The sequence below is a fragment of the Xenopus laevis genome, chromosome 7L (genome assembly GCF_017654675.1).
Source record: "Xenopus laevis strain J_2021 chromosome 7L, Xenopus_laevis_v10.1, whole genome shotgun sequence".
Classification (NCBI taxonomy): Eukaryota; Metazoa; Chordata; class Amphibia; order Anura; family Pipidae; genus Xenopus; species Xenopus laevis.
This window is the reverse complement of record NC_054383.1, coordinates 72,442,077-72,514,165: the sequence shown is the minus strand read 5'-3', so window position 1 is coordinate 72,514,165 and position 72,089 is coordinate 72,442,077. Positions and strand designations below refer to the sequence as shown.

At 39.6% G+C, this 72,089-nt stretch overlaps 1 protein-coding gene across 2 annotated transcripts; it reads right to left on the bottom strand.

Annotated features, from left to right (window-relative positions):
* Positions 1 to 30,521: 30,521 nt before the first annotated feature.
* On the bottom strand, positions 30,522 to 66,657 carry adamts8.L (ADAM metallopeptidase with thrombospondin type 1 motif 8 L homeolog). Of its 2 annotated transcripts, XM_018225690.2 has the most exons (10): positions 66,562 to 66,657; positions 63,548 to 64,215; positions 55,275 to 55,514; positions 52,134 to 52,266; positions 42,847 to 43,011; positions 41,663 to 41,961; positions 40,398 to 40,581; positions 37,301 to 37,473; positions 34,182 to 34,357; positions 30,522 to 31,874 (listed from the first exon to the last, which is right to left on the bottom strand). In XM_018225690.2, the coding sequence occupies exons 2-10, from the start codon at positions 64,166 to 64,168 to the stop codon at positions 31,145 to 31,147; spliced, it is 2,721 nt and encodes a 906-aa protein (XP_018081179.1). In that variant the 5' UTR covers positions 64,169 to 64,215; positions 66,562 to 66,657; the 3' UTR covers positions 30,522 to 31,144. The 2 variants fall into 2 exon arrangements, with proteins under 2 accessions (XP_018081179.1, XP_018081178.1); XM_018225689.2 differs by lacking the exon at positions 66,562 to 66,657 and having other exon boundaries at positions 63,548 to 65,225.
* Between the last annotated feature and the right edge of the window lie 5,432 nt (positions 66,658 to 72,089).

The following is a 72,089-nucleotide window of genomic DNA, read 5'->3' as shown; positions in this document are numbered from 1 at the left end:
GCATCCCCAGTGTTTTTGAACCAATGTGGGTGTGGTTGGGCAGCATGCCGCCCCCCTAAAATCATGCCGTCCTAGCCCCTGGCCTAGGTGGCTTTTCCACAAATCCGGGCCTGTTTGTACATATATTGCAATGTATTTAAGCTGACCAAATATATGACTTTGCTGTTGGCTTTTTAAATGTCCAGGGAAGGTCCTTCTGATGGGAGCAGGGGGAGGGGCTACCCTGGTAAATACTGACATAGTTTGTCAAGGAAAGGAAGATCACGGTAAGTATGATACAATCTTCCCTTTTAGCTTGGTTTCCTTTATATTTCTTTTAACATGGGGGCCCCAAAAGCACGTGTCTAGGGCCCCATTTAGTCTGAATCTAGTTTTGCTTTGAGCTCATGCCTGCTATTTATAAGGTATTGCTATGGCTAACACAACTTGTCTGTAGTGGATAGGTCAATGTAGGATGAGTATATTTACAGTTACAAGCTATACACATGGCTTTTTTATTATTCTATTACCTTTTCTATCCACTGGCTCAAATTTCTAAATATGAATCATCCCCTCCTTTGGCATGAGCTTATTCAGTTGGAATAAGTAAAAAAAAAGGAGCATAAACACAATCTGAACTTCCGAAATAAATACTGTATTGAATGGTTTTTTTTAACAGACATACCTGACTCCATGATAATGTGCCTGTTCCGGAGGGACCATTTCCTAACCCTTCCTAGGCTAAAAGAGCGATCCACCCACTTCTTAATCTTGTTCCACTGTGAAGATTCTGGAGCTTGCAGTATCTCTCATTTTCAGTAAAGCTATGCACCACCCATTAATGAAATTAGATGGACTTCACGAAATAAACGTATTTGCTTTGCTGTGTATGTGCTGCTGTCCTTTAAATGTATGTGATTATATTTTGTTTTATGTGTATGCTTTTTATTTGTATATGTTAATTTATAGTGTTATGTGTATATTACCAGTAATGTAATGTGTCAGTAATGCAGCTATTAGTTTTTGCTCTTCCCAGTGCAAACATTTTTACATAAATACATGTAATCCGTTTATTTATTGCTTGTAGATAAGTTATTGCTTAGAAAAGCTATATATAAAAGAGTATGAAAGATGTATACGTTACAATAAGTGGTGAACACATGAATAAAATATTTAGCTAACATAAGGATAGAACTGCTTAAAAGAAGGGCTAAAACTCAACAAACAAATTAGGCTAGACATGGTACATCTTGGGGCTTCTGTGGCAACTCAAGCTTAGGGATTGACTTACAATATACAGTATTTAGCTTTAGCTCATTAGGTGGGTCAAGCCTAAAAAACCACCACTGCCACCTCCCATACTCTTGAATGGGGAACCATCAAAGCACTGCAATGTGCATATACAGTATACAGGCTCCCATTTAAGTGAATGGTGGTTTTGAGAGAGTCTCACTGCAATAGAAAATTAAAAAATAAGACATTACATTTCTGGCTAACAGTGTTTGGTTACTATCACCCTGTTTAATAGGTTATTGAATTATTACACTGATTTTATTAAAATGCAAAAGAACTATTGCAAAATAACCCAAAAAACTGACTATTGTGACACCTTTATTGGAGTCTTTTCACTGCTGCAAAAATCTATGGCATGTGAGTATTTGTCATAAAATATTCTTTACTGCTGATATTTTGCCACAGCTGCACATGCCTTCCTAGAAGCATTTTTTCTGACTTTACGCACATCTGTAAGTTTTCTTCATATTCAGCCAAGTATGAAAAGCTGGATGTGAATCTTTTCTATGCAACATCCAGTTGTTAGGTCTGTTTTTCATTGTCAGGATAAAACAACTGCAGAAAACATATTTCTGTAATTTAGGCAATGAATTTTAATTTTAGAACACACTAATAGTCTTTATACATCTATAAGATAACATGCAAGGTCCATTGTATCAAGGGTTCCAAACAGTTAGGCAGGACACAGAATTCAGTGCTCAGAATCATGCCTTTTAATTCCAGATGTGATACATCTTTGCAAAAACAAATTAATAAACATACATACCACAAATATGACAAAATATATAGATTGCTAGAAGAAAAATCAGACTCAAGTGATGTGTGAGAAACCCCATTGTTTACCATGACCATGTAAAATCTTGTTCCAAAAGGGGCCCAGGAACATTGCAAAAGTTTTGACAAATTGTCTCAAATCACGTTAAAACTAACACAATTTACGTAAATTCCGCAAAAGCTGCTGTGACTTGCTTAGAAAGTTGCGTATCAAGAGCAATTGCGAATGCATAGAAGCCTCACCGGGGCAAACTTCACTGCCTACCAATGAATTGAAAAACTTAAAGTGGCTGTTCACCTTTAAATTAATTTTAGTATGATGTATTGAGTGATATTCTGAGACAAATTGCAATTTTAATTTTTTATTATTTGTGGTTTTTGAGTTCTTTAGCTTTTTATTCGGCAACTCTCCAGTTTGCAGTTTCAGCAATCTGGTTGCTAGGGTCCAAATTACCTTAGCAACCATGCATTGATTACAATAAGAGACTGGAATATGATTAGGAGAGGACCTGAATAGAAAGATGAGTAATAAAAAGTAACAACAACAATACATTTGTAGCCATACAGAGCATTTGTTTTTTTAGATGTCAGTGACCCCTATTTCAAAATTGAAAAGAGTCAGAAGAAGGAAGCAAATACTTCATAAACCACTAAAAAAATGAGGACAGATTAAAAAGTTGCTTAGAATTAACCATTCTATAACATACTAAAAGTTAACTGAAAGGTGAACCACCGGTAAACCCCACTGACCCCTCAATAAACTGTCTGAATTAGAACATCATTTAACCTTTTTAATTATTTATATGAACTATGTATTACAAAATAACATCAGCTCTTTATATTGTGATTTATTCACTGAATTATACAAGCTATCACCTACATGAACTTTTCAGAAGTGGAATTACTAGTTATTGGTCCCCACAGCAATATCGTTGGGCCCCTAAACTCTGGGAACAAGACATTTTTCATGAACATGTACTGCAGCTGCTTATCATTCCCATGGGGCACCCTATAGTAGTTGCTGAGCCCCCAGCAGTTGCAGAGTCTTTTTTCTCCATAGTAACACTTCTGTTTTTCCGTAAAATGATTGATGAGCTGTACCATAGTAGCTGTGGTTGAAGAAAATGCATCCAACAAGTTCCACGTTTTGTCCTAGCAAACCTAGCTCACACAAGGGGCTTGGCCAAAAATGTTGTTACTATGCACTTGTGTTGATGAGGAGCCCTTTTATAAAACTTATAACCCAGAGTTTCTGATGGTGGCCCTGCTGGTCCTATGTATAGCCACGTTTTCCCCAAATCGTTCTTTATTGATTTTAGTAAAAAAAAGGGGGGGTATACAGAAGAAAAAGGAGGAGGGTAGGATGAGTTTAATACATATCAAATACTGAGTATTATTTAGTCAGGTGAACAATGATGTATAGCCATTTTTGAAGAAAACTGAAAAGGTCAGTTCAGGACAGGTTAGATCAAGCATAGTCCACAAAAAAAAGACAAGTTAAGTTGGCTATAGATGTTGCGATTTTTAAAAGATCCGATCCTCATCGTGAGACCACGATTTTCTCAGAACGATCATACTAAAAAAAAAAATTTGCCAAGAAAACAAAGGGGAGCTGCCTGCTTGGCCCTGCAAACATAGATAGATTGCACTGGGACCGACAAAGATTTTTTAACCTGGCCGATCAATTTCCTGACAGATGTCAGCCGAAATATCGTAAGATGGTCGATCGTTGGAATCCCACTAATGAATTTCGAAGGATTGGTCGGACTTCGCTAAAATCGGACGTTCGGCAAGAAGAATCGTCTCGTCTATGAGGAGCTTTATGCCAGGCTGGGTCAGGTAATTCAAAAGACTTTTATTTTTTGCATCCTTTAATAACAGTACTGTTACAGAAAAGGAAAATTAATTACAATCAACAAGTATTATAGAAAGGCACACAGTGATGCATTTAATTATCCACAGTAGCTAGCAAATCAATCCAGGTAACCTATATTTTATCAAACTTGTCAGGGAACCCCCCCTTGTGAGGTATGTTAGTTTGCCAGATCTCTAGTTGTTTGTTCACTAGGACTTTCCATCTTGATAGAGCTGGAAGTGTAGGGCCCATCCATGTCATAGCCACCATTTATTTTGCATAGAACACAAGAAAGAACAATAAGGCACGCAAGTGCGTATTAGGTAGTAGATCATGAATCACATGTAGAATGCAAACCTTTGCACATAGATTATTAAGCAACTAGACATTAAGCCCGTTAAATTAACGGGCACTAGAACATATGTAGTCAAACATTTATAAAAACAGAATTGTTCTAAAGTCTAAAAAAAATTCGCCAGAGACGGTCCGTGGGGCACATGCGCAGTAGCGCAATCCCACGGACACAGGGACTGGACACAGAGACACCAACTTTATTATATAGGAAATTCGCCAGAGACGGCCCGTGGGGCACATGCGCAGTAGCGCAATCCCACGGACACAGGGACTGGACGCAAAGACACTTCAACTTTATTATATAGGATTATATAGGATATAGGGGGTACAGGAGAGAATATTAACAGTTTCCATGAGAACGGGCTGCTGTATCCAGGGAAGTGACGCCAGAGCCAAAGCAGGAAATGAGTGACAGCTGCGGAGCTTCCGGGAAAGTCCAAACAGTCAGAGGGAGAGCCGGGCGGCACCATGGCTGTCTCAGAAGCTCAACTCAAGAAAATGCTCGGAAAGATAAATTCTAATTTCTTCTGTTACCGACTGCGCCTCTAAAATACATTCAGTAGCCTGTCCTTTGCCCACTTATACCCCCTACTCCCCTCACTAACCCCTGGACCCCGTTACTACGTTACTACAGCGGCTCTCCCCAAACACCTTCTCCTTATCCCACTGGTGTATTAGTCTTTCCCCTGCGCCTCTATCAGCTGCCCCGCCCCCTCCTCAACCTGCTGTTTCCTTCAAATCCCCCTGTGTCTCCCCAAAACTCCTTAAACCTGCACCCCCTCTTGTACTGTGTTCTCTTCTTCTGACCCCTGTTACACCCCAGTTCTCTTCACCCGTTACTGTGTCCCCTAATCCCCCGGTCCGTGGGGCACATGCGCAGTAGCGCAATCCCACGGACAAAGGGACTGGACGCAGAGACACTTCAACTTTATTATATTATATAGATGCTAGTTCTTCCGCAAGGTAGTGCAGGACTTTTGCCAATATCTACAGACTGGGGGGCACTTCCAGATAATGTATGAATGTACCAATAGCAGCTCCGCAATGTAACCATTACAGAGAGGGCCTTCTCCCCATCCGGAATAATTTCTGGGGAGTGAGATAGACCTGATGCTGCCCTTTATTACTTTATTGACACATCAGTTATAAGGAAAAAAAATACTTAAATAAATCTTAAAAAATACTGCTGAGCCTTTATTTAACTAATGTTTTGTAAGCTGGCATTTCTACCACGTATTAAAGGAAAGTCACTATTTGCATGATCTAATGTAGTGGAATCACCTTGCTGAGATTGGAATCTTGGAAGCAATTGCAATTAACCTATACATGTTTTTTTTTTACAATGTGCTGTGTTTCTTTGGTTAAAGGACAAGTTCAGCTTTTTAATTTGCACAAAAGCTGTTTATTGTCATCGTTAGTGTTACAATATTTTTTGTTGTTGTTATGTTCCCTTTAGCCTGTGGTGCTGATCAGTTGATTATATGCAGCACTATGAGTTTATTGTCGCCTTTATTTACATTTCTCCACATCACTACATACAGGTTAGGATATTTTTCCACAGAAAACATGTTAACAGCCATTATACAGTTCCTGTATTTAGATTTTTTTGTATACAACATAGATAGTTTTATGGATGTAATTGTACAGAGCTATAGTCTATTGAGACCATAGAAAGACAAAAGAAGTGGGATTTATGTGTCCATTTATTACATCATGGAACCGTTTGTAAACTATGTGCCAGTTACTGAGGTATCCCAGATGAACGTAAGAATTGTAATCACATTTCATCAGGAGTAACTACAAATTCCTGTACCTGCTACATGTTTCTGTGTTAGAACTGGAATGACACTTGGTTAACTATTTGAAGGCACACATACTGTATGTAATCTATAGTGAAAGTTACAAAATGAACATTATATTGGAGACTAATTCTAATAATAACAGCGTTCCAAATTTACATGAATTACGTAGTTGCCTACATTTTAAAATAATGTGCAGAGGCACTTTGCCACTGGACTATTTCACTGTTTACATGCCATGATAAGCATTTTCCAATGAAGATTAATTAAAAAAAAGGTAATAATTTCATATAGTTGTATTCCATGTAATAGTTACAGTAAATATATATATTAGTTACAGTAAATATATTTCTAAATCTTGCATCCCCAGAATCTGTTGGTCTGTAACTCCCAGCATGATTTTACCCTTGATTATACTGTATGTTAACACATTTATAAAGAGCCAATTTATTTCACAGTGCTTTAAAATTAGTATACATCAAAATACAAATTACATAAAATACAATTGACCAATACAGGAGGTAGAGTTGTTATCTTTAAATTAACTTGTAGGATGACGTAGACACTGATATTTTGAAACAGTTTGCAGTTTTAATTTTTGTGTTTTGTTTAGTTATTCAGTTATTCTGCAGCCCAGTTTGGAATTCCAGCAGCTTTCTGGTTGCTAGTCTCACATTTACCTTAGAAACCAGGCAGTGGTTTGAATGAGAGACTGAAGTATGAATAGGAAAGGGACTGAATAGAATGATAAGGAATAACATGTGAAAATAATAAAAACATTGTAAGCTCACAGAGCAATATTGTTTTGGCAGTTAGGGTTAGTGACCCCCATTTGAAACATGTAGAATAAAAAGGCAAATAATTCAAACTATATAAAAAATGAAGACCAGTTGCAAAGTTGCTAGGAAAAGTACATTCTGTAACATACTGAAAGCTAAATTATAGATAAACTACCCCTTAAATAGAGCTTTCAATCTAAATATATTTTAAGGCATACTGGAAGTTGTAGCCCAGCAACATTAAGCAAAATGAAGACATGCCTTTTTAAAGGAAACAGATAAGTGAAAGCAACTCCTTAAGGGTCTTTTTTGTTTACCACATAGCAGAGAAAGAAACAGCCAGGTTGCCAGGAAAAACATGATGATAGATAATTATATTTTGTATGAATTATTAAAAATGATTGGACTTTTACCTAACATAAAGATTATAATTATATTTATTCAAATACATCAGCACTACTCATGGGTCGAAAACGTATTTAAAATTTTTTTTCAAAAAATTTAATTTCATTTTGAAATCTGACATGGTGTTAGACTTTTTTTATTTTCCCAGGTGCCCCCAGTCATGTGACTTGTAGTCTGATGAACTTCAGTCACTCTTCACTGCGTCGCTGCAAGTTGGAGTGATATCACCCTCCCACATTCTCCCCAGCAGACTATCAGCAGAAAAGTAGGAGTAACAGCTTCCTGACACTTGCATTGCTAAAAATGCTCCCATGATCCACCTAGTGGTAGATATGAAAATGGCACTCAATAGTATAAATCCAAGTCTGGATGAACCACGTTGTGACTCTTTCAGTTACATCAAGTAGGAGAAACAATAGCTTATCTAAAAGTAGTTCCATTGGGAAGTGCTGGCTCTTTCTGAAAGCACAGGATCAGGCACAATGACCTGAGATGACTACCTACACACCAATATTACAATTACAAAAATAATTTTTTTGGTGGAAAAATAAACATTTTAAATGAATTACTTGCAATGTACACAGTGTACTTTAGCAATACAAACTATACCATAAATATAGGGAATCCCTTTATGTAAAGTGAATGAAATTGATCAGATTATTCTTGTTCTTTTTTATGTTCCTGACAAAACTATATTTTATTAAATGTATAATTCTGCATATAATATATTAAACATAATATTCTTGTTCTTTTTATTTTCTTGACAAAGCTATATTTTATTAAATGTTGTACAATTCTGCATATAACATTTTAAACATAATATTCTGTATAATAATAAAACTACTACCTAATGTATTTTTTTACTAAATGTTCCTGTCTTCAAATGTATTGTGTGTCTCTACGAAAAAATTTGTTGTACAAGTAAATATCATGTTTTGCAATTCAAAAGTAATCATAAGCTGTAGCTGATGCTAATTTACTGCATGTCTATAGAAGGAAATGGGTTAACTTTTTTGGCTGATAGTGCAAGGCTCAAATGAAGTCATCCTCTTAACATTTGCATGGGTGCCAAGATGCACTGGGTCATTTGCGAGAAGCAAGCTGCTGGTATTTAACAGGCAGTCACTTTAGGACAGAGTGATTTGATCATATAATCCATCCTGTTTTAGCCAATTGTCATGCCTGCCACTCCCCATGCATTTAGGGCAGAGAACTGGCTTTATATGCAGATTGTATCTACAATATCTCAATATTTTAATTGTGCTATGAGTTGGCAAAATGTTGCTTCTTTGTTAAATCTGAATCTTGTTGTTTATGATTTCATCCCTTGTTCTCGGCCCCTCGCCATGTAATAATTTGCAAGATTTAGTTGAAGTGCAGATCTAGTTTTTCTACTGGTGCAATATATAGTGAATAATGCACCCCCTGTTGAAAAATATAAGGGTATTCTTAGTTAACAAGGAGTTGCATGACTATATAAAGGAATTGCAAGGTGACTAATATGCTCATATATTTACAACAGGGGGTACATTATTTATTATAGTATAATTATAATACATTATTTTAAAGTCATGTGACAGAAATTACATTAAGCAGGGTATCATTTACAGAATATGAATGTCTCTTGTGTGTGTATATAAATTTTAGACATGTACAGTAACTTATATGTCATAGTCCATAATTTGCACCTTTGTTGCATAACGGATTTAAGCCTGCCAAACAAGGACTTCAAAGGCATTCTTGGATAAAAACATGTATCCAATTATTTCATGCAAGGGAGCCTATGAACAAGAGGTATGCCAGATAAATCTACTTTGTAAAAAGCTGAGAGCCATGATCCCTTCACTTTGCTATTTGCTTTTTCTATTTGCTATTCTCTTGTACAGTAGTTTTCTAATTACAATTTCAATATAAACTGTAGTACATTTTCTTTTGCATAGTTATGGTGTTATCTTACTAATACAATTGTGTTCTTGCTGGTTGCAGAGCTCAGTAATTATAGCACTTATTTTAGTATGTCATGCAACTACCTTATATGTGTACGATTACAACCCATAATTCTACTGTGATTGGTTCACCTTTCAGTTAACTTTTAGTATGTTATAGAATTGCCAATTCAAAGCAAATTTTCAATTGGCCATCTGAAAAACAAATGCTTTCTAAGGCTACAAATCCTTTGTTATTGCTTTTTATTACTCGCCTTTCTGTTCAGGCACTCTCGTATTCATTTTCCTGCCTCTTATTGAAACCAATGCATGGGTACAAGGGTAATTTGGACCATAGCAATGAGATTGCTTAAATTGCAAACTGGAGAGCTGCTGAAAAAAGCAACTCAAAAACCACAACGAATAAAGAATGAATATCACTCTCTACATCATAATAAATGATTTTAGGGACATCAGGTAACTGGACATTCCCTCTTTCATCAGGAATGCAAGGGGCATGGTGTAGCAGGACATAGATTTTTTTAAGACCTTCTGTAAGGAGGAACTGGACCAAGAATATAATAACTGTAACTCCTTACCTGTACATGAGAAATGATATAATATGCAGTGGTCATATTTCTTCCTACTGGGTCCATAGATACCAAATATCAATACTGTGTGACCTGCTCCTGCCCAGATATTCCCATCTGATAAACTAAGTCATGTTTGGACTCTTTTCTCCACATCACCTATGAGGGGTCTTTCTGTGATCTAAAAGTTCCCCCTCCATGGGCTTCCAACTCCTTCATATGGAATGGCTTTTACCAGTCAGGGCTTAGAACCGGGCACCACAGTGATGGGTGAATCTGACCCGTTTCACTTTCTCCAAAATACATTGAAGTCTATGGGCGACAATTTTTTTTTACCCACTGGAGTTTATGAATGCCATTTTCATGGCAAAACTCAGCAAAGATTTTGCTCATCACTAGTTGTGATCCCTTTCCACATGGCTGATTCCAGACCTTAATGAGCAGAGGCCTGTAATTATTTCTTTGCTAGCATAATCAATTCTAATTATTTCTTTGTCCTTTGTTGAGTCTGCCAGGATGATGTTGGAACTACCCTGAAAGTTGGAAAACAGATGTATACTGCACATTACAGAGCTTGGATACATGAACTACTTTCTAGGGTTCACTAAGGAATGCAAGGGTAAGGCCAAAAATTGAATACATCTGAAGCACAATAGAATTCAAAAAACTAATGCAGATTAAAGTATTGTCCAGTATGTGTAGGTATCAAGAATGCTTGAGACCTGGCGGTTTGTTTAAGATCCCATCTGCAATCTAGTGCATGCCAGTCCAGCCATTATAATTACAGCATGGAGGAAGGGATATAATTCTGCCCAGAGTAACGCAGTTTTAAACAATATTAAAACATACACTGGAAGTTCTTCGTGAAAGCCATTTATTCTACTTGTGTGGTAACAGCCAGATATATCAGCATTACGCATTACTCCCACGTAACATCTGGGGAAACGCCATTTCATTTCCAGCTTTTTAAATTCATTTGCCTTGAAGAATAAACAATTCTATAGGGTGGAGACAGTTTTTTACAAAAAATGTGCCCTTTGTAATAATCAGTGCATTTTCTCCCCAAACTGAGTTGGAAGAAGCTTGTGCTATTCAGCTTCATCTGACTTGCACAGCACAGTGTTTTAGATTGTATCCTTCTGTTGAGTCTTAAAGGGAAAATATTCTAACCATTTTGAGCTCATTCAGTTGGGCTTATGTACAAAAGGTTCAAAACAAAAATAAATATACATTATTTTTTTTAGAGAGACATACCTAAATCCACAGATTGAAAACAAACTGTGATTGCCTTCTTTTCTTACTGGGGCCAGTTCCCCACCCCTTAGGTTCACAGTGCCATACAACCCTTTGACACCTTTTGATTGTGAAGTGATTTATCCTGGGACTTGAAGTATGTGTGTTTCTATAGTGGGCAGTAGAAATATTCCCTGGAATGCAGAGGGACTTCAAGTCCCAGAATCCATCACTTTACAATGGAAAAGTGTGAGTGAGGGGTTAGATCACTCTGTGAGCATAAGGGGATTGTGATACTGGGGTTTCAATCTGTGGAATTAAGTCTGTGGTTGTAAATAAAACATACAATCTGCATTAATATATTGTAAGACCTTTGGTACAGGGAGCTCATTCAAACTGTGTTTTGAAAACGTCTTTGTGTTTATACTTTATAAAGCACTGCATACTTTTGTTGTGCTATACTGTATTAATAAATGCATACAATACAGTGTTTGTTTTTGGAAGTTCAGATAGTGTTTATCAGTGGCATAACTGACGCCCCCGCAGACCCTGCAATGTGAGGGCCCCAGAGTCCTACACCTGTATTGCAGGGTCACCGGGTGCCTTTCAGATGAATGGTCACAGCCCACTCGTATCGTAACGCACAGACTCGCGGAAGCTGTAAAGTGTCGGACTGGAGGGCTTAAAGGAAAACTATATCCCCAAAATGAACACTTAAGCAACAGATAGTTCATATCATATTAAGTGGCATATTAAAGAATCTTACCAAACTGGAATATATATATAAGTAAATATTGCCCTTTTACATCTCTTGCCTTGAGCCACCATTTCGTGATGGTCTCTGTGCTGTCTCAGAGATCACCTGACCAGAAATACTTCAACTCTAACTGTAACAGGAAGAAGTGTGGAAGCAAAAGACACAACTCTGTCTGTTAATTGGCTCATGTGACCTAACGTATAGTTTGTTGGTATGTTTGTGAGTACATTGAATCCTACGATCCCAGGGGGCGGCCCTTATTTTTTAAAATGGCAATTTTCTATTTATGATTACCCATTGGCACATACTACTAGAAAAGTATATTATTATGAAAATGGTTTATTTACATGAAGCAGGATTTTACATATGAGCTATTTTATGCAATATCTTTTTATAGAGACCTACATTGTTTGGGGGGTATAGTTTTCCTTTAATGATTGTGATCCAGCATGATTATTAGTGCAATATTACCTTGTGTGTAACTTTGTTCTGTGGAGGAGGTACTAGCAGAGTCCGTGGAACTGCCCCTCCTTGCCCCTGGCTGTTCTGTTTTGTCCTGTGTCTATCCGGGAAGAGCATTGCCAGTATGCCCTGGCCTGAGGCGCACCATGCAGAAGAGTGTGCACTTGGGCCTGAACGAGGGACAAGCTCTGTACCTGTCTCTGCTGTCCTGCAAGGATGGCAACAAGAGGGGATCCGTCAGCAAGAAGGCCACGGAGACCAGCAGGTGGCACGAGAAGTGGTTTGCCCTGTAGCAGAATGTCCTCTTCTACTACTTTGACACGAAGCAGAGCGAGAGACCTTCGGGGGTTTATCTGCTGGAGGGCTGCAACTGTGAGAGGATCATAGCACCCATAGTGGCCAGCAGGGGCAAGACCCCATGGAGAAGCAGGTACATGCAGTGTCAACCAGGGCACTACTCCAGGGTTGTGTGTGTGTGTTTGTTAGTTTGTAGGTGTGGCTGTAGCCAGTGGCAGAAGTACAAGTTCCTGGGCCCCACAGCATAATCTTCTATAGCACCCCCAAACCTTAATGAAGGTGATCTGTTTCACAAAATTATAGTGGTAAAAATCCCCTTATGTTCTATATAGTTCTGCCCTCCACCAGCATCCACATGGACTGCTTTCCTGATAGTTATGGCTCCATCTGTTGCTTAGAGGTTTAGCTGAGCAGCAGCAGAGCTACAGGTGAGAGATCCCTCTCACCATGTGCAGTATGCTCATCTGAAAATATTAAATGTTCCCTCAAGTACATAATATTCTTGCTTTGCCTGACTTTAGCTTTTTTTATTCAGCATCTCTCCAGTTTGCAATTTCAGCAATCTGGTTGTTAGGGTTCACATCACCCTAGCAACCATGCATTGATTTGCATGATTGACTTTCCCTGAAAATAGGAAGGAAAAAAATAGGCTTCCAGATAACAGACAGAGCAACTTTTTTTTTTTTTTTTTTTTAATATTTAAATTTTTATTGAATGTTTTTCAATACAGTATAGAGTTCAAGAAGTGGTTCAACAGAGAAACATCTACTGTATACGAGTATCAACAATGAATGTAACTTTCCAGTAGAACATTAAACGTAGGTCTCGTGAACAAGCTTAGTCCGTGACAATTCCACAGCTACTGTATTATTAATTGACAAAAAGAGAAAGAGGGAAAAAGGAAAGAAAAGGAATGATAGAGAAGGAAGAGAAGAAAAAAGGGAAACAGAAAATAGCAAGAATGAGGTCAGCTACCGATGCACCCCATTTGGAAAGCATCGTTAGTCATATGTCTAAAGTAGTCTTTAGTTTTCGTGGGCCTGATCTTAGTATGATACCTTAAGTTGCAACAATGGTCCTCATCTGAAGCGTCGCCAGGTGTTGGACCGGAGGGATGCCACTCCAGCTCCTCCTCATAACCTCTATCCAAAAGTCTGGCTCTTATTGATTCCATTGCTCGAATCCAGTTTACTTTAGCAATAAGTGTTTGCACGCCTGGTATTTGTGTCTTTTTCCAATTTGCTGCCAATAGAGATCTTGCTGCAGTTAGAATGTGTGTGGCCAATTTGTGCGAGCTTCGGGATTGGATCGTTCGGATTCTCATGCCTAAAAGAAATGTATGTAGGGACGCGTGAATAGTGCAGCGGAGAACCTCGGAGAGCAGAGTTGCTACCTTCTTCCAGTAGTCCTGGGCTATATTGCATGTCCACCACGTATGTATAAAGGAGCCTGTCTCCCCACAACCTCTAAAACAGCAAGCATGGTCTGGGTTGCCACTAAGTCTACTGATGCGGGTGGGGGTGTAATACCAACGAAATATGATCTTATATGCCCTTTCGTTTGAGACTGCACAAAGTTTTTTTCGCCGTATCCCATATTAGTGACCAGGATTTGTCTGATATTGTGAGGCCTAGATCTTCCTCCCATTTCGTCATATAGGGTTGGTTCAAGCTCGTCGTGTCTGAAGCTAGGCTGCTATAGAGGCTGGAGATCAAATGTGTCGGGTATGTACGGTTATGACAAATGGTCTCAAAATATGTGAGCGAACTGTCCGTTTTAAGTTTAAGTGCAGCTTCCAAATAATGCCTGATTTGTAAATATCTGAAAAAGTGTGAGTGCGGTATACTAAATTTCTCTCTACATTGTTGAAAAGAAATAACAGTCTGGCCCGACAAAAAGGCATGAAGTGTGATCATATTCGCCGCTATCCAGGGGATGAAGTCTGATGGGGTACAGCCCGGTGTGAAATCTGTATTACAAAAAATGGTCCGAAATCTAGAGTTGAGGGTGCTTAATTTCATTTTTAGACAATTTGCATCCCACAAGTCTAACTCATGTTGTGATGTAGGTAGGATATCCAGAGGAGTAATTCTGGAAGCCTTCGGTATCCAGAATAAATGGGCTAGCTGTAGAGGGCGAATGAAATGATTCTCAATTTCCTTCCAAGGCTCACTAGTCAATGCATGTATGTGGATAATTGATTCTAGTCTGCTCGCCAAATAGTATCGATGTATGTTTGGGACTCCCAATCCCCCCATAGCTTTGGGTTTAGTCATGATCGCTGCCTTAATTCTAAGTTTTTTGCCTTCCCAAATAAAGTCTGATATAGCCCTTTGAAGGGCATGTGCCGTATTTTCCGGAAAGTGTATTGGTAAAGTCCTGAATAGATATAATAGTCTCGGTAGTAATGTCATTTTGATTGCCGCTATTCTACCGAACCAAGACAGGTGGTATTTGTGCCAGGTGAGCAAGTCTCTTTTAAGTTTGTCCAACAGTTTAGGATAATTGGCCTTGTATAAAGTATCGTAGGACGAAGTCAAGCGGATCCCCAAATACTCCAAAGAGTCTGTCTCCCATTTATAATCAAAATTGAGCTGCAATAATTTCAGTTCTGGCTTTGACATTTTCAGTGGGAGTACATGAGATTTCGTAGGGTTAATTTTGTAGCCAGAGATACGTTGGAACTGATCCAGCGTCTGTAACACATTTGGCAAAGAGGTCTGAGGGGATGTAAGTGTAAGAAGGATATCGTCCGCGAAAAGATTTATCTTGTGCATCGTTTCACCCACCTGAAAGCCTTTGATGTTAGGGTCATTTCTGATAGCGTGGGCTAGGGGTTCGAGGGATAAAGCGAACATTAAGGGAGACAACGGGCAACCCTGTCTCGTCCCTCCCTGGATCTCAATACGGTCAGACTGGAGGCCCATGTTCAACACTCGAGCCGAAGGAGCCACATACAATTGTTTAAACCCTGTGAGGAACGGTGTAGGGATTTGTAATTTCTCCAATACCGCAAACATGTAACCCCAATCCAATCTGTCAAACGCTTTTTGTGCATCCAAAGAGAGGAGAAGGGAGGAGGTTTGCATTCTTTGGGCTAGACTTATTAAATTAATTGCTTTACGTATGCTATCAGCTGCTTGTCGCCCTGGCACAAAGCCTACTTGGTCATGATGGATGAGTTGTGGGAGTATCATGGTGAGTCTGTTCGCCAATATTTTTGCAAACATCTTTATATCAGAGTTGATGAGGGAAATGGGTCGGTAGCTATCACAGTTTTGGGGGTCTTTCCCAGGCTTTAGTATCATGATAATGTTCGCAGATTGCATGTGTTGTGTTAAGGGTGACCCTTCCAGAAGCCCTTGAAATAGTTCTTGTAAGTGTGGAATCAGGTGTTCGGAGAATTTTTTATAGTATTTGGCAGTAAAGCCATCTGGGCCAGGGGCTTTGTTTGGTTTAGAGTCCTTAACTACCTGTGTAACTTCCTCTAAATCTATAGGTGCTGTCAACAAGTCCTGATCTACCTTTGACAAGGGAGCAGGGGCCCAGTTGGTCAAAAAATCTGAACGACTCGCCAACTTTGCATCAGGGGCTTTGTCCGCTGCGTATAATTTAGAATAAAAAGCATGAAATGTTTTGAGAATTTGTCGGGTATCTCTTGTTGTTGTCCCTTCTAAAGTGCGGATAGCATGGATAGTCTGCGAGGTCTGTACGGCCTTAAGTTTACGGGCCAACATTGTGTGTGGTTTGTTAGCATATTCATAATACAGATGCTTAGTTCTCTGCATCACATATGCAGCCTTGTCTGATAAAATTTGAAGTAATTGTGCTCTTATATCTTGTATATTCTAAAGACTATCTTCGGTCGGATGTTGTTTATGGGATACAGCTAGGTTATGTAATTTGAGTGAAAGCTGTTGAGTTTTCGCTTCTCTAATCTTATTCAATCTTGTGGCGTGTTTGATCAATACCCCCCTGATCACTGCTTTGTGTGCATCCCATCTATTTGCAAGGGAAGTCTCTGATGGGCTATTTATCCTGAAGTATTCTTTGATCGTGCTAACAAAGTCCGCGCATGCATCAACATCTAAAAGTATAGATTCATTTAGTCTCCAACTCCCTGCCCCCCTCAGCACATCCCAGTTGTCGAATATGATCTCCACCATACCATGATCGGACCAGGTGATATCGTGAATTTTAGCATAGTGGACATAATGTACATGTATTGCCTTAGTGAAGATAAAGTCAATGCGGGAGTAAGTGTTGTGGACGCTGGAATAGTATGAGTAGTCTCTATCTATTGGGTGTTTCTCCCTCCATACGTCTACTAACGTCTCTGCTGTCAGATGCTTAGCTAAGGTTTTGGAGTCTCTATCACAGGGATTGGGAATATGAGGCGCCAGGATCATCCGTGATCTGTCTAAGTTATTATTGAGAGTGGCATTAAAGTCTCCCCCCACTATGACTCTGCCCTCCGAGATCTCTGCAAGTTTGTCAAAGAATGTTTTGAAGAATGTCTGCCTGGACGTGTTAGGGGCGTAGACTGAGGCTATTGTAGTCAGTTGGTTCTGTAGTAAGCCAGTGACAATGATGAAACGGCCTTCGGGGTCTGTACGTCTCTGTTTAAATTGGAACTTAATCTGTTTCGCTATAAGGATAGCCACACCTTTTGTTTTGGTGGGCGAGTTAGCCAGATATACCTGCGGGTAATATTTCGACAGGTAAGCAGGTGAAGATGTTTTGCTGAAGTGGGTTTCCTGTAACAGCAAGATATCTACTCTATTTTTGTGATAATCTGAAAAGGCCAACGTTCGTTTTTGTGGCGTGTTAAAGCCATTGACATTATGTGAGCCTACCTTTAAGTCGAAAGAGGAGGAGCCAGAGGGAGTCTGAGCGTCCATCCCGGTTCCGTTTGGAGAGCTCTGGAGTGACGAGGTGTCTAATCGAAGCTACTAAGAAAAGGGATAAGGGTGAAGAAGATATCAGTAAGATAGAAAGTAGAGTTGGGTAAGTAACCAATAAAATAGTAAAATGAATCAACAATAATAAAAAATATAAAGGAAAAAAAAATTTTCATCGTCTCTTGTCGTGAGGCGACTTCTGGTTTCCGAGGGGGGGAGCAACACGAATGCAGCCCTCTGGGAAAGCTCTTGGATTGGGGGGTCACGGATTTTATTTGTTATTTAAGTGCAAACGATTACTTTTCCTTTTCGTTGCCTTCTTTCATTTTCTGACAGTTTCTAAGGCAGCTACAGGTACAGTATTCCAAGCAACAGTGTAGTGGATGTTAAATGGGACTAAACCAAAAATTATATCAATGTACACTTACATTTATTTGCAATTATAACTGTTTCTGAGATATTTGCACTTTTAGACTGCTAATAGAAGGCTTTTGAACTTAATTTAGAAAGGAGATACTTTGAGTGAAAAACAAGAAAGTATAAATGTATTATACCATTTTAAAAAAAGAAGGAATGTGCTTAAAAAAGTAGTGTTTCAGGCTGATGTATTGAATATTTCTGCAAAAACTCTACTAATCCTTATGATCTTGTATATTTTCATCTTTCTTCAAAATTTGATTCATATGAATGATCAAATCTTCATCCTTTGTTTAATTTGTTCTTCCTTCATCTAATTTACTTTTCCATATATTCCATATATGTTATTCTTACTTCATAATATTGTCATTGCCATTGACTAATATAAATGGAGGGGGCACTGAAAGTTTCTTGCCGGGGGGGGCCTGAAAGTTCCTCTGCAGGGGGACCCCGCAAACTCTAGTTACGCCACTGGTGTTTATGCATCAACTTAATAGACATGTCAAAAAGGAGGTATATTTTCCAGCATGTTATTCAGGTAAGTTTACTACAAACAATGTAGTTAGAGTTTGCCTTTTGTATTGGTATGATATATTCTGCATAGAGAACCTTATTTATATGTATATTTATTTTTTCTTACAGTGAATGGTAGTAGCTATAGGTTAGGCGTTACAATAAGAACAAGGACATTAATTAACCAATGAGCCAGGCTGTCAGATAATGATGTAATATAGTGGAATGTTTACTTGCCTTTACACAATGGCACATTTATAAGGAGAGAAAACAACCACCCCTATCAAAATGGTATCATGCTTGTTGGAGCTTGTCAGTGTGGCACAGATTTGTTCATGGTTTGTGATAAGGAGATTTTCTTACCTGAAAAATCTTTTTCTCATAGGCCCGTACTGTCAGTGCAGGACGACTGGGGTTAAGTTGATCCTCTCTGGAGGCAGGACAAACTGAATAAGTTCTTTTCCAATCTCCTTCATCCAACTGGCTCCACCTCTTCCTCCAGTTTTGTACCAGAGCCTGCCGGTGGAGACAATCCTAACTGCCTAGCTATCTAAACTAAAGGTCGAGCAGCAAAAACCGGCACCCCAAAAAAAGGGAGGGATGCTGCACTGACAGTACGGGCCTATGAGAAAAAGATTTTTCAGGTAAGAAAATCTCCTTTTCTCAGTCGGCCCTACCTGTCAGTGCAGGACGACTGGGGAAGTCCCAAAGCCGTCCAAATAGGGAGGGGCCAAAAAAAAAACAGTATGCAAGGAACTATGAAAAGTGCAGAAGCTATCTATGTGCCACAGCTGCTTGTAGCACCTTTCTGCCAAAAGCCGCTTCTGAAGAGGCTGTAACATCTAACTTGTAAAACTTAGAAAAAGTGTGCAAGGAAGACCAAGTGGCTGCCTTGCAAACAGCTTCCATGGAAGCCTGGTTATGAAGGGCCCAGGAAGTACTAACTTTCCTCGTGGAGTGAGCCTTTACTTGAAAGGGAAGATCCTGATGCATGGATTTATAGGCCTCAAGTATAGCTGAAACTATCCATCTAGCTAATGAGCGTTTGGATGCCTGTATACCCTTTTTATTACTGCCAAAGAGGACAAAGAGAGCGTCTGACCGTCTGAAGTCAGCTGTTCTGTGAATATAAAATTTCAATGCCCGTACCGTATCCAGGGTATGAAGTTGTTGTTCTGTGGGATTATTCGGTTTTGGGCAGAACGATGGCAAGATCAGCTCTTCATTGATGTGAAACTCTGAAGTGACCTTAGGTAAGTGTGAAGGAACTGTTCTAAGGACGACTTTATCTTGATGAAAAATTGTCCAAGGAGGTTTATGAGAAAGAGCTGCCAGATCAGACACCCTCCTGGCTGAACAGATAGCAAGGAGGAATGCCACTTTCCAGGAAAGAAATTTTACGTCAACAGAACCCAAAGGCTCAAAGGGAGCACGTTGTAAGGCCCTTAGTACTAGATTGAGATTCCACGGAGGAACAGGGTCTCTCAGTGGAGGACGTAGTTGTTGGAGTGCCTGAAAAAACAGCTTGACCTCTGGTAGAAGCGCCCATTGTTTACGAAGAAGAGCTGAAAGTGCCGAGATCTGCACTTTCAATGCTGAAGTACTGAGTCCTTTATCTGCTCCACTCTGTATGAAATCTAGAATATGTGCAGAAGAAGGGAATTGCCATGGTATGCTATGTTCTCTACTCCAGGAAATGAAACAGTTCCAAATCCTGTGGTAAGTGAGGTAGGTGGAACGTTTTCTCGCAGCAAGTAAGGTGTGGATTACCTTGTCTGAAAACCCTGCTCTTTTCCATAGTCTGGCTTCAAGAGCCATGCCGTTAAATTGAGCCTGTGAAGATGGTCTGCCCGTGCTGGGCCTTGCGACAGTAGATCCGGTATTAGTGGAAGAGACCATGGCCTTGTTGCCGACATCTGGATGAGCTCTGCAAACCATGCCCTGCGGGGCCACCAGGGAGTGATCACTATGGTGGTTACTCTTTCCAGTCGTATTTTGTGTAGTAGTCGTGGAATGATCGGAATTGGTGGAAACGCATACGCTAACTTGCAGTTCCATGGGCAGGTTAGAGCGTCCACTCCCACTGCCTGTGGATCGTGCATTTTTGCTAGGAAACGTGGAAGCTGTGTGTTGAATCGGGATGCCATCACATCCAGACATGGCAGGCCCCATTTGTCTACTATTTGTCGAAAGATTGCTGGCTTGAGATGCCACTCCCCTGGATCCAAGGTATTGCGACTTAGAAAGTCGGCCTCCCAATTCTGTACCCCTGGAATGAAGATTGCAGTTATGAAGACCTTGTTGGCTTCTGCCCAATCCATGATCCGGGACACTTCCCACAATGCTGAAGCACTCTTGGTTCCCCCTTGTCGATTCAGGTAAGCAACGGTCGTGCTGTTGTCGGATTGAATTCTGATATGCCTGTGTCTCAGGTGAACTTGCCAATTGCATAGGGCATAATAAACCGCCCTGAGTTCGAGAACGTTTATGTGCAATCTGCTTTCTTGGTATGACCATGTGCCTTGACATACTCGGGGTGGCCATGTTGCCCCCCACCCTTTGAGACTGGCATCCGTTGTGATTATTTCTTGGACTGGACGATCCCAGACCCTGCCTTGTGTTAAATTGGGAAGGTGTGTCCACCACGTTAGACTGGACAATGCTCTTTGTGAGAGATGGATCACTTGAGATAAATCTTGGTGGTCTCGATTCCACCTTCGGAGGAATTCCCATTGAACTGGTCGTAGATGAGACCTTGCGAAGGGCACGCCTTCGATACTGGCCGCCATCAGCCCGAGCAGACGAAGGATGTCGTGAGCTGAAGCCTGCGGGTGTTGAAGAATCGCGTGTGCCGCTCGTTTCAAGGTGATGGCTTTTGGAGTTGGTAGGAATATTTTTCTGATCTTTGTATCGATCTGCATGCCTAAGAACTCCAGGGTCTGTGTTGGTAGTAGGCAACTCTTTGCGTAATTTATGATCCAGCCGTGTTGCTGCAGAGACTGGAGGCATTGGTTTGTATGGAGGCTGGCTAATTCCTCGGAGTCTGCCAGGACGATGAGATCGTCCAGATATGCTGCAACATGGATCCCTCTGATTCGCAGGACTGCTAGTAAGGCCCCCAGGATCTTTGTGAAGACCCTGGGTGCTGATGTGAGGCCGAATGGGAGAGCCTGAAATTGGAAATGAAGCTGTCCCACTGCGAAACGTAGGAATCTTTGGTGGCTTGGATTGATGGGAATATGCAAGTATGCATCTTTGATGTCTATTTTGGACATAAAGATGTCCGGTTTTAGGGACCTTATGATTGATGGGAGAGACTCCATTTTGAAGCGGTCGTAACTGACGAATTTGTTGAGAGGGTAAAGGTTTAGTACTGGGCGAAACCCCCCGTCTTTTTTTGGCACTAAAAAAAGGTTGGAGTAAAATCCGTGAAACCGGTACTGAGTGGGCACTGGAGCAATGACGTTCTTTTGAAGTAGGTCTGAAACAATATTGAGTAGGGCTTGCTTTTTTTCTGGATCTTGAGGTATTTTTGATGATGTGAACCTCTGAGTTGGTGGTCTCTTGGCAAAGGGAATACTGTAGCCCTGATCCAAAATTTTTATAACCCATCTGTCGGTAATTGAATTTTGCCAAACCTTCACAAAGTCGCCCAACCTTCCTCCCACCGGGGGTGGAGATGCCATACTGCTGGAGTCAGGAACCCTGACTCTTTGTTGGAGTATGTTTGCGGATGCTTTTGGTTTGGTTTTGCCATGGGGCCTTGTATCTCCTGCTAGATTGCGCCTGTGGTAGAGGTCTGGAACCTCTTTGCTGGCGGTTCGAAGAATTCCAAGTCTTGTGTTGGAAGTTACGTTTGTGGAAGTCTCGCCTGGGACGTCTACCTTGTGGTAGGAAGGCCCCTTTGCCGCCAGTGACTTTGGAAATTATTTGTGTCAATTCGGGACCAAAGAGTTGTGTTCCCGCAAATTTAAGTGATGTTAGTTTGTGTTTAGATGCAGTGTCGCCCGACCACTGACGTAGCCACAGCGCCCTGCGAGCAGTAACTGAGGCTGCTGAGGCTTTTGCCGCAAGTTTTGCTGTGTCAATGGCCGCCTCGCCTAAAAATGAAAGGGCAGATTTGATTTTTTCTATTTCTTCAGTAAATTGGTCTGGTGAGGAAGGTGGATTCTTTAGTAACTCCTGACACCAAAATTTTGCCGTCTTGGCCACAGTGGTAGCTGCAGCTGCGGGTCTCAAAATGGCTGCTGAATTTTGAAGAATTTTTGGAAGAATTTTGGAAGTCGCGTCTAAGCGAGTCTATCTTTTTGTCCATTGGATCTTTGAGATATCCAGCGTCTTCTGCTGGTAAGGTAGTGTTTCGTGCCAGTCTAACAATAGCTGGGTCTACCTTGGGAATCTTGTCCCAGTGTTTATAATCCTCAGGTATGGGATACGTATTGAAAAACTTACTAGGAATAGTGTTTTTTCGCTCTGGCTGAAGCCATTCAGTTTCAATGTGTTTTGAAATAGCTTTACAGACTGGGAATGTTTTTGGTTTTTTTGATGTATTGCCCAATACTCTGTCTGCTTTGGATAGTGTCAACTGTTCCTCCTTAATATCCAGAGTGGCAAAGATATCTCTTAATATATTCTTAGTTGCGTCTGGCTGTCTGGTTGGCTCATCAGTATCACTAGATTGGTCATCAGATGAAGGGAAGTCTTCTGACCCTGTAGAACTACATTCCCCTGATGATTGATAAGATTGAGTATCATAGTCAGGATGGGAAGTAGGGGAAGGTGAGCGTTTGCGCTTTCTTTTACTGGGTTCAGCGACTGAGTGAGCAGAGACTGCTTGAGAGACAGAAGTATTAATGGTAGACTGTATCCATGCCATAAGTTGTGACATGTCAGTAGCTGGTGCCATTGAACTTTGATCTTGTCCCGCATTAATTATGTGGGTTGTCTGTGATGGCTGAGCTGCATGTTGAGACTCCTGAGGAGCATGAACCATGGCTACAGTGATCATATTAGAACCAGATTCGGTATTAAGCTCCTGCCGTGCAGGTGAGGGAGATTGATCCCTCCGTTTTGTGTTAGATTTGACAAGCTTTTTTACTTTGGCTTTAACCTTGCGAGACTTGTCCGGGAGATCTATCTCCTCAATCAGTGACAATAGTTCATCCTCCTGACTAGCCATATTGAAGTAAGGAGGTCTTTTACCTGATAGGGAAGATCTACGATCGTTATGAGATGCAGGCTTACTGTGCAGTAATGGCGCGAGTCTTCCGTGCATAAGCGCTGTGTTCGGAGCGCGTGAACCGGAAGTTCCCACAATGCGCACTGAGCGGAAGTTGCGACCTTACTGTCGGCGCGAAATTAAGGCGCGAAGGTGAGGCGCAGTAGAACACTGTTTAAATGTCTAAAACCTGCGCAATATGCAGCGCAACCACGGGCTCAACCCAGTGACAGGGGAGCTCACTCCCTGTTACCGCCTGGAGGCTCCCTTTAGCCGTGCGGTCTCTGTCAGGGCTCAACCTGGTCAACCGGGAGCGCACCTGAACAGGGTGAAGCAAATAATACCGAACGACGACTGCAGGCAGCAGTGCGTTCTATGTGGGGCTCAACCTGGGAAACTCGGGAGCACTCCAAGACAGTAAACTGTCTGTAGGATTCGCCGCGGTCGGTCCAGTAGAAAGGGAGCACACACTGGGCTCTACCTAGGGTAATATGTGATGTTAGGGAGCACACACAGGGCTCAACCAAACAACTATATTCCATTGTAATAAAAGAGAATAATAACAATAAATAATAAAATAAAATAAAATAGTCGAGAGAAGGAGAAGTTGCTGCCTCCAAGCAGGACAAACTGAAAAAACTGGAGGAAGAGGTGGAGCCAGTTGGATGAAGGAGATTGGAAAAGAACTTATTCAGTTTGTCCTGCCTCCAGAGAGGATCAACTTAACCCCAGTCGTCCTGCACTGACAGGTAGGGCCGACTGAGAAATATTAATTATAATAGAATCGAGTAGGAGAGAGGGCATGCCTATGGCAGTGCTGATTATTAATGCAGCACTTTGTACATTACAAGAGAATTTATTAGTATCCAACTTTACCCCAGACTTAAAGGAAAAGGAATGTTTGTTACACTGAGGGGCTACCAGTATGTTAGACAGTCCCTAGTGGGATAACTTGATCATTTTTACAGTGGTCCAGGGATTTTTCTTACCTAGCACCATACAGCCATCTTGCCTAAATTTCCTAAGGCTCCCATTGTGCTTCTTCAGACTCCCAGACTTGCAGATGATAGTAACAAGGGATTCTTGTGAAATAATGAAAAGATGGTGGTATGGAGATAGGTAAAACAGAGGTCCAGACTGGTGCACATTTTCCCATTAGGTGCTTCAGTTTGGGGAAAAGTTAGAGATTTAATTCTCTGCTCTGTAGATTACATCACAAATGGAAATGATGCTTTTGAAATTCAACAACCCCAGGAAAAGTATATCCTTATTATTCATTGAAAATTGATTTTTTCATAACATCTGAGACTGCACTGAGGCTAGTGTTACACTGGTTAATTTTTGTCTTCCAGTGAGACTCTTTCAGCTGCAATTTACTGCAATGAGAAGGAAAAAACAGTCCTAAGGCAATGTTACCCTGTGCATTTTGACTTCCACGGCTCTCATGCTCTTTTCCATACCTTTTGTATGGAAAGCATTGGCATGAGATTAAAGGGGTTATTCACCTTTAAAGTAACTTTTAGTATGATGTAGAGAGTGACATTCTGAAACAATTTGCAATTGGTTTTCATTTTTTTATTATTTGTGGTTTATTTATTTAGTTTTTTGTTCAGCAGATCTCCAGTTTGCAATTTCAGCAATCGAGGTTGCTAAGGCCCAAATGACCCTAGCAAAAGGGTCTGTTTGGACAGTGACCCCCATTTGAAAGCTGGAAACAGTCAGAAGAAGAAGGCAAATAATTAAAAAACTATAAAAATAGAGACCAATTGAAAAGATGCCCTTCTATAACATACTAAACTAACCACTCCTATAAGGGGGGTTTTAGGACTATGATAAAAACACCACATTTACATATAATTCAGTCTACATGCAGTATGAGTAGGGTGAGCTATTTCCAGTGATTTTTTGTCACAAGATTGTAGTTATTGCTGTTATTCTCTATCAAATGTACAAGTCCCACATATACATACCATGGTAATGTAGTATCACCCTGCACTGCTAAATATTGTGTGTTTGCTTCAGAAACATTATTGCGCTTTATATAAATTAGCTGCTGTGTAACATGGGGACAGCAAAATAAAGCAGATAACCGATAACCTCTGTAGAATGCAACCGGTCAAAAACCATTCATAGCTTGTTATAGGGCTATAGAATGAAACTCATAATATAGGACAATTATTGACAATAAATAGCTTATTTGTAGGTGCTGGATCAAAAGACACAACTGTAGAAACTATAGAAACTCTGCAGCTTTAACTGGCTGAATTTTTTTCATGTGTTTTTTTTTTTCTTTGATAAATCATGAGTATGGTGTGTGTGTGTGTAGTCACGTTTACCTTTTTCGCAAGCCCAAATTTGATAACTCAGCCCCATAGACTATTGATTGTGCAAGGTAAGTAGTATTGTAGGGCAAGGTAAGTAAAATTCTCTAGGCTGGTGTGTTTTTGTTTTACATAGGAAGAGCCCAATGTCCAAGGTTAGCTGCTAGATTCACTATGAGGTGCCTACAAAGTTGGAATCCTTTAAAGAATTTGACTTTCCTTGTTCTTTAAAGGTTGCATACTTATTTGAGCTATCAGGATCTATATCTATGATTTTAGTAAATCTTAATATGATCAGAGCAGAATGTATAAAGTGAAAGTATAATCATTTTTTAACTTGGTTCTTCATGCAAAATCCTTGGTAGGAAGAGTAGGTAATCCATCAAATTAACATTCTTTTTATTAACATTTTGCCTAATCATGAAAAATGTGTAGTTTATTTGTTGAACCAAACAGGGAGATTGAAGCTACTTCATGTTCGGTCCTTAAAAGGCACATAAGTATATTACCAGTGCCCAGGTAATCCTCCTGCATTATGGACTCCTGTTAACAAAACAGTCACAACAAAGAGTGAAGGGAGGGGTTGTATGTTCTGTTACAGAAGGGATATACCTCCCCTTTAAATCCTAAGACTCTTTAAAACCTTATTTAAACAATGTTCCTAATTACAAAATATAAAAAATATTAAATGTTTAACTTAAAATAAAAGTCAGAATATATTTCACACACAAGATCTATGTATTTGCTTACATATATTTAAAGCTTTAAAGCTAAGCCCATATAAAACTCTGCGCTGATGATAATTTATGTCATTTATGCCAACAGACATAATTTTCAAGACTCACTTATGCATTAAATGTATGCTTTTTTTATTTGCCTTTCTATTCTGTCTCTCTCTCTCTCTCTATAATGAAATTTATCCACCTTCTTGCTAAAATTGTCAGGCTCAATAACCAAAAAGGAGATTCTGAGGCTAGATTTTGTTATGATTTTTTTTATTACTTATCTTTCTGTTCAAGACGTCGGACATTCAGAGTACTGCTAGATCAGTAGAACCCCTAGTAATCATGCAACATCTTAAGCTGAAAATTAAAGAGCTGCACACAAAATGTAAAATTAAAGACTATGAACTCTCATAGAAAATCACTGGTTACACCATAGTACAAGTTCATTGTATGGTAAACAAAAAAGTTATCCTTATTAGTGGTACAATCTATTATCTGGAATGCTTGGGATCTGGGTCTTCCATAATGTAAACATTGTGCCTAAAAGACAGTTAAGCATTAAATAACCCAAAATAATTGTTTTGCCTTTACGTGCAAGGTGATGTCTTTTAACAGAATGAAAGCAAATCTGTCCAAATGAAAAATTGTTTGAAGATGTTAAGTTGCTCTGTTGTGGAGCATTTGAATAACAAGTTTCCACATAATAGATTCCATACTTTGATTTACACTAAAGCACAAAGCATCAAATATTGAGGACATTTTTGTTTACACTTTTTTTGGTTTGTTTGAATGACTACTTGTTAGTAACCGTCATAGCTACTATGTAACTGTCTTCTTCATGTGAAATGATATTTCTCAATCTAGATCAGTGTTGATGAATTATTCCCACGCTTGGAAAGGTATTGGGCGAAGTTACATAAAACAATCCAGATGTTTTCCAGCTGCTCTCAAATGAGGAAAAAAAACACATCCTTCCCAACTTTCATCACTGTACTGAACTCTTGTTTTCAATTAACAATTTAACTATTGCAAAGTGCTGAAATAGACTTGTAGGCTTCGAAGTCAAAGAGGTGAACATAGGAAATGCAAAATAAAAGCTGTGTGTCACTTTGCAACTAATAATAGCAGCACCACAAAGTAGCAATAAAGTGATATATTAAACTAATTGCACAGCTATCTACAACTGGGCTACATAGAATATATGAACTTTAGTTTATTTATGCCTCACACAAGGTGGATTCTCTGCTGCAGTATTTCAACAGAGCTTTTTTCAGACTGAAATTTTCTACTACAGCTATGGGATCTGTTATCCAGAAATCCATTATTGAGAAAGCACCGAATTAATGGAAGGGCGTGTCCCATAGAGTGCATGTGAATGTATGTATGTATATTTTTATTTATATATGCACAGCAGAAACATTTTAACCAAATTTCATTTGTTGTAATTGGGTTTTTTTAATGTTTACATTTTCTAAGCAGACAGGAACAATAACACCAAACACCAGTGTTTTAAAGTAATGAAAATATAATAAACTGTTGCCCTGTACTGGTAAAACTGATGTGTTTGTTTCAGAAACTCTACAATAGTTCATATAAACAAGCTGCTGTGTTCCTCGTGAGGCAACTTCGGGCGACTTCGGAAAAAGAATCACGCCGAGTGCCATCCTGCCAGGAGACTAATCTCCCTGAATCTGCCTGTGTGTCCTGACCCTAAACAGTGGATAACAGATAGCAGATAAGTAGAACATAATGGTGTTATCTACTGTGTAACATTAGCCTTTTCTCCTTTGAATGGCTGACCCCATTGCTTCACAGCAGCTTATTTATATAAACAAGTGTTTCTGATGCAAACACAGCAGTTTTACCAGGGCATGGCAACTCTGCATTATATTTTTAATACTTTAAACCCTTTCATTTTTGATGTTACTGATCCTTTAAGGTATGAAATTGCAAAGTACAGAAAGATCTTTTATCGGGAAAACCCTGCCCAAAAAGGCAACCCTGGTAATTTGAGAGACTATTTTTTTTTAACCAGCAGTGCAGCATGGGTGGGGTGGGATGATAGCATCAGTAAGCTTGGCTCATAGGCATTACCAACAGTTTCAGGTGGCTTGTGCCATCAGTCATCGGATAGTGTCACACTAAGGGGCCAATTCACCAAGCTCAAATGAAGGATTCAAAGTAAAAAAACTTCGAATTTCTAAGTGTTTTTTGGGCTACTTCGACCTTCGACTACGACTACGACTTTGAATCGAAGGATTCGAACTAAAAATCGTTCGACTATTCGACCATTCGATAGTCGAAGTACTGTATCTTTAAGAAAAAACTTTGACCCCCTAGTTCGCCATCTAAAACCTACCGACTTAGGCTTGCCTAAGTTTTTTTGGTCAAAGGATAATCCTTCGATCATTGGATTAAAATCCTTCGAATCGTTCAATTCGAAGGATTTAATCGTTTTTGCGCTAAAATCCTTCGACTTCGATATTCGAAGTCGAAGGATTTTAATTCCCAGTCGAATATCGAGGGTTAATTAATATTCGACCCTCTGTGAATTTGCCCCCAAGTGTTTTCTCCATCTGAAATGCAGAGCCGCTGTTTCCACCCCCCTCCCCCAACTTTAGTATGCATTGACAGCCTGAGGTCCACTTGTCAGTGCACACTGGGCAAATTTGTGAAAATGTGCTTTTGTGTTGAAACACGTTTCTGTCAGCAGGTACTAAAGTTGGACTGACATGCTTTTTCTTTTAAAACTGGATTTATTACCTCAAGTGAAAAACTGCAATTAGTATGTGCACATACCCCAGTTTAATCAAAAAGCAGTAATTAGCTGAAAACAACTATTTAAATCTTATTTTTTGCTAATCCCCTTGGATTTGCAGCTATAGCAGCTGGTGAGGGTTTCCACACTTCTGCATGTGTATAATGTTATATAATAAAAATATGTGATGATTTCCCCTCCCACCAAATCTGACAATAGTCGCAAAGTCATTGTATAAAAATGTAGTATATACACTAGAGAAAAAAACAGCATTCAGCACATCAGATATATAATGGCTGTAGTAAGGTTCTTTGAAAAAAAAATAATAAACCCGGCTGCGTATTACTTGATTATTGTTTTGTCTACTGCTAGAAGTGTATTTACTCTTATGGGTTAGAAACAATTAAAATATTACCTGCAGTGAATAGTCTCCATGCCATAAACACACGGGCCAGTGAAAGAATAAGCACACTATTTTGGAACTATCCGTTCACTATTATTTTGGTATTATTTTGTAACTGCATAGTCAAAGAGTTTTCTGAGGAGGACACTTCGCTTAATGTCAATAAAAATGTTGAAATGTCTATTTGTTAGTGGTGGAACTATTTCTGCAAATAATGTATTATCCAAAGAATCGGAGCTTATTATGAGGCCACAGTTTTAGTAATTACCAAAAATTTTCCAAAATAACTATACATAATGAAACAAGGTAAAGAAATAAGTTATATAATACAAAGGTCATGCAAAGTGTGTCATGAAACAGTAAATCTTTGCAAATATAATCACGCAAAGAAATGATAGCCTTTTGCTGAAGTGAGGGTTTTGTGTAATACATCGAAATAATATAAATTACAGTACATCAATAGAGCAAAGACACATTCTGAGGCAATGACCAATTATTGCTATCATTCATTCCATCTAGCTGCCCATAGGTACTTAATAAACTGACTCCACATACATACAAATAACTATTTTGCTTAAACTGACTTGCCCAAATTAGTGAAAGCAAAGAGTATCAAGAAAATGAACTGCTAATAGAAGCTATTTGTATGTCTTTGGAAAGCTTCAGTGGTGACAGGTCACTTTTTGTCCATTTGAAGATTATCATTGGGACCTGAAAAGTTAATGCCGTGCTGTTCTCATAAAAAGAAAAATGCAAATGTTGCTCAAATGGATACAAAAATATTTATAGACAACACAACATACACCAATTTTGCGGCAAAGGACCTCTCAACTGCAAAGTCATTACAAACATTATAATGCAGAAGGTTAGGTATTTCCCTATTGAGGTAGATTCCTAGCTTATATCTGAAACACCACATGTTTCAGTTTGCTGTTAGTTGTTAAATCAGGGCTCATCTTGCTGTTGGGATATAGTGCACAGCCTCTTCAGTTGCTGCTGTAGAACAATAGCAGGTAATGCTCTAAAGGCATGCAATGCTTTTGTGCATCATTCTAGATTGAAAGAGACCAGTGCAGTAATGTGATGCAGTAATAAAGTATATCAGCAACGCAAGATGCTTTCTCAAGAAAGTTCTCTGATATATCCTTAAACCGAATTTGAGGATGTAAAGTTTTTATATAACTATAATAAAATAATTTTCCTTTTATTTTGCTCAGTGTAGGTATGTTTTGCTGTATAGTCATTGGTCCTAAAAGAAATTAACTGTAATCACATGTCTGTGCTTGTGCTTTGTCAATCTGATTTCATCCCCAATCAGTAGTAGTAGGACTTGTGTTAGTAGCTGCCCTTATGATGTCTTCCATACATATCCTTATATTGACAGTCTTAGCACTCCTCCAAAATACAGGAGCTCACTGACTTTGTAGGACGTTTTCCTGGGTCACACTTCTCTTCCTCTGTTTCTCTGCCTGTATAGTCCATACAAAAGATCCTTTGTGATCTCAGACCTTCCCCACAGCTTTGAGAACAAGGTGACCAACCACCTACTCTCCAAATTGGGCAGGGCAAGTCCCCACATGGTTGAATATCTATTGGCCTTAGTTCCTGTGGACACTGGTCTGATGATCCACCCTCCACATCTTGACATTCTACTGTCCGTCGTTGCCAGCCAAAACCACAACTCTTGGAGCACGGAGACCAGTCCCCTAAAGTCCACTGAGATGTTAACAATGGCCGGAGTGAATGATGAGATAATTTAGCTTTTGTCTTTGCATATGAAAGATTTTTGGGGATAAAAAATGAGTATTTCACTTTGGGGGGGAGAGTGTCTGGAAGGACTGATAGTAATTGAATTGTCAGTGATTCAGGCAGAGGATAGAAGCTCCTAATTCTTTCTAGCGTGGTCAGAGATCCACTATATTTCAAGACAATTCCTCTTAAATGCAGGTCTTGTTCCATATATGTGACAGCAAAATCCCCATTTAGCAGATAACTACCATCTGATTTCTTGATTGCTAGATAGTTGCCATCGTAGATACCACCACGCTGACTACGCTCCTTGATGTCAATATTAGTGGCCCCGGCTGGTATGCTGACAATGTCAGTGTATCCATATCTGTTTGTAAACAATAGGGAACAGATAATTCCACAATATCAATAGAGGCTGAAATAAAACAAACCGAACCACAAAACTGTTATACAAAAAAATCACTTTACTTTTGAACATTTCACACTAGTGTTTTCTTAGAAATAACAAAAAGACTTTATATGTAATTGCATATGTATCATAATCAGAATACAGTCATATACTACCCTCAAATTTTGTGCAGAATATTTCTTTCTAAGGAAAATATTATATTGGAAGGAGTTATCTATGTGTAGGCTCTACAGACATATATATTATTATTAACAAACCCATGGACTGCTTGGAGATGAAGGAAGCTTGTTGCTAGCCTGCAAGCAAGAGTGTGGGGGTCATTTATCAATGTGTGGAACTTTAGGATGGAACTGCTTTCTGGCAGGCTGTTGTTTCTCCAACTCAATGTAACTGAATGTGTCTCAGTGGGACTTGGCTTTTTACTACTGAGTGCTGTTCATAGATCTAACAGGCAGCTGTTATCTTGTGTTAGGGAGCTGTTATCTGGTTCCCTTGCCATTGTTCTGTTGTTAGGCTGCTGGGGGGGGGAGAGGGAGGGGGATGATATCACTCCAACTTGCAGTGCAGTAGTAAAGAGTGGCTGAAGTTTATCTGAGCACAAGTCACATGACTGGGGCAGCTGGGAAAGTGACAGTATGCCTAGCCTCATGTCAAATATCAAAATTAAATATCAAAAAATCTGTTTGCTCTTTTGAGAAATGGATTTCAGTGCAGAATTCCCATGAAAGTATCCCTTTAAGAAAAAATTTGATGCATGAGTTCGGGGTTAATAATCCAAAAACTCAAATTGATTAAATTGATCGAGAAAAAAACTCAAACATCATGAAGGCTATTAACATCTTTTAATGGTTCAAGGGACCTCTGCCATTGACTTCTACATGATCTTGACAGGTTTTAGATGGTGTATTTTTGGATTTGAGCTATTTCCAGGGTTGGAATATTTTAAGGGGCATAATTAATAAGGATCGAGATCAGATTTTCAAGATTTATTATACCCTCACCCTGGAAACTAAAAATACACCTTCTAAAACCTGTTGAGGTCATGTAAAAGTCAATGGCAGAGGTCCATTGAACTATTTGAAGATGCCCGAAAACTCAATCAATTCGAGCAATTCGAGTTTTTGATTTGTTAACTCTGAACTTGCTAAATCAAGTTTTTTCCATTCAAGTTTTTTCTTAAATAAGAATCCATTCCAGTTGTGTGTTCATTTGAGATATAAAAAGCTTGAAAAAATATTTAGTGGAAAACACAACTTAAACCTTAGGGGCATATTTATCAAGGGTCGAATCTCGAATTGAAAAAACGTCAAAATCGAAATTCAAAAAGACCAGACCAGTTTTCAATGGAATAGGTCCGAATTAGGCAGAATTCGAATCGTACGAATCAAAGGAATAGCGCATTCGATTCAAAGATCTTCCCAAAAAAAAACTTAGATTGTTCAAAGTCCACCTATTGACTCCAAATAGGTTCTAGGCGGTCGCCCATAGGCTAAAACAGCAATTTGGCATGTTTTAGATGGCGAATGGTCGAAGATGAATTTTTAAAGAGACAGTATATGATAAATTTCGAAATTTTCCATTCTTTTTCAAATTTGAATCGAATTTGAACTATTCCCTAGTCGAAGTACGCAAAAATTAAACTAACCCAATAGTATTATTTTGCCACCAAAATGGATTTATGCACAAGGTACTGTTTAATTATTACAATATAATGGACATTATTTAAAAAAAAAAGTTATTAATTTATAATGCATTTATGGCCTTCACATAATGTGGAGCTTTTAGGATATTGGATTTGCGAGTGAGATGGCAGATCCCATACCTGTATTATTTATTGAAGTTAAGAAGAGTGACTTTCATTTTTGACACAGGGGTTTTACTGGTATCCTGGTGGACCAATCTAACATTGAGAGTGCAAATACTTTGACTTTGTGATACATTAAAAAAAGAGAGAGAGAATTTGAGGGGACACATTGCTTTTCCCTGTAATAGGGAAGGGTTGGGGAATGATTAGCTTCAAGTAGTTTAATTATTAGACATACCACTGCAGTCTCATTTCATTTTTCTTGCCCTTTACCCCACATATAAACAACAAAATATGAAATTTTACAAATTGCTATATAATGGTTAAAAAAAAAAGAAACTTAGATGTAAATACTGTACAAACCACACAAAGGGTTGGTAGTTTTGTGTCTGCTTTGTAATTCGGTATTTACAGTTACAAAGTATAAATAAGCATACAAACTTCTGAGTAGCATCTCTTACTTTGACTTATTAAATGAATCAGTTATTTTTCTGCAGCTTGATCCATCTCCTCCGCATACTCCACATTTGTCCGGTTTTTTGGAGGAACCTAAGATGTGGTCACATCCTGCACTGATGCACTGGCCCTGCACACACACTTTCAAACTCTCTGGCTCACAGAGTGTTCCGTCCACAACCTTCACAGTGCAAATGAAAAAAAGAATCATAAGCTTTAAAAGGTAATAGAAAATAATGTCCCCCCCCCACACAGATACTACCTGAAAACAAACAGAAGAGTAAGACCAATAACTCCAAAAATTAAAAACCTATGGAAAAGTTGCCAAGAATAGACCATTTTATTATATACTATTATTATACTAAAAGTTAACTTAAAAAACAAACTAACATTTTTTAAAGCTCTATTTCAGTTATACAGTGAACATTATACTAGGGGCTGATTTACTTAAACTCAATTTAATCTTAGTTTTTGAAAACAAAGTTGAGCAAACTCCTTTCCACTAATTGAACTCATTTATCAATAATTTTTCTCTGATCGACAAAATGTTGCGACAAAATTGAGCGCCAATTCGTGTCATACAACTGATGCGCTGGAGACTCAATTTTTTTCTGTGAAAAACAACCTTTTTGCATAATTGGACAAAAACCCCAGGTTTTTCAGATTATCCAGCGATAAATACGATAAATATCTAAAAAATTTAAGTTTTCACCCTAAAAAACCTTGACCAGAAAAATTCAAGATTTAATAAATGGGCCCCTAGAAGGCATCTATGGTTAGTCAGAATCTGCTGTAATTGTTTGAAATTAAGGAGAACATTTATAAAAGGTCGAATTGTCTCAAAAAAATGAGAAAAAGTTGCAGAAAAAAACAACTTTTTCAGGATTTATTATGTGACAAAACTGCGACAAATCCAAATCCGGAAATATTCCAGCTAAACCTGTTGAAGTAAATGGCAGATGTCCAGTTTACAATTGGAAGATGTTTCTTGCCTTTATGATCTTCGAGGGTTTTGTGTATTTTGTAACTGCCTTTTGTTTGACAATCTGAAAAAGCTTTTGACTGACAATTAGAAAAAGTTGCACAATTCTAATTGTTGCACGATTTTGTTGCAACTTTTGCAGCATGTGCTTTTTTTTACGTTTTTAGTAAATTAAGGCTATACGTGGTTGGGAGTTCGGTCTAATTTATCTCAATAAAAATTAGAAAAAAAGCGTGTTTTAATAAATACGATCTAACTGTACACAAAGATACGGTACAAATGTAACTTTTTAAGCCTGAATTTATTCTAAGGTCAGTTTGAACATTCTCCTGGTTTGGTCTACTGCAATAAATCATTATTCAATCCAGTCAGCTACCATCTCTGATATTCATTCAGTAGCTTCAGCCAAGTTAAATATTAACATTTAAATCATTCCCTAAACTGCTAAGAGGAACTGGTGAATAACTATTAAAAGCTGTAATATGTAAAAACCACAGCTTATTTAATTATCTAGTACAGAAGGGCAGAAAGGCACAAAGATATACCAGTGTCTGCAAATTTGTAGAAATGAAAAGGCTATTGTTTATATTAATACATGGTTCTCTTTTTCTAAAAAAGTGTTTTGTGCAATATTTATAATATGAACTAAATGCCTTTGCAGCTTTGCAGGTCTTCGTGATTAACCCTGTAATATTCTCAGTTAAGGTCTGAACTGTGATTGTTCAGTTTATTTGGCAAGCTACCAATGGACTGTTACCATACCCCAAAATAAGTTAGTTGTACAGGTGTGGAATCCCTTTTACAGAAACCAGTTATCCACAATGTTTCAAATTATGTGAAGAGCATCTCCAAAAGAGTCCATATTAAGCAAGTAATTAATTGTTTTAAAAATGATACACTTTTTTATATACTTTTTTTTTAATCTGTAATAATAAAACAGTACTTTGTACTTTATGGTAACTAGGCTGCATGAATCCATACACACATTCAATATTTAAATAATTTTAAGCAGACTTAAGGTATGTAGATTCAAATTACAGAAAGATCCATTATCCAGAAATCCCCAAGTCTCAAGCATTCTATATGAAAGATCAAATACTTGTATTGCATATATGTTTATAGTTAATCTAAACTAGGAGAGCATCTTGTTGTACAGGTAGTATTGTACTTGGAGGAAATCTGTTAAAGGGGACATTTCATATAACCTTCACATTCAGATATATTACACATCCTTCCTCAAAACATGTAATGATGCAGAAAGAAAAACGTTTTGAAAGCATTTTACCTCCTAGAACTGTCATTATATCAGAGCTGCAGAGAGAACCTCTCTGCTTGGTGTCTAGGCTGAAATGAAGAGTGGGAGTGTCTGTTCATTCTCTCACAGGAAGTGGTCACAGCAGTGACTGACAGGCTGAACTCCTGAGCTGTAGCAGCCAAACTCCTCCCCTCCCACCCTTTGTCTTGTGTGTCCCACATAACTGTCTTATGCTGCTGCCTGATCATTCACATACCTCCCAACATTTTTGAAATCAAAAGAGGGACAAAAAGTTGTGACCATGCCCATTTTTGTGGCCACACCCCCTAATTACCATGTTCATTTTACAAATTGTAAATAAGTAACACACACATACAAACACACATACAGACAGATACACACACATGCATACAGTGACACACACACATACAATGACACACACACACAGTGACACACATACAAATGACCAACTCCCCTGTTCCATTAGCAACTCAGGTTATACCTAGCACCAGGCCCGGACTGGCAATCTGTGATTTCTGGCAAATGCCAGAGGGGCTGCCATAAGGTCCCATAGAAAATCAGTATTTAGTAGGCTGGTGGGGTCTGTTTGGGCTTCTGTGTGGGCTGATTGGGCCTCTGTGTACCTGAAATGCCAGGGTCTGTTTTGACTCCAGCCCTGCCTAGCACTGATGTTCACTATTGGCCTTTTGCTAGCTGTTGGCATCAAACACATTATTCATGCCTGTACTACAGTACTTTGCAATTCAGCCTGTGGTGAGATACACAGTTGATTTCTCTGTAGAACAGGCAAGTGTTGTTCTCCTAGATAGCTCATAAATCACATTCAAATTAAATGCCCAAAGAAATTAAAGGTTCAGATACTATACCTTAGACTGGAATACTTTGAATTCATTTCGGTCACGTGCCTGGCAAACTAGTTTACAACGATCCCGATATGATACACCTGAGTACTTAGGAATCCATTGCAGAAGATTTCCTTCTTCATCTGTAAAGTTATAGCTATTATATTTCATACACTGCTCTTCTCTGAAGCTCAGCTCTAGAATAAAAAGTGTCTCAATCAGCAATAAGTATTAGCAGTAACAGTGATGCATATAATATAATACTTCAATCCTCTTTCCTTAACTCATTGTCAGTGTATTCTAGTCCAAGGCGGCTCATCAAAAGCCAGAGTCTGGGTGCGCGCATTGGCGAATAGAAGCTCTCGTGCATGTGCGAATTGAAGCAGAAGCTCAAAGGCTAATCAACATGCAAGGAAGCAGATAGTCGGGGAGAGAGAGGACCGGACTAGGGGTAGGAGCCAGAGAAGGTACGTGCCTGCTGGCGCCCTTCCCCAGCTTTGCGCCCTAGGCACGTGCCTACTCTGCCTACCCCTAGTTCTGGCCCTTCAAACAGCAGTTGGGTGTCACCACTCACAAAGTTAATTTACATTCAAAAATCCATGGGAGAGCCTTGTATCTGTGCAAATGTTAGTTTACTTTCAGTATATAGCACAACTGGTTCTTTTACATGAGCAAGGACCATTTAGGTCCAAAACATGTTGTGCTATGCTCTCCATATAGTCAAATGTAAATATAGTAATAATGGGACCAATTAAAACCAAACATAAAGGGTGTTATTTATTAAAGTACGAATGCCAAAAATGCAAAAAATTCTATTTTTTTTACTATAAAATCCGTATTTTTAGTGGAGAAAAAAAACGTGAATTTTTTCGAGATTTATTATACCCCGAGGATGGAAAAAGCCAGAATCTGAAAATAAAGCATCTCAGACCTACCGAGGTTGTATATAAGTCAATGGGAGAGGTCCCTGACCTATTTGGAAGCTTCTGTGGTCTGTGCTGGAATTAGCTCGAAAATCTGACTGTTTCGAACTTTTCTGGTATGAAAATCGTATTTTTTTTTTTAATAATAAATAAGGTCCAATTGCAGATTCTAGTTTGGTCAGATTTTTTTTATTAAAATACTCAGAAATTTTTTTTTTTTCATTTGAAATTATGTGTTCCTTTTCCTGGAAACCTATTATCCAGAAATCTTTAAATTATAGGAAGGCCATCTCCCATAGTAAGTAAATATTTAACATTTTTAAAAATTTCTCTGTAATAATGAAACAATACCTTGTACTTGAAGGCAACCAAGCTAAATCCATATTGGTGAAAAAATAGTCGTATTGGGTTTATTTAATGTTAAAATGATTTTTAGTAGACTTAGGGGCAGATATATTAAAGGTCAAATTGAAAAAATGGAATTCAAATTTTCGATTTTTTTATGGTCAAATCTGTCAAATTCGACTAGGGAATTATCCAAACTTGATTCAATTTTTTTTTAAAAATTCAAATTCAATTTTTGAGATTTATCATACTCTGACCCTTCGATTTTTATAATAAATAATCAAATATTCGAATTTTGAGTGAAATCCAATTAATGTGAGTTAAAAAAAAACACATGAATTTAGAAATTCGAGTTGAGGTGATCTAAATTACAGACCCTTACCCAGAAAACCCCAGGTCCCAAGCAATCCCGATAATAGATCCCATACTTGTATCTGTTTATTCAGCAACTGCAAATGAACCATCCAACCATCCTATTTTGCATTAGAAACACTTTCATGTTTTGTAATTTTGTAGAAAGCATAATTACCATTTCACATAAATTTGAACTCTGCTTTCCTAGTAAATATAGACCCTACATCCCTACTCAAATCTGACAGCTACATAGTTGCTTATTTATATTAACTGTATTCAGTGTTGTGAAGCTAGAATTTTCACCAGTGCATGTATAACAGGGTATTGCATTTAAATATAGACACTCAATTTGTGGTATTATTGGCCATTTAAAACTGCTCACTTTGCTGATGCTTTACAAGAAACGTTTGATGTAGTTACTTTGAAGGTGCAATTATCTAGCCATCCAAAGAAACCAATAAGATGCTTTAATACTTTTATAAGCAAAAAGTTACCTGACAGAACAGACACACTCAATGGGGGCTTTGGATTACTAAATCTAAGGAAAACAGAAACTTTTATTACACTACCCTCCTTGACTATGGTGATGTTGTTAAGTCTAGCAACAAGATATAGCATAATTCCAGAGCATGATGTATTATTCACACTTAGAGGAACAGCGTTCTAAAGGAAAGCTAATATAATGTACTGGTGCCCTGCACTGGCAAAACTGGCATGTTTACAGAAAGCTGATTTAGTGTAGTGTAGTTATGGGGGCAGCCATTCAAGCACAGTAGATAACATATAAGTTCTGAAGAATCCAATTGTATGCTATGACATTTATCTGTTTTCTGCTGTGTATCCTGTGCCTTTTCTGCTTTTTCAGCTTTGAATCGCTGCCCCCATGGCTACACAGCAACTTGGTTATATAAACTATATCTGAGTTTCTGAATCCAACACACCAGTCTTATCAGTGCAGCACAACAGTACCTTATATTTTTCGTGTTACTGTTCCTTTAAAAGTCAATCTAGGGTGTGAGTAGGCTTAATGATCAATGCTGTATTTAGGCTAGGGTGGCACCGGACCTAAGTGCACCCCCACGCTCAGAAACTGTACATACACGTGTGATATCACCCGGACCCACTTCTAAGCACCAGCTACCCTTGACCACCCAGCTCTTCTGTCAAATTTAAACATCAAGTTTATTATTATTTATTATCATTACTATATTATTTATTACCCTTCACAACCCAGCTCTGCTGTCAAATTTAAACATCAAGTTTATTATTATTATTATTATTATTATTATATTTTGTTTTTCACAAAAAGATTTAATTTATGATAGAGTGACCTGAGGGCCCAAAGCTGCCACCCTCGGCACAGTCCCTTGGGTGTCTATTTATCAATACAGCCTTGTTTACCATCAAAGACAGTTAGTAAATATGCAGGCGAATGTAGTAAACTGCAGGAAATGCATTTTCAGTCACAATTAATTGTAATAAATTTCATGCTCACTCACCATTGACAGGACACTCTTGTATGTTACATGATTCATACATGGCTCTTTGGCCCTTGCAGTACTTTCCTCCATTTTGTGGCACTGGATCATTGCAATCCCTGTAGGAAAAACGTACACCTCCTCCACAGGTCCTTGAGCATTCTCCCCAGGGACCCCAGCTACCCCAATTGCCATCCACTGGTACCTGGAAAGGCACAAGGAAAAACAATTTAAAATGGCATCTAAACCCTTATTTTTAAATTCCCAATATTCTTTTGGTGCAAAACTGTGGAATTTAGTAATATTGTAATATTTGTATATTAAATCTGTACCCACAAGTGTTTTCTCCTTCATTTTTTGTACATGTAAAAGATTCTAGTTTTGCATCTTTTCTGCTTACTGGTGCTGGGAGTGACAGTGCAGTAGGCCTATCTGTGTTTTTGGTAAACAAGACCACCTGTGGCAAAACAATCATATTGGGTTTCTTTATGTTTACAGGGATTTTGTCACAGGAAAACATAAATTAATAGTGAAATCTATTTTTTTTTAAAATGCAAACAGATTTCTTTATATTTAATTTTGAAATCTGGCATGTTGTTAGTTTCCTAGTTTGTTAGTTCCCCAGGTGCCCCCAGTCGTGTGACTTGTGCTCTGATAAACTTCAGTCACTCTTTACTACTGTACTGCAAGTTGGAGTTATATCACCCCCTATCGTCCCCCCCAGAAGCCTATCAACAGAACAATGGGAATATAACAAGATAACCTAGCTCCCTGACACAAGATAACATCTCCCTTTTATAGAGAATAGCACTCATTAGTAAAAATCCAAGCCCCACTGCAACTCCTCCAGTTATATTGAGCAAGATAAATAATAGCTGGCTCTTTCTGAAAGCACAGGATCAGGGAAAAAGACCTGAGATGGCTGACTACACACCAATATTACAGCTACAAAATAAACTTGATGTTTTAGGAATAACATTTTATATGGTAGAGTGAATTATTTGAAATGTACAGTAAAAAGTGTAATTTAAAAATAATAACTACACCATAAATATCATGACAGAATCCCTTTAAATGTTTTTAGTATACTTAGGGTATATAGAGATTACATTTTTTAAAAAAAATATATTTTACAAAGGAGATTTTTCTCTTTTTTAACAAGCATTCATGAGAGAAAACTGTAAGTTGATAACAGGTACAAATAAAGTCTTGTCATTTGTGCTAGAAGTCTTCACAGTTTCTATAAGGTACATTGCAATAATAGTTATGTGCACTAATGCATTTACCTTTGGTCTCACAACAATGTCTTCTGTTAGACAAACCCCATCCCAACACATGTGCTTAACACCACACGGAGTTCCATCTGCCCAAAGCAAGCTTTCATTTTTAGTAAAACACTCGTTTTTCTCCTGGATTCGACACCAGAGCTGAGAACAAATATCTTTCTGCAGTGTTTTGGGACAGTGAGAAAATTCTTTTCCAAATACTTGACGACACTGGCTGTCCAAGTCATATTGGGCTGATGTTCCAGGAAGTCCATCGGGAAGCTCCATTGATTTGGATGGTGCATCCAACAGACAATCTCCTAATGTGAATAAGAGATGTATATATACTCAAAACTGTTAATAACCCTTAAAAATATCCTTATAAATTATAATTGATGATATCTGTTCTAAGCAGTTCTGGGTGATGTCATGGGTTAATAATAACATTAAAACATGAGGACATGAAGTTGTGTTCATGGAACTTCTAATATGCTTATAAGTTATAACAGGGAAGTAAAACATAATTTTGTAGTGCTTTTAATACTATTTTTTAAAAAAATGCACCATAACCTTAATTAAGATATTCTAAAATAAGGGTACAAGAAACTGTTTTATGTTCTCCCACAAAACAGTCTATAATTAAACATCATGTAGTTTGCATCTCTTTCCTGTGACTTTGTTTATGTTACTGCTGCCTATATCTAGCAATAGTGACTCCAAAAGAGTTAGCAGCTTGTTAGGTTTCATTTTCATGCAATAACAAACTTTTGACTCTTTCTGAAAATACATTGTTGAATTCTATTCTCTACTATTACTTGTTGCTCTGATTCTGACCACTCCTTCCATTTTGTGATAATCAGTAATCCATAGCCCCCTGCCACTATAGAGGAAGCAGACCTGGTGGAGGGGGGGGGCAGACTGCAGGGTCTGCTTCATCTATAGTTGTTAGAAATCCCCCCTTCCTAACTGTTCTCCTACTTACTGCTGTGTGAGACTGGGGAATGGGCATAGTGGATTTAGTGTTGGGGATGCTGTGTCCAATCTAATTTTTTTTGCAGGGGAGCCTGGCGTGTTTTAGTTATGCCGCCCTGTGCCATTTAATTCTACAGGATTTTCACACCAAGCTTAATTTTTCCTTGTCACAATTGTTAACAAACCTTTATATTGGGTGATGAACATGACACAATCACTGCACAACTACTTACCATGTCCACTGTCAAAGAATTCAGTTAGGTGCATAGCACTGCATTCTGACCATGGTACAGTTTTGTTAAGCTGCAATCGTGGAGCCATCAAGTAGTGCCTTCCAAGCTCTCCAAAATACTTCTCACAGTTTTTGGAGTTGTCGTGGGGTATGCTAAGGACATGACCTGAACAAACAGAAAAGAAATGCATGCAAAAGTTTATATTAAAGGGGTAGATCACTTCTAAAGGGATAGTGAGATGTTCCAATTCTAGAAGAAACATGTCACTATATCTATGTATACCCTAATGTAGGTGTTTTCCTGAAGCCCACTGCTTAATAACATGTTGATCCCTGACCCAGAGTAGTGTTAGTTCAGTGTTTTGAGAGGACAATGTAAATCAATGCCCAAACCTATCAGAATGTTTCACAGTACCCAAGCATGAAATTATTAATCTAACTGCTCTCCTTCAAGCTGTGTCAAACATCAACACAGTATGTTTGTTATCTGCCTTCCAAGGATCAAACAAGGGGTACCTTCAATTTCTCAATTTCTCTCAGTTTGCCTTTCCTACCTTTATATTTTCCTGATTAAAACAATAGGCAAACACGATGTTCAGCACAATCCCTATTCATCGGAATCATGTTGAACAAGGGGGTATACTGTAGAGATGTCGCGAACTGTTCGCCGGCGAACTTGTTCGCGCGAACATCGGGTGTTCGCGCTCGCCGGAAGTTCGCGAACGTCGCGCGACGTTCGCCATTTTGGGTTCGCCATTGTTGGCGCTTTTTTTTGCCCTCTCACCCCAGACCAGCAGGTACATGGCAGCCAATCAGGAAGCTCTCCCCTGGACCACTCCCCTTCCCTATAAAAACCGAAGCCCTGCAGCGTTTTTTCACTCTGCCTGTGTGTGCTGAAGAGATAGTGTAGGGAGAGAGCTGCTGCCTGTTAGTGATTTCAGGGACAGTTGAAAGTTTGCTGGCTAGTAATCGTTTTGATACTGCTCTGTTATTGGAGGGACAGAAGTCTGCAGGGGTTTGAGGGACATTTAAGCTTAGGTAGCTTTGCTGGCTAGTAATCTACCTTCTACTGCAGTGCTCTGTATGTAGCTGCAGTGGGCAGCTGTCCTGCTTCTGATCTCATCTGCTGACTGCTGCAATAACAGTAGTCCTTGTAAGGACTGCTTTTATTTATTTTTTTGTTGTTTTACTACTACTACTACTACTACTACTATAAGAGCCCAGTGCTATTAGTCTAGCAGTGTTGGGGAGTGGGACTGGTGTGCTAATCTGCTGCTCCTAGTAGTTCAGCAGCACCAACTTTAATTTTTTTTTTTTAATATTCATTTTTTTTATTTTACTTTTTTTTATTTTACTACCGCTGTAGTAGTGTATAAGTTGACCTTTTAGGCATTATTTGCCCTGTAGGCATTATTTGCACAGTGTTTTCTTCAACCCGCCATCGAGCTGTGTGACCTTGTTCACATTCTGTCTAAATATCCATAATATTACCGTCTCCAGAAAAAACACCGGAGTCACTTTTTTCAAGCAGCCATAATATATTTTACGTAATCCGTATCCACCGCTGTAGTAGTGTATACGTTGGCCTTGTAGGCATTATTTGCACACTGTTTTCTTCAACCCGCCATCGAGCTGTGTGACCTTGTTCCCATTCTGTCTAAATATCCATAATATTACCGTCTCCAGAAAAAACACCGGAGTCACTTTTTTCAAGCAGCATTCATATATTTTACGTAATCCGTATCCACCGCTGTAGTAGTGTATACGTTGGCCTTGTAGGCATTATTTGCACACTGTTTTCTTCAACCCGCCATCGAGCTGTGTGACCTTGTTCCCATTCTGTCTAAATATCCATAATATTACCGTCTCCAGAAAAAACACCGGAGTCACTTTTTTCAAGCAGCATTCATATATTTTACGTAATCCGTATCCACCGCTGTAGTAGTGTATACGTTGGCCTTGTAGGCATTATTTGCACACTGTTTTCTTCAACCCGCCATCGAGCTGTGTGACCTTGTTCCCATTCTGTCTAAATATCCATAATATTACCGTCTCCAGAAAAAACACCGGAGTCACTTTTTTCAAGCAGCATTCATATATTTTACGTAATCCGTATCCACCGCTGTAGTAGTGTATACGTTGGCCTTGTAGGCATTATTTGCACAGTGTTTTCTTCAACCCGCCATCGAGCTGTGTGAGCTTGTTCACATTTTGTCTAAATATTGATAATATTATCGTCTCTAGAAAAACCACTTGAGTTACTTTTTTTCAAGCAGCATTCATATATTTTACGTAATCCGTATCCACCGCTGTAGTAGTGTATACGTTGACCTTGTAGGCATTATTTGCACACTGTTTTCTTCAACCCGCCATCGAGCTGTGTGACCTTGTTCCCATTCTGTCTAAATATCCATAATATTACCGTCTCCAGAAAAAACACCGGAGTCACTTTTTTCAAGCAGCATTCATATATTTTACGTAATCCGTATCCACCGCTGTAGTAGTGTATACGTTGGCCTTGTAGGCATTATTTGCACACTGTTTTCTTCAACCCGCCATCGAGCTGTGTGACCTTGTTCCCATTCTGTCTAAATATCCATAATATTACCGTCTCCAGAAAAAACACCGGAGTCACTTTTTTCAAGCAGCATTCATATATTTTACGTAATCCGTATCCACCGCTGTAGTAGTGTATACGTTGGCCTTGTAGGCATTATTTGCACAGTGTTTTCTTCAACCCGCCATCGAGCTGTGTGAGCTTGTTCACATTTTGTCTAAATATTGATAATATTATCGTCTCTAGAAAAACCACTTGAGTTACTTTTTTTCAAGCAGCATTCATATATTTTACGTAATCCGTATCCACCGCTGTAGTAGTGTATACGTTGACCTTGTAGGCATTATTTGCACACTGTTTTCTTCAACCCGCCATCGAGCTGTGTGACCTTGTTCCCATTCTGTCTAAATATCCATAATATTACCGTCTCCAGAAAAAACACCGGAGTCACTTTTTTCAAGCAGCATTCATATATTTTACGTAATCCGTATCCACCGCTGTAGTAGTGTATACGTTGGCCTTGTAGGCATTATTTGCACACTGTTTTCTTCAACCCGCCATCGAGCTGTGTGACCTTGTTCCCATTCTGTCTAAATATCCATAATATTACCGTCTCCAGAAAAAACACCGGAGTCACTTTTTTCAAGCAGCATTCATATATTTTACGTAATCCGTATCCACCGCTGTAGTAGTGTATACGTTGGCCTTGTAGGCATTATTTGCACAGTGTTTTCTTCAACCCGCCATTGAGCTGTGTGAGCTTGTTCACATTTTGTCTAAATATTGATAATATTATCGTCTCTAGAAAAACCACTTGAGTTACTTTTTTTCAAGCAGCATTCATATATTTTACGTAATCCGTATCCACCGCTGTAGTAGTGTATACGTTGACCTTGTAGGCATTATTTGCACACTGTTTTCTTCAACCCGCCATCGAGCTGTGTGACCTTGTTCACATTTTGTCTAAATATTGATAATATTATCGTCTCTAGAAAAACCACTTGAGTTACTTTTTTTCAAGCAGCATTCATATATTTTACGTAATCCGTATCCACCGCTGTAGTAGTGTATACGTTGACCTTGTAGGCATTATTTGCACACTGTTTTCTTCAACCCGCCATCGAGCTGTGTGACCTTGTTCACATTTTGTCTAAATATTGATAATATTATCGTCTCTAGAAAAACCACTTGAGTTACTTTTTTTCAAGCAGCATTCATATATTTTACGTAATCCGTATCCACCGCTGTAGTAGTGTATACGTTGACTTTGTAGGCATTATTTGCACAGTGTTTTCTTCAACCCGCCATCTAGCTGTGTGTATTATCGTTTCCAGAAAAACCAACTGAGTTTTTGTTGTTGTTGTTGTTTTTTTAAAAATAATGCCAGGCAAAGGCAGGCCGCCACGCAGAGGCCGTGCTAGGGCCGTGCTGCTATGCAATCCTGTGGCCCTAGCAAATTGCCCAGTTTTAAAAAGCCAATGACCCTGAACTCCCAAAATGCTGAAGAGGTAGTTGACTGGCTTACACAGCACACCCCATCCTCTACCGTTTCTAACTTTACCACAACATCCTCCTCATCCTCCACTGCTATGGCCACCCCACGTAACACTTCCTCCACCACCGGTGCCCCTTCTTCACTGGGGTCAGAGGAGTTATTTTCCAATGAGTTTCTTGAACTGAGTAATGCGCAACCATTATTGCCAGAAGAAGATGAAGGAGATGAGGACCTTACACCAGATTTAATTCTGGCAGAGAACACGATAGAGATGGACATAATGAGTGATGAGGAGGAGGTCCCCGCTGCTGCTTCCTTCTGTGATGTGTCAGAAGAAATTGATGCATCTGAGGAGAATGATGATGAGGAGATTGATGTTTTGTGGGTGCCTAGTAGAAGAGAGCAAGAGGAGGGTAGTTCAGATGGAGAGACGGAGAGTCAGAGAGGCAGTAGGAGAATAAGACTTAGAAGAAGCAGGGAGGACAGCCCGCAGGGATCAGCAGGGCAACAACATGTATCGGCACCTGTGTTCAGCCGGCCAACGCACCCGCCATTGCCGCCAATACCGCCAACTCCGCCAACTTCTACTGTTACCGCCAGATCGCACACTTCCAAAAAGTCAGCAGTGTGGGATTTTTTTAATGTGTGTGCCTCTGACAAAAGCATTGTAATTTGCAATGAGTGCAGTCAGAAACTGAGCCTTGGTAAGCCCAACAGCCACATAGGTACAACTTCTATGCGAAGGCACATGAGCGGCAAGCACAAAGCACTTTGGGAGCAACACCTCAAAGGCAACAGGCAAACTAAAAGCCACACTCCTTCTGGTCCAGCATCTTACTGCTCTACCTCTGCTCTCCTTGACCCGTCTGAACCACCCTCCACTCCGCCTTCCACCTTGACCACCTGTTCCCATTCCCAGTCATCTGCCACCAGCCAAGTTTCTGTGAAGGCCATGTTTGAGCGTAAGAAGCCAATGTCTGACTGTCACCCCCTTGCCCGGCGTCTGACAGCTGGCTTGTCTGCACTCTTAGCCCGCCAGCTTTTACCATACCAGCTGGTGGACTCTGAGGCCTTCCGCAAATTTGTAGCAATTGGGACACCGCAGTGGAAGGTACCCAGCCGCAATTTTTTTTCTAAAAAGGGAATACCACACCTGTACCAACATGTGCAGAGCCAAGTTACCGCATCTCTGTCACTTAGTGTTGGGCCAAAGGTCCATATGACTACTGACGCATGGTCCTCCAAGCATGGTCAGGGCAGGTATGTCACCTACACTGCCCACTGGGTGAACTTGGTAATGGCTGGGAAGCAGGGAATGGGTAGCTCAACAACAACAGTGGAGTTGGTGTCACCGCCACGGATTGCACGCGGTTCTGCCACCACCTCTACTCCTCCATCGCTCTCTACCTCGTCTTCTTCTTCTTCTTACTCTGCTGCTGGGTCCTCCTTCTCCTCCTCCACACCTGTGCACCCCCAGCTCCCCCTAGGCTATTCGACGTGCCAGGTACGCCGTTGTCACGCTGTCTTGGGGATGACGTGCCTGGAAAGCAAAAACCATACCGGATCTGTACTCCTGTCATCTCTGCAGTCACAGGCCGATCGGTGGCTGACCCCACACCAACTGCAGATCGGAAAAGTGGTGTGTGACAATGGAAGCAATCTGTTGGCAGCGTTGAGACTAGGCAATTTAACACATGTGCCCTGCATGGCACATGTGTTAAATTTAATAGTCCAACGTTTTGTCTCCAAGTACCCAGGATTCCAGGACGTTCTCACCCAGTCCAGAAAGGTGTCGGCCCATTTCAGACGTTCCTACACAGCCATGGCACGCCTTGCTGACATTCAGCAGTGCTACAACATGCCAGTCAGGCGTTTGATTTCTGACAGCCAGACTCGCTGGAATTCAACGCTCCTTATGTTGGAACGTCTGCTGCAACAACAAAGGGCCGTCAACGAGTACCTTTTTGAACTGGGTGGTAGGACTGGATCTGCACAGCTGGGGATTTTTTTCCCCCGTTACTGGGTGCTTATGCGCGATGCCTGCAGGCTCATGCGACCTTTTGAAGAGGTGACAAATATGGTCAGTCGCACCGAAGGCACCATCAGCGACCTAATACCCTTCGCTTTCTTCCTGGAGCGTGCCGTGCGACGAGTGACAGATGAGGCTGTAGACCAGCGTGACGAGGAGCTGGAAGCGCACGATTTCTGGTCGGAATCACCAGAACGAACCCAGGCACCTGCTGCAACGCAGGGAGAGGTGCCAGAAGTGGAGTCAGAGGAGGAAGGTGGCTTTGTGGAGGAGGAGGAGGAGGACCAACAGGAGCAGGCTTCCCAGGGGGCTAGTGGTGACCTTTTGGGGACCCCTGGTCTTGTACGTGGCTGGGGGGAGGAGACCGTGGATGATGCAGTCCTTGATAATGAGGAAGCGGAGATGGATAGCTCTGCATCCAACCTTGTGAGAATGGGGTCTTTCATGCTGTCATGCCTGTTGAAGGACCCCCGTATCAAGAGGCTTAAGGAGAAGGACCTGTACTGGGTCGCAACGCTACTAGACCCTCGGTACAAGCATAAAGTGTCAGAAATGTTACCAACATACCACAAGTCCGAAAAGATGCGGCATTTACAAACCAGCCTGCAAAACATGTTGTACAATGCTTTTAAGGGTGATGTCACTTCAGGAACTCATCAACATTCCAGGGGCAGAGGTGCCAGTAATCCTGCCACGAGCACACCTGCAAGGACAAAGCCCTTTGGCCAGTCTGTAACGTCAGACATGCAAATGTTTTTCTGTCCAAGGCAGCGCCACAACCCTTCTGGATCCACCCTCAAAGAACGCCTCGACCGGCAGGTAGCGGACTACCTGGCATTAACTGCAGATATCGACACTCTGAGGAGCGATGAACCCCTGGACTACTGGGTGCGCAGGCTTGATCTGTGGCCAGAGCTGTCACAATTTGCCATGAACCTCTTGTCTTGCCCAGCCTCAAGTGTGCTCTCAGAAAGGACCTTCAGTGCAGCAGGAGGGATTGTAACTGAGAAGAGAACTCGCCTAGGTCACAAAAGTGTCGATTACCTGACCTTTATTAAAATGAATGAGGGGTGGATCTCGGAGGGTTACTGCACGCCGGAAGACTTGTTCTGACTTCTATGCAGCTGTCCTTCTCTTCAAGCCTCATGACTCCACACACAGCTGTCCTTTAGCGTCCTCCTCCTCCCTCCGCCACCGTTACAAACTAGGGTGCAAACCCTACTGGTTTAATTTTTTCTGGCCTCTGTGCTTCAGTGGCTGCAACCAAAAAAACTGGGCAAACAATGTCTACAAGGTCAACGTATGGCAAAAAATGACTATTTTCAGCATTTATATGGCATATTTTTTCTGGCAACTGTGCTTCAGTGGCTGCATCCAAAAAAATGCATATTTTCTGCATTTATATGGCATAATTTTTCTGGCCTCTGTGCTTCAGTGGCTGCAACCAAAAAAATGCATATTTTCTGCATTTATATGGCATAATTTTTCTGGCCTCTGTGCTTCAGTGGCTGCAACCAAAAAAATTTATATTTTCAGCATTTATATGGCATAATTTTTCTGGCAACTGTGCTTCAGTGGCTGCGACCAAAAAAATGACTATTTTCAGCATTTATATGGCATATTTTTTCTGGCCTCTGTGCTTCAGTGGCTGCGGCCAAAAAAACTGGGCAAACAATGCCTACAAGGTCAACGACGTTGACCTTGTAGGCATTGTTTGCCCAGTTTTTTTGGCCGCAGCCACTGAAGCACAGAGGCCAGAAAAAATATGCCATATAAATGCTGAAAATAGTCATTTTTTGCCATACGTTGACTCAACGTATATGGCAAAAAATGACTATTTTCAGCATTTATATGGCATATTTTTTCTGGCAACTGTGCTTCAGTGGCTGCGACCAAAAAAATGCATATTTTCTGCATTTATATGGCATAATTTTTCTGGCCTCTGTGCTTCAGTGGCTGCAACCAAAAAAATTTATATTTTCAGCATTTATATGGCATAATTTTTCTGTCAACTGTGCTTCAGTGGCTGCGACCAAAAAAATGCATGTTTTCTGCATTTATATGGCATAATTTTTCTGGCCTCTGTGCTTCAGTGGCTGCAACCAAAAAAGTTTATATTTTCAGCATTTATATGGCATAATTTTCTGTCAACTGTGCTTCAGTGGCTGCGACCAAAAAAATGCATATTTTCTGCATTTATATGGCATAATTTTTCTGGCCTCTGTGCTTCAGTGGCTGCAACCAAAAAAATTTATATTTTCAGCATTTATATGGCATAATTTTTCTGGCAACTGTGCTTCAGTGGCTGCGTCCAAAAAAACTGGGCAAACAATGTCTACAAGGTCAACGTATGGCGAAAAATGACTATTTTCAGCATTTATATGGCATATTTTTTCTGGCAACTGTGCTTCAGTGGCTGCGTCCAAAAAAACTGGGCAAACAATGCCTACAAGGTCAACGTATGGCAGTTGTTTAAAGAGAACAGCAGATTACTAGCCAGCAAAGCTACCTAAGCTAAAATGTCCCTCAAATCCCTGCAGACTTCTGTCCCTCCAATACAGAGCAGTATCAAGCAGATTACTAGCCAGCAAACTTACTATCATCTGTCCCTGAAATCACTAACAGCTCTCCCCCTACACTATCTCTTCCAAGCACACACAGGCAGATTTTTCAGATACATTTTTGCCCTTGATCCCCCTCTGGCATGCCACTGTCCAGGTCGTTGCACCCTTTAAACAACTTTAAAATCATTTTTCTGGCCAGAAATGTCTTTTCTAGATGTTAAAGTTCGCCTTCCCATTGAAGTCTATGGGGTTCGCGAACCGTTCGCGAACCGCTCGCGTTTTTGCGCAAGTTCGCGAATATGTTCGCGAACTTTTTTTCCGACGTTCGCTACATCCCTAGTATACTGCCTCTATAAATGTGTTCATACAGCACAGAACAACAAAAGCATGATATTTTGCGCACTTATATAAAACCCCTTTGTAGAAAAGCACAGTGTCTCTGATGCCTAGTACAGACTAATACGATTATGTTGAAGATATTTGTTTCACTTTTACACAGTCATTTGTAGACAATGATAATATTTGAGCTTTGATAACAAAAGCTGTTGGCTGTTGAAAAATAAAAACTATTTTTAAATCCTAGACTCTGAAAATACCTTTCAGCATTACATGTCTTAGTGTGTGAAGTGACTTATTAGCTTACCAAGTTCATGGGCAAGGGTATAAGCAGCCTGCAGTCCATTATCTTCAATCACAGAGCAACTCTTGCTCGTATCACACACTGTTCCAATGTCAGCCACTCCTAGTGTGTCACAGCTCTCATGTCCACAAATATCCTAGCGCACAAAAAACAAAAAGCACATTAACAAGAAGACCAAAAGTTCTATTACATTGTGCCTTTAGTGCAAAATTAAATAAATTTGTAAGTTGCATTTAAGAATCTGTAAACACACAGTCACTATGTGAAATGTTCTTATCAGCTGCAACGAATAATAAATCATATAATATACCAAACCCAAAATATTGTTAAGGAGATAGTGGCCTAGTGCTGTGATTTTATAGATCTAGGTAGGTAAGTAAAAAGTATATGTGCCAGTGGCACATGATGCATTTTCACTGCTAGCAGAAAAGATGCGAATAGAACCTGCAACCAACCCTTGCCTTTAACTACTCACATAAGGGGTGGGGGTGAAGCTAGAAAATGCACACTTGAGTGTTTTCTGACCAAAATCTACCCTGTGTTTTCCACAAGCTAAGAAAATGTATTGTATGCCAGTAGCCTTCAAGTTCAAGCACGATCCATTCTATATAGCCAACCTTCTGAAGTACGTGTAAAAGTTTCAGTGCAATACTCTCCAACCAGCCCTCATAGTCTCATAATTTGCCAGCGTCTTCCCCCGATCAGTTCTGTGAGCCTCCTGTCCAATCGATCAGTGAGTTATAACAGCATTATCTTTTCTCTCCATTCTCTTCACTGTTCGCTCACAGTCACAGGACTAATTGCGAACACACTGTTATAACCCACTGATCGATTTGACAGGAGGCTCACAGAACTGATCGGGGGAAGACGCTGGCAATTTATTATTTATGAGAGACTATGAGGGCTGGTTGGCAGGGCTGGAACTAGGGGTAGGCAGAAGAGGCACGTGCCTAGGGCGCAACGACATGGGGGTGCGAAGCATATACCTCTTCTTTCGCCTACCCCTGTTCTGGACCCTTGTTTGGTGCCAGCGCACCTCTGTGCTTGCTCTACTGTTCGTGCTCTGTTCCCCCCCCACACACACATATTGTTATATTGGTCACGAATGCGCAAACTCATAGGCGCACATACTCGCAGACGCGTGCACGCTCGCGGACGCTCGGACATGCATACTCGATTGCATGCCGACAAGGGGGCGAAGTGACCGGCCGGTTTGCCTTGGGTGCCTGGCTGGCTTGGCCCGGGCCTGCTGGTTGGAGAGTAGTGCACTGAAACTTTTACACATACTTCAGAAGGTTGGCTATATAGAAAGGATCTTGCTTGAACTGAAACTGTGATATACGCTTCTTATGGTGAGTCAGGGAGAAGGGATCTCGCTGGCCCACAATCTATTAAAATGCTTCCTATTACACAGGGCTAGTGAGTCGGGACCTACTGGGTAAAACAGTACAGGTATGGGGCTGGAAAAGCTTACTCGAGCAACACCAAGAGGAGCTGCGAGCAACATGTTGCTCGCAAGCTACGGGTTGGGGACCACTGCCTTAGGGCATTGGTACACAGGGTGTTTTGCTTCTCCTTACTATGACCACACATTTTCATCACAACTTGGTGAACACTGGAAGGGGGTATCACCACCATCCAAATTGCAATTTCAAAAACTCAATCAACTCCAGGGCACCTTTAGTAAGCACAGGGTGTTTTGACTGCTGTTTTTTTCTGCCAGATGTCAGCAACTGACTAAACGCAGCACCATGGGGTTATTTCAGTTGTTTTGTCTAATGGCAATTTCAAGCTTGGTGGCAAGCAAAAAAACATGCTCTGAATTTCTCCCCATTCACTTCAGTTGCAGTTACCTTGACTTATTGGCTTACTCGTAGGTCAGGAGATAGTAGGAAGGTGGCAGTCAGCATTTCTGTAACAATGCCACATTATCTACTAGTGCACCCCCAAATCCAGGTGATGACTGTTAAAATGAATGGAGAGTGATACCAAGCATTTTAACTCCTCTTGTTAATCAGTCAGCTGGAATTTTCTAATAGCACACTGGGCAATTCGGAGCATTTTGTTGTTTGGTTAATTAGTAGCTTTGTGGGGCACAAAACATGTGTTTCCCATTCACTTTTATGGCAATTTCTTGCCAGCATGTGTCACTTGTTAGGTGATTATTTGTTGGAAAGCTAGCAGTCAGCATTTCTAGACAACTGTGTGACAAGCAAGTGTGCCAATGTTTGCAATGGAATTGGCATAGAACGCAATCATTCCATTTCCTCCTCAAGGAGCTACTTATCACTGTAAGGACACAACTGTGTAATTGCCCTGGGCTCCATTGCACAGCCGAAAATTGAAATTTACATGTAAACGACATTTCAGCACCATTTCTGGAAATTATGATATGTGTATTTGGTCATACCTGCATTTTTTCTGGTAGGGCTTTTGGGAGCTGTTCATGAATAGAAAGTTTCCGTTAACTAATGGTGTTACTTTCAGGTGTGCCTTGTAACTGTAGCACCTAGCAAGACCAGCAACACCAAACATGAAAATTAATTTGATTTGACATATAATTTAAATATTTTATTTTAATCAGAAGTCTTTATTGAAGTCACTTCATAACTAAAGGGGGTGCAGACCTCGCAAAAGAACACAGAGGAAAAGGGGAGCCTGGTGCGATGTTTACACACTTGTTTTTGACTCGCGATGCTGCCCACCAGCAAGGGGCTTTTAGATTTTTTTTGTTATTGCTGAATCAGTCAATGATGTTATGCCCCTGATTGCAGTGTGTTTACTCTGTTGTGTTCAGCCATCCTTTATCCATTGTGTAAACAAAGCCCTTAGTCAATTTTGGTCAATGGAGAATTATATTTGTTACTTGGGTAAATCAAAAAATGTTAAAAGTCTAATTTAACTGTGTTAGAGTCAAGATACTACAGTGTACCTGCTCACAGTACAATGTACCATATTAGAGTTGGGGGGACCAGCCAATAGAGATATGACTAAGAGCTGCACTTCATATCTGTTCTTTTTGGCAGTAAAAGTTCTATGAAAAGTCACCTGCTGTTGCTTATTGTTTAAGGGACATGTATAGAGTATTTTCAGCCTGTTCTTTACACATATTGATAAAAATTCCCACTTTAAATAATACTGTACCTGACGGGTAAGGAGAATGGCAGTGTCATAGTGTTCAGGATTGCGATCACTTGATGGATTGAAATTCTGTTGCCATTTACAAAAATTACGAAGAGTTAGTCCTCCATTATCTGAGACATCTGGTCCAGACCCACCATCTTCCACAAGTATGACCATCACCACTACTAGAGTCACAGAGTTCCTCAAACTTGGGTGCTTGTAGATTCGAGCTGCCACTGACATCAGTGTCAGAAGATGGAGCTGAAAGACAGCATTAACATCATGCTTGCTAGGTTTTCTAAATACAATGTATTACAAAGCAATTCTTAACACTATTGAATCCTAATAATTCTCCACTATCTTAAAATACATCATAATGGAAGTTTTGGAATGTAGACTGTGCCTGAGCCAAATCTGAGATTTAATGCCAAAAAGGAATAAGTGCATGCTCATCCACACACATAGTTACATTTACAATATTAACATTCTACTTCCTATTTACTCCAATTGTATGTCAATTTTATATCTCTATTATAGTAGTTTAATTGAGCTAGAAAGTGATCGAGATGAGAAACCTCACCTTCTCACAGCATAAATATATCATTCACATATAACGAGAGAAGGCGACATGTGCGTCACACATGACATCCTGATGATCAAAAACATCCATGCTCTGCCATCATTAGGGGGCGATACACTTGACTTGTTCGATTTGGAACACAAGACACGAAGGACTAAGGGGCATCAAGCAAGTGCCTTTAAAAAAAGTGGTTTTATGTGCAACTGACTGTGAGGGAATTTAAGAGTATTGTAATGATTACGAAGGGAGGTTGTACCCCCCGAAACGTTGATATTGGTGGTGAATATAAATAAAAGAAAGGGGGCTTCCCCACTGCAGAAAAACTGGTGTGTGCGGATCCATAATTGTGGAATTGCTGTTGCTGAGGGAATTGAAGAGACCACAACTGCACTTGCAAAATAAAGTAATGACTTACAAAATAATTGTTGGTTAAAAACCAACTCCAGAAGTTGCAATACAAAACCACTGTCTTGGAAATAAAATCTGCAAGCCGATAAACCAACATCAGGAGGGATTGAAGAGTGAAGTTCCTCTACATCCAAAGTGACCAGTATAATTCCTGTACTTCATAATATTTTATCCATCTTGGTTACATAATTTGTGTTTTTTTACATAAAATCTATATAGTGATGCACTGTCTTTTCCCGATTCCTTACACAATCGGTCTACTTGGATGCAATCTCATTTTTGTGGATCTTCAAAAGGTGTAAAAAGTCGGAACTTTTGGATTACACAGAAACGTATATTGAAACTTTTTGTGTGTATAATGGCCATATAAATGTGACTGATAGATAATGAGATTATAGAGGCTTGCACCTTACCGAAGTAAGAAATTTAAGACAAATATACAAACAACCTTCATGCAGATGTGCATCTGATCAACTGACATTGTAAAAAGCAAAATTTTGTTTGAGATTTAGCACTTTTTTTCTATTTACAACTTTTAATAATAACCAATATGTATAATATGGGCAGTGAATTCTTGCCTATTTCAGCTAATGTTTATTGCTTAATTTGAGTGGTTTTAAATTATTCTTGCTCTGCAGCTCCACTTAGGAATGTAAACAGCTGGTTGGTAGGGATTCCTAATGGCCATATATGGACTGATAAAATGTTTCCTAAACGTTATTGTACAAAACACACTAATCACTGAAAAAATACTTTCCCACCAATAATTACCCGATGCGTTGATTGGTCATGCCACCTGAACTCCTGGATGAGCTAACTTTTCTACAGTGCAGCATTGCCCCCTTGCTGGTAATACAACATATAATGTGCAGTCCTTAGTGAAGTAAAGGAATAGGTCTATGAAGATGTGTTGGACAATAATGTTTAGGGGAGGTGTATTGCCGTAGAGCAGTGATCAACAACCAGTGCCTCGTGTTGGTCACAAACCCCTTGGATGTTGCCCCCAATAGCCTCAGGTGCAGGTGCTTATTTTTGAATTCTTGACTTGGAGGCAAGTTTTGATTGCATAAAAAACATGTGTACTGACGAACAGAGCCTCCTGTACACTTCCAGTCCTTATAAGGGTCTACCAATCACAGCCTTTATTTGGTATCCTCTGAATGTTTTTGATCCATCTGTTGCTCTCCAGCTCTTATTACATTTGAATGTGGCTAATGAGTAAAAATGGTTGGGGACCCCCACTCTAGAAGGTGGTAAAATGATGTCACTGCAGGGTATCAGGAGAGGATTTTTGTCCAAGTGTCAGGTCGTATTTTGATGGATAGGCATAGTTGAACTGGATCACTCAAATTAAAAAATGGTCTGTCCAGTTCAAAACCAGCCAGGTGGTGACCCTAAATGTGTGCAAGCTGCAAATGGAGGGGGGGAGCCAGAATTCAAGTAGTACCCACATATTTTTGTACAAAAGGCTGCATTTCAGAATACAGGGCACTCCTCAACATGGCAATCAGGCAACAGATACTTTTTAGGCCAGAGACACAAGTGGAGATTCGGGGAGATTAGTCGCCCGGCAACAAATCGCCTTTTCTTCAGGCGACTAATCTCCCCGAACTGCCTTCCTGCTGACTAGAATCAAAATCACCGTCGGGATGGCACTTGGAGTGCTTCTCCACGTGTGTCTCTGCTGTTAGGATCTGGCCACACTGGCAGATTCGGGGAGATTAGTAGCCAGGCGACAAATCTCCTCTTCTTTGTGGCAACTAATCTCCCTGATCTGCCTTCCGTTGCCTACCTCCGGCTAAAATGTACATTGCCTGGGGGCAGGCACACAGAGCCCATTGTTTTCCGAAGTCGCCTGAAATTTTCTCGAGAGGCAATTACGGGCGACTTCGGAAAACTAAGCGCTCCGTGTGTCTGCCCCAAGCGATTTACATTTTAGCCAGCGGAAGGCAGGGGAAGGCAGATCAGGGAGATTAGTCGCCGCGAAGAAGAGGAGATTTGTCGTCTGGCGACTAATCTCCCCGAATCTGCCTGTGTGGCCAGACCTTAGTCTAAATTTTAACCAGATAGCATTATCAATTGCAGCTTAAAAACAGGCAGAATTGCAAGGCTAATAAATCCAAAACTATACAAATAAATAATGTATTTAAGGGTATTTAAACAATATTTTTTTAATTGATATACTGTAGGAAAACTATTGCTAATCACATGATGTAATTACTAGTAAACAAACTGTAACTCAGTGCAAAGCAGCCCTTGTAAGGAATACCTATGTGCTCCATATAATTTACAAAATGATAATTTGCTTTCCCTAACCAAAACTTATTAGCTATAATGAAAAATGCTACTAAAACATTTAATCAAGGATGTCCATTGTACAGCCACTAGTTAAAGCTACTAAACACATACTCACATTGTATGAAAATATCATTTTTAGCTTTTTATTATTTATTATTATTAATTAATTAATTATGTATTAATTCTTTTAATAATGTATTAATTATTAATTAATTTATTAATGATTAATTAATTAACTATTATTAAATAATTATTATTGATATTTTTTATTATTTTTATTATTTTAAGCCTCAGTGTTCAAATATTTATATATATGGAGAAGTTTTGTATTATAGTTTTTACACTTAACAAATTACCAATTTTTGGTGGTTTAGAGTAAATAGTTGAAAACATGATTTTTAGCTCTAAAAAGTTTGATTTGGGGAAAAGAAAAAAAAAAGAACACAAACATTCATAAATCATCTCCTATAATCTACAGAACATTTATTGTAAAACCAAGTCTGTATTTTTTAGGACTTTTTGGTGAGTACATTTTTGGTAGATTAATTCCTCTGTTGCAAGATTTATTTCAAGATTGAAAGACAAACACAAAGCAAATACCCGCTTGTACGCAACAAATTTCAAATCGGGTTTTCCTGGGCATCTCAACTGACGAATAAATATTCTTTCCCTAACTGATTTCCATGTTGGTTTCACACAAGCTACTGCTTAGGAGGCAGCATTTACACAGGTTGGGAATAACTGCTTTATTGCTTCAAATGGAAATACTTAAAGAATTTAAAGAAGATTTTTTTTTTCTTGTAAAACCAGCTTCTTACACTTGTGCTTTGAGGGGGATTAAATGTTACACTATAAAAATACAAAAGGAAGTGTACTTTCCTTGAACACTTGCAGTGTGTCATCTGAGACACATCAGCGACCACAAAGTATCTGGTCTGACCACTTCAAATGAACTACCAACCCACAATGAATTACAGTACAGGCAGTAATGTATTCCCTGCTGGAGGGCAGAGGGAACATTGCTCTAAAGTGTATTACAGGTTCTCTTGGCAGAAACAGAGCAGTATTCTTGTGTTATGATTTCATCCCACTTATTTTCATCCAAAATGATGAGCATCCTACAGAAGGAGTTGTGGAGGTGCCATTCAGCTGCAGATAGTACCCTAATTCAATATATATAAAGGGAATCAACAGGGCAAAACAGCAACCAGGTGATACAGCTCAGGACTAGGAAGTAAACAATATACTATTTAATTCTAATTTAAATCTAAATTTGTATAGTATTCATCCAAGTCAGACATGACAAAAGGATATGTTGATATGTTTCATCAGAGCTCCACAACATGGGAGCCTCCAAATATCAACTAAGGAATGGTTTATCAGTGAGCAGCCCACAAACATACATCTGGTCATGAATGGACACAGAACAGGCACATGCTTAGGGCGCAATAGTGAAAACTCCAGTACCAGGAATAGGCTACTTAGTGAGCACCAGAATTTTTCTGTGCATGAATGGAAAGGGGAGTCACTGTCATCTTGGGGTAGGGGAATGCGATTGCAGATGCCTTGCATGGAAATTGAACTTTACCCATCACTGATTAGTTATCAAACACACTATTCCAAACATGTTAATGGCAACTTGGAAGTGGTTCAATGGTAACGTCCATGCAAATCTGTATGATTACTGCATCCTTCATCTTTAGTTATATAAATTCAAGCAAAACATCTGCTACCAGTCTATATATTCCACAAAGTTGACTAACTGTTTTTTGCTTTTAGCTTTATCTGCAACTTTATAGCTGGTAATTGAACCAACTTGATATGCTGCTGTAATACATTATGACATGCAGAGTAAATAAAATAGAAAATATTCTTATATTAGCATTTGACTACTGGCAGCTATATGAAGCATTTCAACAAATGAAAGGCACCCTTGAACCAAAGCAGCGATCTAAAGATACAGCGAGATCAGAGTGACCCGAGTGCCCCAATAGTGTGCAGGTCACAATAGTAGATATATACACGGTGGAGAGTATAGCTGGTCCTATAGCTGTCTCACTGGTGCTCCGTCCCGGCACTAAAATTTAGTAATATAGTTTCACAAAAGTTGAGAACAGACAGGACGCTGAAGCAGAGTTACTGCTGGTGTGCAAATTTATTTCTCACACAACATGTTTCGGGCAACATATGCCCTTTTTCAAGTGTGCAGGTCACCTTAGAGGGTCTGTTTATTTCCTATCTTCAGCTACTCTTGGTTTGTTGTGAGTTACTACAATAGAATGATTCTATGGCCAGCATACTGTACATTAGTTGCATGTATAACCAGCAGTGTACCAAGCCAGATCAATTTTGCAAATAAAGCTCAAAGGAAAACATGTAGCTTTGTGTAATATACAGGATGGTGACAGATGTTACCACTTGAGTTTATATCTGGGAAGCAGCCGCAGATATACCAGCAGCAGCTACAAGTCATGTCCATGAGTAAGTCCTTGGTCCACTTCCAAGTGGCCATTAATAGATATAGCGTGTTTTGTACCCTATAGTGGGTATAGAGGGTAAGTAATGCCATTCCAGGGCAACGGAACAGCAATGCCTTCCTACAAATTTCTTTGGTTTTTACTTACACTGCAAATAATTCACTCTACAACATTTCATTCTTGAACCAGCAAGAGTAATTTTTTTTTAGTTGTAATATTGTTATGTAGGCGGTCATCTCAGGTCATTTTGCCTGGTCATGTGGTTTCAGAAAGAGCCAGCACTAGGATGGAACTGCTTTCTGGCAGGTTGTTTCTCCTATGCAATGTAACTCAATGTGTCACAGTGGGACCTGAATTTTACTATTGAGTGCTGTTCCTAGATCTACCAGGCAGCAGTTATCTTGAGTTAGGGAGCAGCTATCTGGTTACCTTCCCATTGTTCTGCTGATGGGCTGCTGGGGGGGAGGTATGGGGGTGATAGTAAATAGTGACTGATGTTTATCAGAGCACAAGTCACATGAATGGGGCAGTGGGAAACTGACAATATGTCTAGCCCCATGTCAGATTTCAAAATGAAATATAAGTATTCCTTTAATTTTACTTCAGTTAAAATTTATTATCACACCAGCTACAGCTAAGTTAAGAGTCCTAGCATCCTGACAAGTCACTTCAAGTCCAAGGGTGCTGTAGTAAGCTGGCAAATGATTTTCAGCGAAGACTAGAATCCCAATGCTACCTATACAATACCATATAGTGGTAGGGTATGTGTTTACACCTGCTTATTCTTTTGTTTTCCAATTACAAGCACCACATCACCTGGACAGATACAGTATAATTAAGATTAATTTACTTAAATGGTGATCACCTAGATACATGAATAAGTATTTCAAAGAGATAACCACGTGATCTGCAAGTACAGGGGAAGGGTCCAGGTACTTTCCATTCAAGTCATGTAGGGGAAAATTCTGAGCTGGGGATACCCTGTCCTTGTCTTTACCATTAAAGGCAGGGGTCTCCAACCTTTTTGACCTGTAGGCACACATTCAGCTGTAAAAAGAGCTGAGGAGCAAAACAAGAATAAAAAATGTTCCTGGGGATGCAACATAAGTGCTGTGATTGGCTATTTGGTAGCCCCTATGTGGACTGGCAGCTGCAAGAGGCTCTGTTTGGCAGTAAACCTGTTTTTTATGCAACCAAAACTTGCCTCCAAACCAGGAATTCAAAAATAAGCACATGCTTTGAAGCAACTGGGAGAAACATTCAAGAGGTTTGTGACCAACATGTTGCTCATGAGCCACGTTGGGGATCACTGGTTAAAAGTATATTTTAGAAACAAGTTTTGAATCATGAAAACATATTTATTTCTAAGCAACTGTCCTGACTATGTCTCATGTGTCATTGAAACAATTTGTTGTCAGTATTATAGGGTTTTTATGTTTTTTATGGAAAGGTGGAGGTTCAGTGTCCAATTAAAAATTGCACACCTTCCTTGTTTTTCCTGTGTTATTCAATCATATAGCCAGCGAGACAATTAAACCAATCAGATTGCATGGAATATGCTCAGATTGCATGGAAAATCTGTGCATAAGTGGCCAGTAAGTAGCTGGTGGAACATAGGACCCAGCAGAATTCAGGAGCAGAAGAAGGGGAGGTGTGCACAGACATGCAGACCATGAGCAGACTGGAGAGAGAAACTGCAAGAGGATAGAATTGCCTGGGCAGTATCAGGAGGTGAAACAGCAGCAGGAGCTACAGTATCACACAGAACATGCTGAGAATGGTGGATTCTGATCACATATATCTTAATTGGTCCCTAGAGGGATATTAAAGATAGTTTGTGCTTATCATTTCACTGATATCTTAAAACAAACAGATAATGGTGATGACACACTGGAAGTTTTGTAATAACAGCTTTGAAAAGACTGCTTTAAAAATAATGTAACATACTTCTACTGAATTCTTCAAGAACTGGCAAATGCAAGCTTTGACAGATACAGGATATTGCATAATTTCTGCGCAGTACACTCCTATTATATTTTTAAACCTGCCTTATAGATATTTGGCCAATCGGATCTACATCTTCACTAGTTTCCACCTCACCCCATTAAAACTGAACTCATGTGAACTCAACAAATAGATCATTTGCAATTTAAATGCATGCTGCAAGGGCGATTAGAAGCGAGTACAGGCTGCTGTATGTATCTTAATTTTTTTTACTAATGGTGATTTCACATGTACCCAGTTTTAATGTAGCAAGGTGGGAACTCATAAACCCTGATGCAGTCCCCCCCCCACACACACACACCGTCAATGCTCTGAGGGCTGCCTCGTTGTTTGGAAACCACTAGACTGATCACACTGTTGCATCAACATTTCTGAATTCCTCCTGTGGGGTTCTTTACATAAGCGTTATACCCCTTTATTTTTTCTAATGCTGACATATTTACAAAGAACATAACTGCGACTTTAAGAAAAAAAAATTCAAGTCAACACAATGATGCTACTGCTGTTAAACAAGTCCCAGTTCTTACCTCTAAATCATCTCCATAAAACTGAACCATTGTATTGTCTGCCACCAGCAAAATCTCTACAAATCGATCCTCGGACACAAACCTTCGATGTCGAAATGGATGAACTGCCTCTCCCTTTACATCGCTGTTTGATATGTCATGGATGGCCCATATGTCAGAGTTTTCTTCCAAGTTCTGAGCGCTCCCAATTTCACTTCCTTTTTGGGCAAATGTTGGGTTGTTTCTTTTAGTGTCTTTAGTATTTAGGTCATATTTTGCCCAGTCCTGGTTGTTTATGTCCTCTGTAGGTTCTGGAGATTTAACATGCCAACTTGTGTTCCTATTCTGTGCTTTGAATACCAAGTGTTGACCAAGTTTCTCCTGACCTCTAAATCCTTTTCTGGGCTGGATAACATAACTATCACTTCCATGCATAAAGGCACCCTGAACACCTTTGCACAGACTGACAGCTGCCAGTGGTTCCATACTAGAATAAAAACAGGTCCTCAACCCATCCATGCTTGTCTGAGTCCCACCATCTCTACCTACATGTTTGATCTGCATCCTTGGTCCAAGAAAAGCATCATCAGGAACTAAATGGAGCGCTATATCTCTGCCTAGTGCAGTAAATCGCAAGGTCATTTTCCCATTGGATCCTGCAAGAAGTTCTGGCACTGTTACTTCTACTTCTGGAATCACACGAGCAGCAGTGGAACAAACCAGAAGCAAAAGGGCAAAATATAGATGGTAAAGGAAACCCATTGCAAAGAATCTCAGCATTCACATATAAAAAGGAAGGAAATGAAAACACTGATTACTCTAATTGTTCAATTAATAACTGTCTGAGCAAAACCTCTAGCAATATACCTTTCGCAAACTAAACCAAGTGGTTTTTGAAATTAAACAAGTTTATAATGGGGACTGTTTTGCAGAAAGTATGTGCATTAACCAATGAGTGGTATATGATTAACAGGCAAGAAAATAAAAGTGCATCACCCCTGAAAGACAAATTAACCCAAAATGTCTTACATAAATCTGAGTGGAAGAACCTCCCGATTCACCAGATACACAAACGGCAATGCAATAAATTATGTAAGGCAGAGTAAATAAAATACAAATCTAGATATTAACATTCGAATACTGGCAGCAATATGGAGCATTCCAACAAACACAAGGCACCCTCGCACCAAAACAGCAATCTAAAGACGCAGCAACCAGAGGCAAGCAGTGGAGCAAAAACTGATAAGTCCCCTCTAATAGCGTGCGAGTCACTGCAGAGGGTCAGTCCCATAGAGAAAGCACACTCTCCAGCCCGTATGGGAGATTCTATCTGCTAATCACCAGTCCAACTCCCACCCCTCTCCTGATTCCTTCCTTTTACTTCTCACAGAGTGGAAGCATCAGGGTTGCCTGTGGTAGCTCCTCATATATATATACACACGCTATTCCCCACCCCCTGAGAGGTTTATTTTTGATCTTTAGCTACTCTTCTGTCCCCTCCCTTTCCCCTCCTTGTAATAGAAGAGAAGGAGGAGAGAAATAGAGAAAGAAATCAGAAACAATTTAACCTGTTCCTCATCAGAGTTTGCACCAGCTTTGGGCAACCCACCCCAGACTAGGGCAAGAATGTAACCTGCTCCTCCGTGCTATAGGAATGACATCTTCCAGCTTCTGCAAAGTTCATTACATTGACAAATATTTACATTTTTGTAATATTATGTAAGTCTAACATAAGAGGACACTGCAGTAGCTAAACTCAGCATTTATGCTGTAACACTGAGGAACCTGTGACTGTAAATGCAGCAGAGAAGAGTGCACTCATTATTTTGGAGAGGCCATGTGGTGCGCATACTGACTGATGGTAGAAAACGCACGGTATGCTGCCATAGTGTGCCTCAAAGCATTCGATGGAAGGGTCCAGACTAAAGGCAGCTGATTTAAGATTTGGGGATGAGTACTTATTTACAATCTTCTTTGGTATTTACAAAACTATAATATGGTGAGAATGGGACTTCAACCCTAGAAGCCTGAAAGCATCTGCCCTACATATTAGTTACACAAATAGTCGTATATATTAATGATATACCAAAATCACTTTCAAAACATCACCTGATTCAAATATACGAAAACTAAAACAAACTCTTAGGTCTTTGTTTTCTCAGCAAGTGTCTTTGAAGCATCTGTTATATATGAAACAGGAAAAAGTCTTTAAAGGGCTCCAATAAATGTGTGGGCCCCCTGTATCCACAATATATCAGAAAGTGAAACAATATCCTTAAGTCCGATGAAGGCTGTGGGCACAAGTTCCACTGCACTGTAGACAGTTATACCCTTAAAATTCCAATCCAACAGTCTACACTGGTGCCAAGCAATTGTACCCATAAGCTTCTTCCCAATCAGATTCAGTTTCTGAAAGTAAAATCAAATGTGCTTCCATGCACCGAAGTTGCAGTGTGGTAAAACTTCAATGGGAAATGCAAATGGAAATAGCGATGCTCATTTACTAACACAGATTGTAAAATGCAACCATTTATTTACCCGTAGCAACCAATGCAATATTGGCTGTTACTTTCTATCTGGTAGAACCTTGATAAAAAAAAAAAAAAGTGCTCCTTGATTGCTTTTGGTAACTGTGCAATTCAACACCTGCATCAGTAAAAGAGCTCCATAAGCTCACTCTCATAAATCACATTCATTGGCCTGGATAGATATGAAAAGAAAATATTTCTGGGTGCTTATGCAGGCTGTTTTATCTGTCAGGCTTGAATCTGTCAGTTCCTGCAGAATTCAGTATCAACGTTATAGCAGTAGAAGTAAGTTATTATATAAGTAGGTTATACTTTATTAAAACAGTCTTTTCACAGCTGTTATTGCAGCCCCAAAAACTTACAGCATCTCATACTAGACATTATCCATTCATTTGAAGATGTCAGTGAAAAGATAAGCACAAGCTATCAGTAATTTTCACTCTAGAGACCAAGAAGGATACAATCCACCATTCACTGTATTTACTGTAGCTCCTGCTGCTGATTTACCTCTTGATACTGCCCAGGCAATTCTATCCTCTTGCAGTTTCTCTCTCCAGTCTGCTCATGGTCTGCATGTCTGTGCACACCTCCCCTTCTTCTGCTCCTGAATTCTGCTGGGTCCTATATTCCACCAGCTATTACCACTTAAACTGGTCAATTATGGACATAATTTCATGTGATCTAAGCATATGAGACAAAAATTATTTTGTTTTATGAGCAAACTTCTCTGAATGGTTTCATTGGCATGCTAGTGTCCTATATTACAAAGGAAATAGGAGAAAGTGTGCAATTTTCAATTGGACACTAAAGTCCCACCTCCGGCCAAAATACCGACTACTGAAACAGTGTTTCGGGGGACTTGGAGTCAGGACCAACAGTGCAAGGAATAGCAAAAGACTGATTCTGCTTTTAATAGCAATTACATCAAACCCATTTTACATTTTTCAGGGGACTGGGGAAAAAACTTAAACTGAGTGTACTTAAAATCAGGGGTAAACTACAAAAAAAAAATCTTGTGGAAACACAATCTTGTGGAAGTCATAGGGTAAAACAGGGGTTTTTAAGGAAAATGGGGCAAACTTTTGATGTAAAATGCAGGGACATGTACTTAAAATATGCAAAATGCTCTCCCTGAAATGCATTAGAACATGAAATGACTGAAAATGTAAATTGGAGGTACATAAAATCAGTGTTTGGCTGTATGTTTATAAATTTTAAGTAATGTGTAAGTTAAAGTTGCTTAGAATGAAAACTGCATTCATGAGGCAATATTTTTTTTTCCAAATTTTTTTTATTTTCTTATACTTTACAAATGAAATAATATATAACAAAGGCAATAAAATAAAATAAACAAATGTAAAGTACAAATCACGTTTTGAAGAACAGAGTTGGTGATTAACATCTCTAGATCTTACCAAGTGACCATTAAGACAGTTCAGGTGTACCTTTTTCTATCTTTTGAAATAGAAACCACTTTATCGGTTTACTTCATGTAGGTGGTGAATGTTTTATAGTTACAGATCTGCATCCAAGTGCATACACACTAGAAGCAAGTAATATTTGGTCTTTGAGTGTTCATAACTCAGTTCAGAGGGCCACTGGTTTAGTTATTTTAATTCCATTTCATAAGTTTTGATTTGTCTTATAATAATTCTTACTCATATTTACCTTGAGAGTCCGTTGTTTGAAATACCCTTTGTTGTTCAATATATTGTATAATAACCCTGATAAGATTTTTACATAAAAAGAAAAGTGGAGGAGATAAGAAAATAAAAGGCAAAAGAAACAAGCTTGCAGAATTTTTTTTAGTTCTATGAATATGAAGGAAACTGCACAATATTTAACGCGTGTGCAATATTAAATAAAATGATCATCACTGCAGCTCAAAGCTGATTGCTCATTGGTTGCTAATGGCAACTGCACTGATGTAATTTAGCACCTATATTTATTAATCAGCCCCAGTATGCCTTTACCTTTATTACTTTCCCAGGTTTTAGCACTTACAGCTGGTGAGTTATATATGGACGACTGAACATGCCTCATTTTCTGCTAATAAACAACTTAAACCTAGGGGTAAGTAGACATGCACACAAGTAGAATGAAACATATTAATTTAGGTCTATGGAAGAATACATATTTTGTTCACCTTTGCATGTAGTGGCAGCCAGGATACCTGCAACTTGCTATGGATTGCTTCCTATTTACATGAATGGAATCAACAATGGATTGTTCTCCATGGGCATTTATCTCTGAAAACAAGTGTCTACACTGTGACCATGGGTCCAGATTATAGTTCATCTTTTATTTGATGGACTGTTAATATAGGTATTTCTCTACTGACTGAGAAAACACTGATCCAGGCCACGACTGGCAATCCGTTTATTCTGGCAAATACCAGAGGGGCAGCTGTAAGGTGCCTCTTTGCAATTGAAATAGCGATTGTTTATGGAAGCTTGCAGCAGCCCCTCTGGCATTTGTCAGAATCCACAGATTGCTAGTCTGGGCCTGAGTGTACTAGATATGGAATAACTGGTGAATACCTACTGATGTCTATGTACTATATTAGTTGGCTAAACCTCACCTGCAGGTGTACCATGTTGGCCTGTATATTGTGCTTTAGCAGATGAGGAAGTGAAGAGGGGCAGCAGCTTTTCTTCACTCCTTCTTGTTCTGATCATTTTAGCTGGAACATGCAGAAGAACAGAAAGTGGGAATACCTTGTATGGACCCTTGTAAACTATCTCTCCATTTATCCTATAAGCCAATCTTTCAAACACCATACAGGACGGCCCATCATGAGAACCTTTAAAAGGGTCACGGTGCTGTTTTTTCAAGCCACCTATAAACAATAAGTAAACCATAAAATAAATTATGTAAAATTGCTAAGAGTGCTTTTACAATTTGCATTTGACAAAGCCCAAGATTAGTCGGCGAAACGTGCGTCAGGTGCATTTTTAATTGTAGTTAGGCAGGGCGATCAAACTGTAACCTAATAATAGGCATTGGTACTTCCACAGATTGGAAAGGAACTCCATGTAGGTGAAGGGGTTGGTGTTTGGAACGGAGTGGAATGTTCTGATATAGGAAATTTATTTAGATTAATTAACTATAAACTATATTTGAGGCGACCGAACCATAACCTGATAAGGGACATTGACTCTTCAACTGAATGGGAGGGAATTCCGTGTGGGTGAAGGGGTTGGTGTTTGGAACGGAGTAGAATGGCCTAATATAGTAAACAAATCTAAGCTAAATTAACAGCAATAACTACATCTGAGGTTGAATACTTTATATGAAGCAGGTTTAACAGAAATGTGTAGCAATCTGCTCTATACCTAGAATTGTTTACCTCTAACTTTTGGCCACCTGGGAGGTGACTCAATTTGAGTGAAGGGATTGGTATTCTAGTGGATCAACAGGGTTAACCTGATTGGCTCCAGACACAGCTATCAGTGTGCATTAGGCTGCAGCACAGCACACGGTTGATAGAGATCAGACTGTTTGTTCCATTGGTCATGACACCAAACCTCTTGCCTCCTGGTGTGTTGGCTCCCTGTTCCTAACTTTGATTTTAAATCATTTTTCACTGGACACATTTTAATTTAGTATTTATTGAAAGTTAGTTTTATGTGTACATATGAGACTGTGGACGGTGCATGGGAAGGTGCAGTGAGATGGGTAATTTCTTTCTCTCTTTCTACTTACCGTATATACTCGTGTATAAGCCGACCCGTGTATAAGCCGAGGTACCTAATTTACCTAAGAAAACTGGAAAAATGTATTGACTCGTGTATAAGCCTAGGGGCCCCATGTCAGATTTCAAAATGTGAATATCGAGACATAAAAGTCAGCTCATTTTTACATTTAAAAGAAATGATTTAACAGATAAAATCATATTGAGAAGTTTGTAGACAATTTTGAGAAAAAGGAGTAACAAAAACTATGGAACAGAAAACTATGGAATCAGAGGCTGCACACTACCTCCCCACCACCCGCACGGGGCCCCCAGCCACAAATTCCGCTCTGTCCCCCCTTCTCCCCCAGTGCTTACCTTCTTCATGGGTATTACAGCTGCTATTGAGTGGGGGAGGTCAGGAAGGAGTGAAGGCAAGAAGCAGCTCTGCCAGCCGCAGGAGTGGATCTGGGCTGACGAGGCCCTGGGGGCCCACCTAATGTTCCCTCTTATTCCTTCTGCTATACGCTCCTTCCGCGGCCCCAGCAGGACTGTCTGTGACTGACTGTCACGATCGCCGCCCGGAGCAGGTCCAGGTCTAAAAGTATATCTCTCTGACTGTACAGTTTTTGAAACTGATCATTATATTGCCATTTAATAAAAAAAATATGTACCGTATATACTCGCGTATAAGCCGAGTTTTTCAGCACCCAAAATGTGCTGAAAAACTCAACCTCGGCTTATACGCCGCCGCTACCCACGTGGCGGCCATGGGCGCCGCCATTTTGGGAGCGAACGCCGGCAGGGAAGGACGCGCCGCCCGGAGCTCCTGGACCTGCTCCGGGCGGCGATCGTGACAGTCAGTCACAGACAGTCCTGCTGGGGCCGCAGAAGGAGCGTATTACGGTATGACCCGCGTATAAGCCGAGGTTGAGTTTTTCAGCACATTTTGGGTGCTGAAAAACTCGGCTTATACGCGAGTATATACGGTACATATTTTTTTTATTAAATGGCAATATAATGATCAGTTTCAAAAACTGTACAGTCAGAGAGATATACTTTTAGAAGGAAAAAAAGAGACATGTTCTGCTGTTGATCTGCTTAGGTAGGAGATGGTATAGAGCAACATCAGAACACTTCTATGATTTATTTCTGAAACTATATTTCTCTGACTGTACAGTCAGATGAACTAACCAGCTGCTGGCAGGAAAAGTAAATTGATTGTCGTAGAATTTTTTTTAACCCTCCCATATGGAGTATGGATTAATGGGATGCTTACAATAAGTTCCTATATTGAGAATGTGTTAATGGGATGTGCAAGCATTTTGACTATTATATAACTTTCAAGAAAGAGTCACTAATAGTGATGGGCGAATAAATTTGCCAGACACAAATCCCCAGTGAATTAAAGCAAATGTAATTTCACTGGCGAAAAATCCGTTGCGTCTCAAAAAAAATTGACGTGCATCAAGATTATTTCGACACCCATTGACTTTAATGCATTTGGACCAAATAGATGCACAACAAAATCAACAAAATTGACGCACGTCAAAATAATTTTGACACCCACTGAAATCAATGCGTTTCACGGATTTCTCACCACTTCGTGAATTTCGTGGTAAACATCGGTATTTATGTGATTATAGATTTGGATTTCACACTTTTTGCTATTACTTAGCAAAGATTTCATATATTTTCCAATATCATGGCTTAATCCTACACAGTCCTCTAGTGGCAGAAGCACTGTAACAATATATCCTTTACTATATATGATAACATAATAATACAATATAGGCATACTGCTGATCCTCCCTGGCAACACATTTGTGTTATAATGTTGTTAAAAAGTACCAGGGAAGAAGACATTCATCCGGACAGGGAAGTTAGTAGGAGGTGTTAGCCGTGCATGCACATTATTGTGAATACTACATCATTAATAGAGGCTTGGATGATTTTTGGACAGACAGAATATCAAAGGCTACTGTGATACTAAACTCTATAGTTAGTATAGGTATGGGTATATAGAATTTATGTGAAAGTAGGGGGGGTGTGTGTATGGATGCTGGGTTTCATGTGGAGGGGTTGAACTTGATGGACTTTGTCTTTTTTCAACCCATTTTAACTATGTAACTATCAACGATGTATGCAAAAAAAAATATATATATATATGTATATATATATAAAAAAAAAAAAAAAAAATATATATATATATATATATATATATATATATATATATCCGCAGTGATACTGCTGAGGAGTGGATTTTCTATGAGCACAGTTCCATTAGATGGAAGGGGAGTTTGCAGAAGAAAAACATGGGGCATGAGTAGAATATCCCCAGGCTATATTTTTTTAGGGGGTT

Bases quoted from the DNA above. Each gene is read 5' to 3' on its own strand.
- adamts8.L (XM_018225689.2), bottom strand. From the start codon at position 64,306: ATGCTGAGATTCTTTGCAATGGGTTTCCTTTACCATCTATATTTTGCC. The intron at 40,582-41,662 runs GTAAATGCATTA...GTGCCTTTCCAG, and splicing joins ACATTGTTGTGAGACCAAAG to GTACCAGTGGATGGCAATTG. The intron at 37,474-40,397 runs GTGAGTGAGCAT...TTTTTATTCTAG, and splicing joins ACAAGAGTGTCCTGTCAATG to AGCTGAGCTTCAGAGAAGAG.